Here is a 71,798-nt window from a genome sequence, read left to right as displayed (position 1 = left end):
AGATTTGGACACTTTCAGCCATGAAGAAGTTGTTTGGATATTCATCTTTATGCCTAATGAAATAAGCTTATTTCATCTCTGCAGCTTCCCATATACCATTTTCCCACCTCTGTTTTATGTTTGGAAAGACTTTTAGAAATTGAAAGTCAAGTTAAAAAGTGAGTGACAACTTAAATGATATATGGAATATTTTGCTGACTTACAAGAGCATGCAGAATTAAATATGACCCAGTTCAAATGTTTATTTTAACGTGTATGTTGAGGTTGCGTTTTCAAGGTGCCAGAAAATGAGAATTCACCTTCCAGTGTGTGTCACCAGTTCTGTTCATTGCACAGAATCATCTTCATAAAACATAGTGTTTTCTAAGTACCTGGTATATATCTCAATTAGTTTGAAGAATTTCTCAGATACCTCTTAATATGTAGTGCTCCAATTCCAATCTTTCCATGTCCTGTACCAGTGACACAGCACACAGGAGTTTTATTTCTCTTTATTTCTCTGGGTTGTTCAGAATGCAATGAAAGAACAATGGAATGGGATCAAAGAGATCAGGGTTCTTGTCCCAGATTTACCATAAAATAATTGTGTCCTCTTGGGAAAATTATAGTCATTCTAGGTCCCTTTTCTTTACTTTGACAGAGCTGCACTAGATGACCCCAAATAATATAGCCCTCTTTCAGTAGTAGCTTAGATGTTATTGGTATTCTGAAACAAATGAAGACAATGACACATGGAGCTGTGCAACATCTCTGTAACTCTGTGGTCTCAGAGTTGCCTCCATTTTACAGATGATAAGATGACTGTGCATAGAAGTAGATGTTTGGAACCAGCGGTTCCAAAGTAAGTGGAGGTAAACCGCAAATTTCCTTCCTTCCTGAAGCTCACTTAGCCAAAACATAGGCTTCTGAATATTAAGCTGTAAAGCATATTATCAGTACATTTTAAAAGAAGCTATTCTTCTAGGATTTCCAATTAATAGCAGGAGGTTTTGAAATTCTTAAAAGATCATCTAATTTTGTGAGATTTACAGTTCTATTTTCCTGTCAAGCAAGTTGTATTAGTGCCAGAGAGTCATCTGAGCTTCTGGATGCTTCTCTGAACCTCTTGAAGTTTTCTTCTTGCTATCTGAAATTCATGCCAGATAAACCTTTTTCTAGAGCGTATGTAAAGACTTGTGTATTTTTATATAGGAAAGCGATGCAGTGAGTCAAGTCGGGGGTTAAGCCCTCATTCTCAGAGTGGTATTGAGCTCCTGGTGAAATATAATCATCATTTCCTCAGAATCAAAAAGCAGTTATCTCAGGTGTATAATCCCATTAACTATTTATACATTTACGTATGATACATGGATTTATTGTACCTACGAGGTGTGTTCTCTTTGGGAAGTACAAAGCTCTTAGAGACATAGGTTGTTCATTTTTTGCTTTCCCACAAATACCGTGACCCTTTGAGCAGGAAGGTCTATATTTTACTAACATCTAGAACCAGCAGTTAACACGGTGTCTAAGATGTAGTCAATAAATATGAAATAGATAAATGAACACATTTTTATGTAAGGGCCAGGACATGGACAAATAGAAATTTTTCATTTTCAGTCACAAAGCAACAACAGACATAAAAATGATACAGACAACAAGTGCTACGGTCATTCAAAGAAGGCATAGAATAGATAGAAGGAGCTCCTCTATGGCACAGGGAACTATACTCAATATTTTGTAATAACATCTGTATGGGGCACCTGCTCCACACCAGGCCCTATGACAGGTGCTTACATACTTTCCCTCTCCCCCATCCTATGGGGAAAGTACCTCTGCTATAGATTTAACATTTGCCTCCCCCAAAATTCATATGTTGAAATCCTAACCCCCAAAGTGATGGTATCAGGAGGTGTGGCATTTGGGAGGTGATAAGGTCATGAGGGTAGAGCCCTCATGAACAAAATTAGTGCCCTCATAAAAGAGACCCCGCAGAGGTCCCTCGACCTTTCTGCCATGGGAGGTTACAGAGAAAACACGCCAACTGTGACCCAGGAAGAGGATACTCACCGGACTGTGAATCTGCTCGCACCCTGATCTTAGACTTCCAACCTCCAGAACTATGAGAAATAAATTTCTGTTGTTCATAAGCTACCCAGGCTCTGGTATTTTGTTATAGCAGCCCAAATGGATTACGATCACCTCTGTCCTTAGGTTTCAGACCCAGAAACTCAACTTTGTAGAGGTTACGAGAACCCTAAAGCCACTCAACCAGGCAGAGGCAGATTTGAAATTGAAGTCTCCAATTCCACATGTAAGTCTATCAGACCCTGTCTCCAGACATGATGTCATGAACAAGAGCTAATGCAACAAAGAGTTTACATGCAGCAAAACAATTAGCAAACAAAGTAAGAATATAGTAGACCGACTGTTTTTGTCACCCAATAGCCATTCACCACTCTTCCAGTTGAACAGAAGCCATGCCCCGTGGGCACATTCAGCCCTGCTGTTTTCACTTCCCAGATTTGAGGGGTAGGAAATTATTATCCCTCCTGGCCATCAGCACCCTGACCTCTACCACCCACCGGGCCAGCTTCAAGAACAGCTGGATCCACCTGTTCAAATGAAACAGGTCTGCTCTCTGTGGTGTTGGCTTCTAGTTCAAGCAGCTCTCCCCACATGATAGCAAAGCTGGCTCCCAGCAGTTGCAAGCATGAATCCTACCAGCCTAGCAGTCCCAAAAGATACCTTTTAAGTATTTTTTTCTTAAAGCTCCAGTTAAAAGTCCTAGGCTGATTCCAATTTGACCTGCTCTGGACAAACATTTTCTTTAGAACCAAGAAGGCTGCCAGACAAAATACAGGATGCCCGCCTCGTTAAAGCTGAACTTAAGATAAACAGTAATTTTTTTAGTAGAAGTATGTTGCATGCAATGTTGAAGACACCCTAAAAAGTCGTGGTTTTCATCTGCGGTTCAGCTTTAACTGGGCGCCCCGTGTGGGCTTTGCCGGCTGTGGTGGGCGCCGCGCTGTCGGCGGGGACGGTGGGGGACTGTGGCCCGAGCCGGGTTGCACACCCAGCCCACAGCGTGCAGGGAGAGAGGGACAGCCTCGTCTCCGCTGCAGGAGCTGAGACGGGGAGAAGGGGAGCGCCCCAAAAGGAAACCAGCTGCCCCTCCCAGGAGAGAGGAGATGGCTGTTCAGCAGCCAGAAACAGCAGAGGAGCCAGAGCACAGAAGCGGCGGCCTCTGAGGACGCGGCGCACATATTTCTGGTGGGGAGGGGCACGCGGGCCGGTCCGTGGGAAAGAGGGGAGCCCGCGCCGGCCCCTCCGCCTCCCGAGCCTGTGCGTTTCCCTAAAAGAGCAGCAGCTGTGCAGACTAACTGTTCACAGTTGTGATAAATCGCCTTAGGAAAGCACTTCGATTAAAGTCACATCTAACTAGAACGCAAGAAGTCATCCCTGAACAAATCAATTGCGAGAGGGGCAGCTCTGGGCGCGCCCCCACCCCGCTGCTGTTTTGCTTTCCTCGCAGGACGAGGGCCGCTCACTGGGTCGCGGGGACAGCGCGCTGTCTCAGCTGGGGAAGAGGCGCTTCCTCAGGACACATGCAAAACCCAAAGTGTGAAAGGAGGCCTTTATTCCATTCCTTTGGAGGATTTCTTAATGACGTAAAGCCCAACTTGGTTTCAGATCTGCCTGTCGTTTCCGTGACAGAACCTTCCCGGGGGGGGGGGGTCCACCAGCAGCGGGGTGGCCAGGCGCCACAGGGCTGTGCTCTCCTTCCCAAGCCAGTTCATCTCCATCTGTAGCATTTTCAGAGAAACTCTCGGATAGGTTTTCTCCAACAGGTTCTTTTTCCTTCACTTTATAAAGTCATTCTCCTGCACAAAATGAACGGCCTGAAGACATCACTGAGCCTCTTTTTCTCCCAGGGTCAGGGCCAGCACGGCCCCCAGACCACAGGGGCGCAGGACCTCACAATGGGCTTTAGGCCTTCCCCTCCCCTCCCGCCCCTCCCACCCCGCCCTACCCCTCCCCTCTTCCCCTGCAGAAATCACATCCCTTTCTCCAGACTCCCCACTTCAGCTTGACTTCCAGCAGATCTTTACCCTGCCAGTTAGTAATTCAGGACTAATTAGGTGATTGCTTTCATTTATGGTAGCAGTTGTGTGGGGGGGTGGTGGATGAAATGGCTTTGCCCCTATTCTTGTTGGAAAAATAAATTACACCCACTGTCACTTGAGATCTTATTTTCCCCCCAATCAAGCAAATTAGCAGCGTGGTTCATTTTCCCAGCCTTCACTCCTGAACAGACGGCAGTGCCCTGGAACGTGGCTTAGAGCTGTGTGGTCAGTGCAATTGTTTGGGGCTGTTTGTGCCCACAATGAGAAGAGACGCCTGTCTCCGGAAAGAAAAGTGGCCCTTGTCTTGCTTAGGCCAACGAGCTGCCCAGAGCGCTGCCCGCCTGGCTTCTGAGGAAGATGTACACCGCCATCTAGTGGATATGGGGGCTCACTGCAGTGTGCTCGCTCTCCCGCCTTTCCTTCTGGCCGGTAAGAACAAGCAATAACGCTTCTTGTAAGTTCCTAAAAATAGGGGAGGTCTTATATCACCAGGAGTGAAATGTTTGCCTCAATGTCTGTAATGAAAGTGCAACCCCATGCTTGCACAACGTCTGTCTTGTCAGTAGCCCTCTTTCATCCCGATGTTTAGGTCCAAGACAGGATCGTCATTGTCTGAGCAATGGGTATCTCTCCGAAGCTGGGTAGTTCTCCCCTGTCCCAAGTAGTGTGGGAGGAGACAGTCAGCACCTTCACAGACGCCTTCATCTCTGCAGCCTCGCCATCACTCCTCATCTCGCCCACAGCAAGCCCGATTCCAAAGTGCACAGGGTAGAGGCGTTCGAAAGTTGGCTTGTTCAACCAGGGGCATTGCCACTTCCCAGAGGGAGCCAGAAACACACCCACATCCTAAGACTCTTTTCAGTCTTGGCGTTGAGGGGGTTCCCACTCTGTCCCCTGACTACACACAAGTCAGTGTCTTTTTCCTATCCGCTCATTCTACCTACATGAAGAGCACGTTGATCTCCCCAGTTTTAACACAGGAACCATGATTTTCTTGGGTTTTGTGTATGGGGGTGGGAGAGAATGGGAGAGAGAGCAAGTACATCCCAATATGGAAGGGCTTGGGGCCGTGGTTCTCCACCAGGGGCAATTTTGCACCCAGGAGACATTTGAAAGTGTCTTGGGACACTTTGGATGGTCACAGCTTACGCGAGGCTAAAAGTCCTTCCATCACAGGACAGGCCCACAGCAAAGAAGCACCCAACCCCACCCAGCAGTCGTGCTGAGGCTGAGAAAGCCTGGTTTAGGCTCGCAGATATCGCCCTCCAGCAAGCCGGTTGGAACACTGATTGTCCTCAAATGGCCCACACTGCAGAGGCTGTGGATAGATAATGCATCCTCTCCCAAGTCAGTACTGACCGCCGTTTTTCTTCTTTTAGACTCTTCCATTTTAAACATAATTTAGCTGTCTCTTTTTCTTCCCTCTGCTCTGCTGAGAAGAGAAAGGATTGGAAAGGGGGAGGGGAAGGTGACAGAAAAGGAGGATTAGAGGCCTGACCTGTTTCTCCTGGAGAAGCTGGGCACATTCCTCTCTCACACGTGCTTTGTGACCCAGCAAGGTACAATTAAAAGCACAATAATTTGCTTGTTATTCAAGTCAGGCATTAGTCCGGGTAATGGCATGCTTGGTAGAGAGATGGATTTCCTTGTTCGGAGCTAAGCACAGGACTAGCTGAATTCTCCATGGAGAAATCTTGATTTGTTCAGGTCTTTCATGTTTTCTACAGAGAAGGGATTATGCCTTCCTAAAGAGGGGCGTTGCTTAAAAAGCTACAAAGTGTAAGAAAAGGATTTAGGGCAGAGGGGCCTGTGGTTATGTAGCTGAGGGGTACAGGGAATTTCAGAGCCAAGGATTATTTAAAGCCATAGAGTTAAAAAAATAATTGCTTTAGGGACTTCCCTGGTGGTGCAGTGGTTAAGAATCTTCCTGCCAGTGCAGGGAACACGGGTTCGAGCCCTGGTCCGGGAAGATCCCACATGCCGTGGAGCAACTAAGCCCGTGAGGATAGGTGCCAACTGGCACTCACCAGCCCGAGAGGTTTGTCTGCTCAGCCGCGGGGGCGGGCGGGGCTGCAAGCTGAGGATCGGGCTTTAGTCGGAGCGCAGGGAGAGAGGACTGGGGTTGGTGGCGTGAACATAGCCTGAAGGGGTTAGTACACCACGGCTGGGGGGGGGGGAGTCCGGGAAAAGATCTGGAGCTCCCGAAGAGGCAAGAGACTTTTACTTCCCTCTTTGTTTCCTGCTGTGCGAGGAGAGGGGATTAAGAGCGCTGCTTAAAGGAGCTCCAGAGACGGGCGCGAGTCGTGGCTAAAAGCGCGGACCCCAGAGACGGGCATGAGACGCTAAGGCTGCTGCTGCCGCCACCAAGAAGCCTGTGTGCGAGCACAGGTCACTATCCACACCCCGCCTCCGGGGAGCCTGTGCAGCCCGCCACAGCCAGGTTCCCGGGATCCAGGGACAACTTCCCCGGGAGAACGCATGGTGAGCCACAGGCTGGTGCAAAGTCACGCCAGCCTCTGGCGCCGCAGGCTCGCCCCGCACTCCGTGCCCCTCCCTCCCCCCGGCCTGAGTGAGCCAGAGCCCCCGAATCAGCAGCTTCTTTAACCCCGTCTTGTCTGAGTGAAAAACAGACGCCCTCCAGCGACCTACATGCAGAGGCGGGGCCAAATCCAAAGCTGAGCCCCTGGGAGCTGTGAAACAAAGAAGAGAAAGGGAAATCTCTCCCAGCAGCCTCAGAAGCAGCGGATTAAAGCTCCACAATCAACTTGATGTACCCTGCATCTGTGGAATACATGAATAGACAACGAATCATCCCAAATTGAGGAGGTGGACTTTGAGAGCAAGATTTATCATTTTTTCCCCTTTACCTCTTTTTCTGAGCGTGGAATGGAATAATCATTTTATCATTTTAAAATGTCTTTGTTGCTAGTAAAAATTTTCGTCTTAAAATGTAATTTTTTTCTGATATTTTCTTAGCCACTCCAGTTTTGTTGTTGTTGTTTTGTTTTGTTTTTACTGTTATGGTATATCTATTCCAACCCTTTTACACTTCACCTATATATTTTTTTTTTTCGGTAACATCTTTATTGGGGTATAATTGCTTTACAAAGGTGTGTTAGTTTCCCCTTTATAACAAAGTAAATCAGTTACATACATACATATGTTCCCATATCTCTTCCCGCTTGCGTCTCCCTCCCTCCCACTCTCCCTATCCCACCCCTCTAGGTGGTCACAAAGCACCGAGCTGATCTCCCTGTGCTATGCGGCTGCTTCCCCCTAGTTATCTACCTTACGTTTGTTAGTGTATATATGTCTATGCCTCTCTCCCGCTTTGTCACAAATCACCCTTCCCCCTCCCCATATCCTCAAGTCCGTTCACCCGTAGGTCTGTGTCTTTATTCCTGTCTTACCCCTAGGTTCTTCATGACATTTCTTTTTCTTAAATTCCATATATATGTATTAGCATACGGTATTTGTCTTTCTCTTTCTGACTTACTTCACTCTATGACAGGCTCTAGGTCTATCCACCTCATTACAAATAGCTCAATTTCGTTTCTTTTTATGTCTGAGTAATATTCCATTGTATATATGTGCCACATCTTCTTTATCCATTCATCCGACGATGGGCACTTAGGTTGTTTCCATCTCCGGGCTATTGTAAATAGAGCTGCAATGAACATTTTGGTACATGACTCTTTTTGAATTTTGGTTTTCTCAGGGTATATGCCCAGTAGTGGGATTGCTGGGTCATATGGTAGTTCTATTTGTAGTTTTTTTTTTGTTGTTGTTGTTGTTTTTTGGTTTGTTTGTTTTGTTTTTTTTTAGATATAATAATATCATTTATTAATTCCTACTTTGCAATTTTCTTTCTATTTTAAAGCCTGTCCTTTTTTGTTGCCTTTTTTTTTTTGGTAGGTTTTTTTTTTTTAACAGCTTTATTGGGGTATAATTGCTTTACAATGGTGTGTTAGTTTCTGCTTTATAACAAAGTGAATCAGTCATACATAAACATATGTTCCCATATGTCTTCCCTCTTGCGTCTCCCTCCCTCCACCCTCCCTATCCCACCCCTCCAGGCTGTCACAAAGCACCGAGTCAATATCCCTGTGCCATGCGGCTGCTTCCCACTAGCTACCTTACTACATTTGTTAGTGTGTATATGTCCATGACTCTCTCTTGCCCTGTCACAGCTCACCCTTCCCCCTCCCCATAACCTCAAGTCCGTTCTCTAGGAGGTCTGCATCTTTATTCCTGCCTTACCCCTAGGTTCTTCATGACATTTTTTTCCCTTAAATTCCATATATATGTGTTAGCATACGGTATTTGTCTTTTTCTTTCTGACTTACTTCACTCTGTATGACAGACTCTAAGTCTATCCACCTCATTACAAATAGCTCAGTTTCGTTCCTTTTTATGGCTGAGTAATATTCCATTGTATATATGTGCCACATCTTCTGTATCCATTCATCCGACGATGGGCACTTAGGTTGTTTCCATCTCCGGGCTATTGTAAATAGAGCTGCAATGAACATTTTGGTACATGACTCTTTTTAAATTATGGTTTTCTCAGGGTATCTGCCCAGTAGTGGGATTGCTGGGTCGTACAGTAGTTCTATTTGTAGTTTTTTAAGGAACCTCCATACTGTTCTCCATAGTGGCTGAACCAATTCACATTCCCACCAGCAGTGCAAGAGTGTTCCCGTTTCTCCACACCCTCTCCAGCATTTATTGTTTCTACATTTTTGATGATGGCCATTCTGACTGGTGTGAGATGATATCTCATTGTAGTTTTGATTTGCATTTCTCTAATGATTAATGATGTTGAGCATCCTTTCATGTGTTTGTTGGCAGTCTATATTTTCTTTGGAGAAATGTCTATTTAGGTCTTCTGCCCATTTTTGGATTGGGTTGTTTTCTTTTTTTGTTATTGAGCTGCATGAGCTGCTTGTAAATTTTGGAAATTAATCCTTTGTCAGTTGCTTCATTTGCAAATATTTTCTCCCATTCTGAGGGTTGTCTTTTGGTCTTGTTTATGGTTTCCTTTGTTGTGCAAAAGCTTTGAAGTTTCATTAGGTCCCATTTGTTTATTTTTGTTTTTATTTCCATTTCTCTAGGAGGTGGGTCAAAAAGGATCTTGTTGTGATTTATGTCATAGAGTGTTCTGCCTATGTTTTCCTCTAAGAGTTTCATAGTTTCTGGGCTTACACGTAGGTCTTTAATCCATTCTGAGCTTATTTTTGTGTATGGTGTTAGGGAGTGATCTAATCTCATACTTTTACATGTACCTGTCCAGTTTTCCCAGCACCACTTACTGAAGAGGCTGTCCTTTCTCCACTGTACATTCCTGCCTCCTTTATCAAAGATGAGGTGACCATATGTGCGTGGATTTATCTCTGGGCTTTCTATCCTGTTCCATTCATCTATCTTTATGTTTTTGTGCCAGTACCATACTGTCTTGATTACTGTAGCTTTGTAGTATAGTCTGAAGTCAGGGAGCCTGATTCCTCCAGCTCCGTGTTTCATTCTCAAGATTGCTTTGGGTATTCGGGGTCTTTTGTGTTTCCATACAAATTGTGAAATGTTTTGTTCTAGTTCTGTGAAAAATGCCAGTGGTAGTTTGATAGGGATTGCATTGAATCTGTAGATTGCTTTGGGTAGTAGAATCATTTTCACAATGTTGATTCTTCCAATCCAAGAACATGGTATATCTCTCCGTCTATTTGTATCATCTCTAATTTCTTTCATCAGTGTCTTATAATTTTCTGCATACAGGTCTTTTGTCTCCTTAGGTAGGTTTATTCCTAGATATTTTATTCTTTTTGTTGCAATGGTAAATGGGAGTGTTTTCTTGATTTCACTTTCAGATTTTTCATCATTAGTGTATAGGAATGCAAGAGATTTCTGTGCATTAATTTTGTATCCTGCAACTTTACCAAATTCATTGATTAGTTCTAGTAGTTTTCTGGTAGCATCTTTAGGATTCTCTATGTATAGTATCATGTCCTCTGCAAACAGTGACAGCTTTACTTCTTTTTTTCCGATTTGGATTCCTTTTATTTCCTTTTCTTCTCTGATTGCTGTGGCTAAAACTTCCAAAACTATATTGAGTAAGAGTGGTGACAGTGCGCAACCTTGTCTTGTTCCTGATCTTAGTGGAAACGGTTTCAATTTTTCACCATTGAGGATGATGTTGGCTGTGGGTTTGTCATATATGGCCTTTATTATGTTGAGGAAAGTTCCCTCTATGCCTACTTTCTGCAGGGTTTTTATCATAAATGTGTGTTGAATTTTGTCAAAAGCTTTCTCTGCATGTATTGAAATGATCATATGGTTTATCTCCTTCAATTTGTTATTATGGTTAATCACATTGATAGATTTGTGTGTATTGAAGAATCCTTGCATTCCTGGAATAAACCCCACTTGATCATGGTGTATGATCCTTTGAATGTGCTGTCGGATTGTGTTTGCTAGTATTTTGTTGAGGATTTGTGCATCTATGATCATCAGTGATATTGGCCTGTAGTTTTCTTTCTTTGTGACATCCTTGTCTGGTATTGGAATCAAGGTGATGGTGGCCTCGTAGAATGAATTTGGGAGTGCTCCTCCCTCTGCTATATTTTGGAAGAGTTTGCGAAGGATAGGTGTTAGCTCTTCTCTAAATGTTTGATAGAATTCGCCTGTGAAGCCATCTGGTCCTGGGCTTTGGTTTGTTGGAAGATTGTTAATCACAGTTTCAATTTCAGTGCTTGTGATTGGTCTATTCATATTTTCTATTTCTTCCTGATTCACTCTTGGCAGGTTGTGCATTTCTAAGAATTTGTCCATGTCTTCCAGGTTGTCCATTTTATTGGCATAGAGTTGCTTGTAGTAATCTCTCATGATCTTTTGTATTGCTGCAGTGTCAGTTGTTACTTCTCCTTTTTCATTTCTAATTCTATTGATTTGAGTCTTCTCCCTTTTTTTCTTGATGAGTCTGGCTAATGGTTTATCAATTTTGTTTATCGTCTCAAAGGACCAGCTTTTAGTTTTATTGATCTTTGCTATCATTTCCTTCATTTCTTTATCATTTATTTCTGATCTGATCTTTATGATTTCTGTCCTTCTGCTAACTTTGGGGTATTTTTTGTCCTTCTTTCTCTAATTGCATTAGGTGCAAGGTTAGGTTGTTTATTCGAGATGTTTCCCGTTTCTTAAGGTAGGATTGTATTGCTATAAACTTCCCTCTCCCTCTTAAAACTGCTTTTGCTGCATCCCATAGGTTTTAGATCACAGTGTCTCCATTGTCATTTGTTTCTGGTATTTTTTGATTTCCTCTTTGATTTCTTCATTGATCACTTCGTTATTAATTAGTGTATTGTTTAGCCTCCATGTGCTTGTATTTTTTACAGATCTTTTCCTGTAATTGATATCTATTCTCATAGCGTTGTGGTCGGAAAAGATACTTGACACAATTTCAATTTCCTTAAATTTACCTAGGCTTGATTTGTGACCCAAGATATGATCTATCCTGGAGAATGTTCCATGAGCACTTGAGAAAAATGTGTATTCTGTTGTTTTGGATGGAATGTCCTATAAATATCAATTAAGTCCATCTTGTTTAATGTATCATTTAAAGCTTGTGTTTCCTTATTTATGTTCATTTTGGATGATCTGTCCATTAGTGAAACTGGGGTGTTGAAGTCCCCTACTATCAATGTGTTACTGTCGATTTCCCCTTTTATGGCTGTTAGTATTTGCCTTATGTATTGAGGTGCTCCTATGTTGGGTGCATAAATATTTACAATTGTTATATCTTCTTCTTGGATCGATCCCTTGATCATTATGTAGTGTCCTTCTTTGTCTCTTCTAATAGTCTTTATTTTAAAGTCTATTTTGTCTGATATGACAATTGCTACTCCAGCTTTTTTTGGATTTCCATTTGCATGGAATATCTTTTTTCATCCGTTCACTTTCAGTCTGTGTGAGTCTCTAGGTCTGAAGCGGGTCTCTTGTAGACAGCATATATATGGGTCTTATTTTTGTATCCATTCATCCAGTCTGTGTCTTTTGGTTGGAGGATTTAATCCATTTACATTTAAGGTAGTTATCGATATGCATGTTCCTATTCCCATTTACTTAATTGTTTTGCGTTGGGTATTATAGGTCTTTTCCTTCTCTTGCCTAGAGAAGTTCCTTTAGCATTTGTTGTAAAGCTGGTTTGGTAGTGCTGAACTCTCTCAGCTTTTGCTTGTCTGTAAATGTTTTCATTTCTCCATCAAACCTGAATGAGATCCTTGCAGGGTAGAGTAATCTTGGTTGCAGGTTTTTCTCCTTCATCACTTTAAATATGTCCTGCCAGTCCCTTCTGGCTTGCAGAGTTTCTGCTGAAAGATCAGCTGTTAACCTTATTGGGATTCCCTTGTATGTTATTTTTGCTTTTCCCTTGCTGCTTTCAATAATTTTTCTTTATATTTAATTTTTGGCAGTTTGATTAATACGTGTCTTGGCGTATTTCTCCTTGGATTTATCCTGTATGAGACTCTCTGTGCTTCCTAGAGTTGATTAATTATTTCCTTTCCCACATTAGGGAAGTTTTCAACTATAATCTCTTCAAATACTTTCTCAGTCCCTTTCTTTTTCTCTTCTACTTCTTGAACCCCTATAATTCGAATGTTAGTGAATTTAATGTTGTCCCAGAGGTGTCTGAGACTGTCCTAAGTTATTTTCATTGTTTTTTCTTTATTCTGCTCTGTAGTAGTTATTTCCACTACTTTATCTTCCAGGTCACTTATCCATTCTTCTGCCTCAGTTATTCTGCTATTCATCCATTCTAGAGTTTTTTGTTTTTTGTTTTTTTTTTGCAGTACGTGGGCCTCTCACTGCTGTGACCTCTCCCATTGTGGAGCACAGGCACCGAATGCGCAGGCTCAGTGGCCATGCCTCACAGGACCAGCCACTCCACGGCATGTGGGATCTACCGAGACCGGGGCACGAACCCATGTCCCCTGCATCAGCAGGCGGACTCTCAACCACTGCGCCAACAGGGAAGTCCCATTTTTTCCTTTTGTGTTCAACCGCAGTTGTCTTTTTCACTTTTAAAAGTTGCCAAATGGCTTCCGGGAATATGGTGGAATGGTAAGATGGGGAGATCACCTTCCTCCCCACAGATACACCAGAAATACATCTACACGTGGAACAACTCCTACAGAACACCTACTGAACGCTGGCAGAAGACCTCAGACCTCCCAAAAGGCAAGAAACCCCCCACGTACCTGGGTAGGGCACAAGAAAAAAGAATAAACAGAGACAAAAGGATAGGAATGGGACCTGCACCAGTGGGAGGGAGCTGTGAAGGAGGAAAGGTTTCCACACACTAGGAAGCCCCTTCGAGGGCAGAGACTGTGGGTGGCGGAGGGGGAAACCTTCGGAGCCACAGAAGAGAGCACAGCAACAGGGGTGCGGGGGACAAAGTGGAGAGATTCCCGCACAGAAGATTGGTGCCGACTGGCACTAACCAGCCCGAGAGGTTTCTCTTCTCCCCGGCCGGGGTGGGTGGGGCTGGGAGCTGAGGCTCGGGCTTTGGTTGGAGCGCAGGGAGAGGACTGGGTTTGGCTGCGTGAACACAGCCTGCAGGGATTTAGCATGCCACGGCTGGCCTGGAGGGAGTCTGGGGCAAAGTCTGGAGCTGCCGAAGAGGCAAGAGACTTTTTCTTCCCTCTTTGTTTCCTGGTGCGGGGATTAAGAGCGCTGCTTAAAGGAGCTCCAGAGACGGGCGCGAGCCGCAGATGAAAGCGCGGAACCCAGAGACGGGCATGAGACGCTAAGGCTGTTGCCGCCACCAAGAAGCCTGTGTGTGAGCACAGGTCACTATCCACACCCCTCTTCCGGGGAGCCTGTGCAGCCCGCCACTGCCAGGTTCCCGGGATCCAGGGACAACTTCCCAGGAGAACGCATGGCGCGCCTCAGGCTGGTGCAACGTCACGTCGGCCTGTGGCGCCACAGGCTCGCCCTGCCCTCGGTGCCCCTCCCTCCCCCCGGCCTGAGAGAGCCAGAGCCCCCGAATCAGCTCCTCCTTTAACCCCGTCCTGTCTGAGCGAAGAACAGATGTCCTCCGGCGACCTACATGTAGATGCGGGGCCAAATCCAAACATGAGCACCTGGGAGCTGTGAAACAAAGAAGAGAAAGGGAAATCTCTCCCAGCAGCCTCAGAAGCAGCGGATTAAAGCTCCACAATCAACTTGATGTACCCTGCATCTGTGGAATACATGAATAGAAAACGAATCATTCCAAATTGAGGAGGTGGACTTTGAGAGCAAGATTTATCATTTTTTCCCCTTTACCTCTTTTTGTGAGTGTGTATGTGTATGCTTCTCTGTGAGATTTTGCCTGTATAGCTTTGCTTCCACCATTTGTCCTAGGGTTCTATCCGTCTGTTTTTTTTTTTTATTCTTAATAATTACTTTTTATTTTAATAACTTTATTTTATTTTACTTTATCTTCATTCTTTGTTTCCTTCCTTCCCTCCTTTAGACAACCAATCATCCCAAATTCAGGAGGTGGACTTTGAGAGCATGATTTATGATTTTTTCCACTTTTCCTCTTTTTGTGAGTATGTGTATGCTTCTGTGTGAGATTTTGTCTGTATAGCTTTGCTTCCACCATTTGTCCTAGGGTTGTATCCGTCCGTTTTTTTTCTCTTAATTTTTTTTATTTTAATAACTTTATTATATTTTATCTTATTTTATTTCATTTTACTTTATCTTCTTTCTTTTTTCTTCCTTTCTTCCTTCCTTCCTCCCTCCCTCCCTCCCTCCCTCCTTTCTTTGTACTGCTACTAATTCTTTCTTTCTAATTTTTCTCCCTTTTCTTGTGAGCTGTGTGGATGAAAGGCTCTTGGTGCTGCAGCCAGGAGTCAGTGCTGTGCCTCTGAGGTGGGAGAGCCAACTTCAGGACACTGGTCCACAAGAGACCTCCCAGCTCCACATAATATCAAATGGCAAAAATCTCCCAGAGATCTCCATCTGAACACCAGCACCCAGCTTCACTCAATGACTACCAAGCTACAGTGCTGGACATTCTATGCCAAACAACTAGCAAGACAGGAACACAACCCCACCCATTAGCACAGAGGCTGCCTCAAATAATAATGAGTCCACAGACACGCCAAAACACACCACCAGACGTGGACCTGCCCACCAGAAAGACAAGATCCAGCCTCATCCACCTGAACACAGGCACTAGTCCCCATACAACCAAGCAATTCCACTCAGGTAGTTACCTGAGAGAAATGAAAACATATATGTTCACACACAGACTTGCACATGAACAGTCATAGCAGCATGATTCATAATAGCCAATGAGTAGAAACAATCATAATTACCACTATTACTACAATAATATATGGACCTGTTGCTTAAGGGAGAGGCCAGGGCTCTAGATATAAAACTGAGCATCACTAACATATAGATGGTATAAAAGCCATGATCTGGTCTGGATCATCTAGGGGGAAAGTACAGATGGCAAACAGTAAAGGACCCATATTAGAGCTCTGAGGCATTCCAACAGTTAGAAATTGAGCAGAGGAAGAAAAAAAGAGGTAGAGGAAGAGAGGATAATAGGGAGTATGGTCTCTTGTGTCTTGGAAGGTATCAGAGGGAACGTTTCAAGGAGGGAAGAGTCAGCCATATCTAATCTGCTGAGAGGCCAAGTAAGATAAGCAGTATTTTCCAAAATTGCCATCCTTGGTAACTTGAACAAATGCAGCTTTAGTGGAGATATGAAAACAGAAGACTGATGTAAGTTTGTTAAAAATTGAATTAGAGGTGAAGAAGTAGAGACAATAAGTATGGACAATTCCTACAAGGTGTTTAGATCTAAATGGGAGTAGAAAAATGAGGTGGTAGCTGAAGGATGATATGGGGTCAAGAATTTTTTTCCTATATAAAGACAGGATATAATAATAGCATAGATCTGTATGACAGATGAACGATCCAGTAGACAGGCAGAGATTGGCAATGCAAGAGCAGAGAGAGAATATAAAGAACAGAATGCTGAAGAGAGTAAGGGAATGGTATCCAGAGCACAAGTAATACTGTTTACAATTGTGTAAGAACACTTTTTTCCCACTGTAAAAGAGATAAAGCAGGAAAGACAGGTCAAGTACAACTAAGTTTATAGATCTGGTAGTGGAACTACAAGGGAGTTCTCTCTCATGGTTTCTACTTTCTCAATGCTCAAAAGAAATACAGAACATAGGGTGTAGGAGGTTTAAGAAGGGAAGATAAGGTACAATATGCATTACCCCTGTCTTGTCTTCCTAAGTTCAGAATCTATTAAGAAAAGCCACACAATAATGAGAGATGATGATCAAAACATCACCTTTATTACTGATAAAGCTAATTGGAATCTGTCCCTTTTTAGATCTGTAGCATATGGGCTTAGTAACACTTTGTCCCTTCAGTTGACAGTTTTACTCACTCAGCTACAGGCCTCACCTGCTTCCATATGGGGAAGCACAAAATGTGTGCATCCTTTAGACAAGCTTACTTCTAAAAGGAGGAGAAAACTGAGAAGGGACTAGATGAGTATGCTTGCTTTTTCTCTAAAACTAACAAATGAGGAGGAGGAGTGCTGAGGGGCAGATAGGACTAGAAATGTTCCTCCCATGCTTTCCTTCTTAGGGATTGAAATGGAATTTCATCTTCACTTTGGAAACATGAAGTATGGGACTTATGCATCTCCTACAGTAGTACAAGATGATCATCTAAGTCTGTAATTCGCAAACTTTTGGGTCTCAGAACTCTTCAAAATTATTAAGAGCTGTTGTATACGTTGGTCATATCTATTGATATTTACTACATTAGATTAAAACAGAAAATTTTAACACATCAGAGTAAATGAAAACACATTCCATTATCCGTTGGAGCAATGATATCATACTTAATTTAGTCTCTGGAAAGATTCTTCCAGAGGATGAGAGTAAAAAGGGAAAATAATACCTTAATATTTATTATTTTGAAAAGTTTTGATTTTGTGAACCACTTAGAAAAGTCTCAGGAACCAACCCCACCTCCAGAGGTCCCTGCACCACAACTTAACAACAGGTGATATATGAGAATGGAATAGTAGATGTATTTGAGAAACATAACAGAATTGCTAAGTAGAGTTTAGTGCCTAGTTTTAGCCATTAATTTAAAGAGAAACCAATGAATTCCATTTCTGGCCAAGATGAAGAAACAAGGACCAATTCACCCTCCTGCCTTAAGCAACCATTAGCCAGACAAAATGCATGAAACAGTGGTTTTCAAGACACTAGATATCAGGCAACAAAGGACAGTGATCTCTAAGTGATAGGAAACAACTGAGGTCAGCCTTATGACAGCCTGACTACCCAAGCTTACTGCCTTGGGAGAGTTTCCAGCTATACTACAGGGTAGAGAAGTAAGGTGGGGCCCAGAGGAAGCTCAGAGTTGAAGAGACAGGGCTGGGAGTTAGGGTAGACGGAGGCAGATAGAGTTTATAGGACAGAGCACCAAAGAGGAGAAGTACACAGACAGAGAACTCCAGAGATCCGCAGAGCGCTCCTCTCAAATATTCAGCAGCACTGATCAATGCAGGATGTAGAAGTAAGCCAAAAGCCATTGTTCTGCAATGAACAATAGGGAAAAACCAGGAAGTTTGTAGAGAAGTACTGCCTAATGGCATGATCTTCAGAAGAGCTAGAGTCTTTAGGGAATGGAGAAGAAATTATAGTTTGGAAGTGGCACTGGGGACAAAGGAGATATGTATTGGGATGGCCAAAAAGTTCGTACAGGTTTTTGTAAGATCTTATAGAAGAAGCCAAACAAACTTTTTGGCCAAGCCAATACATACACACATATATGTACATATATATACACATACACACACACACACACACACACACACACACACACACACACACACACACACACACACCCTATTACATGGTTCTGGGAGATAAGAGATAAGATGTTAATCCATTATTATAGCAACTTTTGATTTTTTTTAAATACAATGCTGATGAGCACTAGACATAAGTTTTGAAAGGAAAATATATTTGGTTTTCTTTTTTTAGTTGGAAAGAAGATTCCCAGTCTACAGCTTGTCTTTTCATTTTCTATAGCATCTTCTGAAGTGTAAAATTTTTCAATTTTTTTGAAGTTCAATTATCAAAGAATTTTTTTAATAGGTCTTGTTTCTGATGTCATATATAAGAGCTCTTTGCTTAACCCAAGATCATGAAGATTTTCTTCTATGTTTACATTTAGGTGATGATTCATTCTACTTCTGAAATAAATCTTAATTCTATCTGATTTTTCGATCTCCAGGATTGGTCTGGAAATTCTACTCTTGCCCTTCTCCAATCAATTTTATACATAGCAGTGAGTGATATCTCCTAAACTTAAATTTAATCATGTTATTTCCCTGAAAAACTCACTTTAATGGCTTTCCATTGTACTTGGAATAAATTTCTAACCTTTTTATGATGATAGTCAACAGCCTCTCCTTACCACTTCAATCTCATCTCATAAAATAAAAACAACTTTGAATTAGAAAAAAAAAACTTTGAGCTTGTCAGCTAACTTTCGTAGTTGTTCAAGGAATATTTTATTTACAGTGTATTTGTTATTTTTGTAATTCAAAAGGCCCAGATTAAAACTGTACACTAACTTAAGAAAGACGGTCTTTTATCTGGATTTTGTGCCCATCCACTTTCTATTAGAGAGATCATAAGTGCTCGATGAGGTATATCAAATGGCAAACTTTCTTCATTAGTGTCAGGTCGATGTCCTTGTGACACACTATACATAATCTGCAAAGGATTGGTGACTTCTGTCAAAACAAATATATTTCATTCATTAGAAATATATTATGATTTAATATATTAAATACATTCTAAAGCCAACCAAATGAACATGAGGGAATCTTAAAATCTTAGGAATAATTCATTACTTCCCTTTCTGTCAAAGGAATATTTAGATCCCAGCTATTGCCAGACTTGCTGCCTCTCGTGGGAGGAGTTTATATCTTCACCTCTTTAATTCTGGGCTTGGCCACGTGATTTGATTTGGCCAATGGAGTATGAAGAGAGCAGAGTAAAACAGAGCTCAGCAGAGCTGAGCAGAACCTAGCAGAGCCAAGAAGGGCCATAGCAACTAATAACCCAACGTGAATGAAAAGTAAATATTTAGTTTTTAAACTACTGAGATTCTGAGGTTGTTACACAGCAAACTGACCTAAATGAACCTCAAAATAAAGAAAGAGACAATATTATCAGAAAATTTTAAAAGTATTCTTCAGTATTTGCTGGTCTTTAGAAGAAGCACTAGTTAAATTTTCATACAAACGATTTTATAGCTGGAATGAATCTTAGAAATAAGAATTCAAAATTCTTATTTTGCAGATAAAAAAAATGAGGACTTAAGAGATTTAGTGGCTTATAATAGAGTTAATTACTATCAGAACAAGAAGAATCTACACATTTTTCTGATCCTTAATCCAGTACTTTCCATCATACAGTGGATTCACAATGACAAATTGTTGTTTTTCTAGTGTGTTTTCCACAAAATGACTGTTAGGCAGATTTAAAATAAGTGATCTTTATTCAGATAGTTCTGAGTATGACTTACCAATATGATGTCACCTAGAATAAGGAAGTCAAAGTACACTTACCTTCAAAAGGCTGTTTTCTAGATAAAACTTCCCATGTGATAACTGCATAGCTGTTTAAGATAAAAATATACATATAGTACTTTATAAACTATTCATAATAAACTAAAATGGTACTGATTTTAAAAGCTGACTGTGAGATACCATTTTTTAAAGTAATAATGTAGTGAAATGCTGCTTAAAGAATCACTATATAGAACCAAGATGATGAATATTCATATACAGTTTTGTTTTGAAAGGGAATTAATTCAATTTGAAAAATTAGGAAATTACTGTAATAAGAACTTGAAGTTATAGGCAAGGATAACTTGTGGATGATTCTTTAACACCTAGATAAGCTATGCCCTTTAATTACATGATTTTATTATTCACACAAAATAAAGAGCAATAAAAAAGGCTGTCTCATGTAGCCCTATTCTATTGACTCTTTTTCTGGTGTAAGTACTGTCTCTTTTGGTACTGTTAAATGTTAACTGCACTGTTTCCCTCCCCTATCAAGGTCACATATGATAAAAACCCTTGAATATTATAAATTGATACGACAACAAGATATGCTTTAATAATTTTTAAGGATGTAAAAGTAGCTTAAGGCGAGGCATCAGGACTTCCCTGGTGGCGCAGTGGTTAAGACTCCATGCTCCCAATGCAGGGGGTACGAGTTTGATCCCTGGTCAGAGAACCAGATCCCACATGCATTCTGCAACTGAGGAGCCTGCATGCTGCAACCCAGGAGCCCATGTGCCGCAACTAAGGAGCCCACCGCCGCAACCAAATAAGTAAATAAATATTAAAAAAAAAAAGTAAGGCATCTTTATTTTCACATTTTTAATTTTAAATTTTTTTTTTTGGCTGCACCACACAGCTTGTGGGATCTCAGTTCCCTGACCAGGGACTGAACCTGGGCCACGGCAGTGAAAACCGGGATCCTAACCACTAGGCCACCAGGGAACTCCCAAAGCAAGGCATCTTTAATATGAAAAACATTAACCACTGTCTCTAATTTATTTTCACCACACTTATGAGAGAAGCATAAAAATCATACTTTTAAAATGTAGCTTCAAAATTCGGATTGATTAATCTTGTTTTTTAGACAAGGTTAACTCTGAGCAAAAGTAACATGCTGTACCTGTATATATCATGCTTGATAGTAGCCCTTGATTTTTGTCCAGGTTCATAGTTTTCAGGTGGCATATAGATAATTGTCCCTCCTTCTGGTGCAGATTTACTACTTCGTGATTGTGAGAGGGACATCATGCGCCATTTTGATAAGCCAAGATCTGCAATCTGGAAGGGAAAAGAGTAATTGAATTTTTAAATTTTCTCTTTAAAAAAATTCAAGAATTGTTTTTGTTTATATTTATTATATTTAGACATGAGACCAGAGTAAATGCTATATATATTAATATTTTATTTCTATAATAGTCTATTAGTTTCTTAACAAATTGGATTCCATAGTGCTGAACCCAACAACTCTAAAAGCAATATAAACTGACTTGAAGTTCAGCATAATATTACAAATTTTAAAAGAGACTAAGTTTTGAAAACTTAAACAGGAGTATTTTTGCCTTTTATTCTGAATGAGTATATACACTTCACTTTTTGTGACAAGTAGCTTTATATCATGTGCTTTCAAAATTTACCTATACCTCACAAAACTGCTAAACTAGTCATATCTAATACGATTGTCACTGGGTATTGTTTACAACTCAGGTTTATATGTTCTTATTTATAATGTGCTAAAAATAGTATCCTTAAATTTTGAAATAAGTAAAATTCCAATATAGTGTAACTCATTATTATATGATTTATGCCTACCACTAAAAGAATATCTGTTAACAATAGTATAGTTAGCATATAAAACATATTTATGTCCATGACAAGGAGTGCCTAAAGCATTATCACTGACAAACATTCTGTACTTTTGATATGTCCTTTACAGTTTTACTTCACTTGTAAATTTTGTGTAGATACTATCAATACACAATATCTTATAACTAAGTATCTAAAACGTTCCAATGTTTTTTTTTAAAAGGGAGACAAAAATGTAAGAACAGAAACAATATTTAGTGAACAAAAGAGTATAGGAAAACTCTGAAGACATTTAATTTAAATCACTTAGGTCTTCACAAGGCACAATTTAGGAGTCAACAGAGTGGAATGAGCTCTATCCAGCACACCATTTGTGGTTCAATCATTTAACTCTTAAAATGTTCACTAGCTTTAAGAGAAGAAATAAGTTATTTAGTGTTTAGATGAATTTGAGATTAAAAAAAATTATGGCCCCACTCCAAAAAGGGAGGGGGTAGCCTATATGAATCTTTCATACAGTATCATAATAAAAGGGTAAGTCTAAGAAAAATAATTAGAAAAGACCAAGAGGAAACATGGTGCCACTACATGAAGATAAGCTGGATTGATTTCTAAAGGCAATATAATATGTGTTCTGGAACATGGGTTCTAGAGCCTTGATTTACTTAGATTTACATTCCACTTCTACCCCTTAATTAGCTGTGCAACCTTGGACAAGTTTTCTAATTTCTCTGTGCCTCAGATTACCCATCTTTAAACTGGGGATAATAACATAACACAGGGTTGTACTGAGGATATTAAACTAGTTATTCTAAGTGAAGCACTCAGAACAGTATCTGACACATAGTAAATGACCCCTGTGTGTTAGTATTATTAATGTTTTGTACATGGGAATAAGCCTCTAAAGATTGCTCTTATTCATACAATACTAATAAGCACAGTACATAGTTTCAGGGCCTTTAATACACTTTGAGGTGGTATTAAGACTCTGGGGAACCGTATATCCTACTTACTTCTACTTGCCACTACAAACTCTTATTCCTCCCACTCATTCTCTAAAAGCAAAAACAGTACTCCAGCTGCACATCTGCTAGGATAATAAGCATCACTATGAGAAGCAAAGTTTATTTCTGTGCCACAGTGAGAAATGTTAAAAAAAAAACACAAAAACTGGGATGTGGTCCATCTTATACCTGACCCACAAATTGCAAACTACTGGGCTAAATACTGGTTTGAATACAGTGCTGCAGAAAATGTATTCTGAGCTTGCTTCCTTATGTGCTCCTTTCACTTCACCTAAGGTCTTCATCTATGTTCTTAAATCTCACCTAGAAAACTTAATCAGAATTCCCTTCATCAGCTAATTTAGTTTGGCTTTCACATGGAACCATATTTGTCCCCCTTCTCTATTACAAACACCATATACCAAAGACACGATTCATTAAATCTGGATCTTCCAGAGAAGAAAAAAAAGTGAAGAATATGATGAGAGGAATACAAGTTCCACGATTTCTTGAGGGTCCTGGTATCATTCAGCAATGAAGACAGAGGATAGGAACTTTTCTATTCTATACAAGATATTAACATGCATTTCAAAGGTAAAGGTTCTTTTTAGCTAAAAAAGATGATAAAAGCAACAAGAATTTACTGTATTAGCACAGGAAACTATATTTAGTATCTCAAAATAACCTATAAAGGAAAATAATCTGAAAAAAATATAAAACTGAATCACTTTGCTGTACACCTGAAACTAACATAATATTGTAAATCAACTATACTTCAATTTAAAAAAAGATTAAAAAACTAGAGGAAATTAAAACACACTATTCATAAAACTCATCCATAATCTTATTACCCTACCAGAATAGCTATTTTCATTTATATAATACTATCCATGTCTGTAAATTTATAAAGTTATCAGTAAGAAGCTATGAGGAATAACTTTAAGTATTCTTAGAAGTTCCACACATGATGGACAGAATAGCTGAGAAATCAAACATGGTACATATAAACATTTATTTCAAATAAGCCTACCACAGGTTCATTTGTATTTAAGGTGCACTAATTGATACTGACCAGCAGATAAACAAATTGAATGTATTCTTTTTAAAGTAGAAAAGTCCTGGTTGATCTTAATTGGTAGTATATGTTTTTCTTTTAGATACTATGTTTCTGGTTAGCATTCCAGTATAAAAATTTACTTCAAAAAACTGTAGCAAGGTGTGTTTCCATTTAATTTCATTAAGTATTTCAAAAGATTTTTTGCACTTCATTTAAAGGCCCTTCCAAGAAGATAGGTAGATCAGGTAACTTACTTTTTCATGAATCACTGATAAACTTTGACTTTTAAGGGACATTTATAAAATAAAAAGTAGAGACACACAAGATGCATATAAAAGAGTATCATAATTTGTAAGAATAGTATTAGAAAGGTCACAGATTTGTATGTGTTAAAGCTAATAAAAGTTAAAAAAAACACACAAAGCCAAACTATATTAAATTCTATTTATTTCAAAGAAAGACCATGGGTACCCTACTGATCAATGAAAAAGAGAAAGTAGGGATCATCATCACCTATTACTTTGCTTCTGTTTTCTGTATCAAGAATAGTTTCTGGACTGAGATGAAGAAAATAAAGTCCAAGGAGGTTGAAAAGTTTATAAAGTACAAATCTCAGGTCATTTTACATATATTTCAGGTTTAGTTAGAATACTCGCAAATACCTCCATGGTGATGGAAAGGTATTACAGGATACGAGAAAAGCAAATGTCATTCTGATTTTTAAAAAGGGAAAATAATATTGATTTTGCAAATCTATATATTGGCAGAGACTACCCTTAATCCCAGGTTTAAAAATTTAATGAAAGGGTTACTTTATGAGTAATTGATAAAAGAGCCAGAAAGAACTAATGAAAAATTATATTAGCCCAGTGATCAATTTCAGACCTCATGCGACATATCCCAAGTACTTGGGATGTCTAGCACAACACTGTTGCTCCACAAATACTTAATAAAGGAATGACAGACTTCATTTCCTTTTTTGTCAGTAGTGCTACTGTCAAAGAGTAAACGTTAAAACAGTTTGTATATTATAAAACATTCTGAGGTACTTTAATAATATCCTTGACTATTAAATTATCAGACCTATCGGGTATATATAGAAGATCTGGAATTCATTCATTTGTTCATTCAACAACTACTTATTGAATGCTTCTATACGGCATATGCTAAGCAGGTGGCAGTGAATAAAACAGACTACATTTTAGTCTTTGTGAAGCTTATTATATTATAATTGGGGAAGACGGTCAATAAACATATTAATAAAAAATGTTCTGTAAGATGGTGAAAAATACTATGGAGAAGCATTAATCAAGGTATGAGGATACAGAGGAACTAGGCAGGTTGTCAGGGAAAGCCACTCTGATAATGAGGAAGAAAAGGAAAGAGAGTAAGTCATGAGTATGTAACAAGGAAGAATAAATCTGACTCCATATTGGATCTGTTTCTTTTACTTTAACCTTCGTATTCTATTGCTTTTGCTACAAGTTAAGAATGTTGCCTATAGCCTGAAATATACAAGACAGCCCATTCTCAAGGCTCTGACCTTTAAGGGTATAACACTTTTCTATTCATACAGAGATAAAAAGTTACAGAACAGACAATTACATTTGTCTTGTTGGACGTTTACAGGAACATCAAGATCTGACCTACATGGACTGCTGCAAAAACAAAGGAGTCCAAGAAATTTGCAACAACCAACCACACCCTCTCCCCTTTTAGTCTGAATTCTAGCTGGGGTAAGGTGGTTCTTTGGGACACTAGTCCACCATCTTCTTGGTCTACTGGCTTTCTGAATAAAGTTGCTATTCCTTGCCCCAACACCTCGTCTGTTGATTTACTGGCCCTGTCCTGCAGTGAGCAGTATGAACTTGGACTTGGTAACAAGGACACCTGGGAAAGCAGTCAAGCAAGGACTTTTGTAATATTCTAATGGGAAAAAATGGAGAAATATGGGCTGTATAACAGCTCTTTTAGGAATATTCCAAACAAAATGAATGCTTATTCTCCAAAAGCCCTAATTAATAAAAGGATTGATATTGATCTGAAAGGAGGTTTTCAGACCATGTTGTGTAGCTCTGATTTGAGCTCTGTACTGCTTAATAGTTAATCATGACTTGAAGATACAAAAAAGCAGCTAATTAAATTTGAAGATGACACAAAGCTGGAGGACAAAGTTAAAAATCCTTGGGCTACAGAAAAAACGTTCAAAGAGGTCTTAAGAGCTGAAGTTATCACCCAAATCTAACAAGATAAACTTTGATGATGTCCAGAAAATATCCTGTGAAGTACATGACAAGGAGACATGACTTAATTAACAATACATTAAAAAAAAAAAAGAAAGAAAACCTCTCAGTGTTTCTTGTTGACACTGAGCCCAACTTGAATGTTGTTATAGGACTGCCCCCCAAAAGATGAATTAGTAAGGAACTATGAATACGAAGTAAAGTATTTAAGGACGATTCTACATTTATCACACCACATCAAGGGTGTAACTGACCAGGACCCTATGAGGCCTTCCTGGGACAGACCTCCCCCCACATATCTACTGCTTTAGCTCCTCTCTAAAGTACCTAGATAATAGTATCTGATGCATATTTCCTGAGTTTTTCAGATGCTAAAACCACCAACAAATGGAAGAAATTAACTACTTGATGATCATGGGCACGTAATCCCCAGACCTTCTAGCACCTAAGGATTGACCACCATCAACCAATCAGAGAATTTGTGCAAGAGCTGACCACATACCCAAGGTGTGTCCCTTCCTCACCTTGCCTTTAAAAATGCTTTGCTGAAACCCTTTGGGTAGTTAGGGTTTTTTCAGCATGAGCTACCTCTTCTCCTTGCTTGGCCCTGCAATAAACCTTTCTCTGCTCCAAACTCTGACATTTTGGTTTGTTTGACCTCACTAATGTGTTGGCCACACAAACTTGTGTTAGGTATATATGGGTACTTTGATTAGTTTTGAGGATCAAAATTTAAGAGAGATTTAAACACAGATGCATCTAGATAGCACCTGGGATTAAAACCTATGTAATAAGGAAATTGGCTGAAGAAACTAAAGATGTGTATAAGGGAAAAGTGTATGTGAGAAGTAAGGGGATTATAGCTAACTTCAAATCTCAGAAGGACTGTCAGGTGGAAATAAAATTGGACTTTGAACTCACTTTATCACTAGGACCGATGAGTGGAAGCAACAGAGAAGGAGTTTTGACTGATCGCATAAAAAAATGTCACAGTCATTCAGTTACAGAGCTTAAACACTCTCTTGTCACAGGGTAACTGCCTTGGGAGATGAGGGATTGTTGTAGTGAGGATTCAGAGGACCAGCTGATTAGGGGACTAGAATAGGTCACTTCTACCTGTATGGTTCTATAACTGATGTAATAGATTTGTCTCTTTTTTTTAAGTAGTATTGAGGCAGCAGCTTGCTTCTCTCTTCCTTTACCTTCCATTTTATTCTAGGCAGAGGGAGTGCCTTCAATAAAGGTTTATTTTTTCACTTAACTTTTCTCACACTTTTTATATTTATTTTTCTATTGTTCCAACTTCCTTATTACTTATTTGAACATTTTTGGATACTTATAATAATCTTCAATTATGTATATTATTTGAAGTGTAGCAAAATACTATGTAAAAATAAAGTGAGTTACATTTAGTATTAATTTCTCAGCAACTACTTTTTATTTGCTGTCATCAGTTACATATAGGGTAACTGAAATCACTATTGCTCTGGTGCCTTTAGGTATCTAAATCTTATGCTTTATGCAAAAAATTAATTCAAAACAGATCACAGATTTAAATGTAAAACATAAATCTATGGAACTTTTAGAAGATAACATAGAAGTAAATCTGCAATACCTGTGGCTTCGTGAAGAGTGCTTAGACACGACAGCAGAAGCATGATCATAAAAGAAATAAATTACAACTTTTGCTCTGTGAAAGACCCTGTTAAAAGGATGAAAAGAACAAACTTTGGATTGGCAGAAAATTTTTGCAAACTACATATCTGATTAAGGACTTATATCTAAAAAATATACAGAACTCTTAAAACCCAATAGTATAAAAGCAAAGAATCCAAGTAGAAAATGGTCTTAAGATATGAAGAGATGTTTCACTGAAAAGGATATAGAGATGGCAAATAAATAAATAACAATATTCAACATTATAGGAAAATGAAAATTAAGACCATGGTGCTATATCACTATACACCTATTAGAATGCTAGAATAAAAAACTATGATAATACCAAATGCTGGTGAGGGTGCAGAAAAGCTGGGTCTTTCATACATTGCTGGTGGAATATACAACGGTACAGCCACTGTGGAAAGTAGCTAGGTAGTTTCTTAAAAAGCTAAACATATGCTTACCATATGACCAAGCAGTTACACTCTTGGGCATTCATCTAGGAGGAATGAAAACTTACGTTTGTTCAAAAAGTTGCACAGGACTGTTCATAGGAGCTTTATTGTAATTGCCAAAGACTAAAAATAACCAAAATATCTCTCAACAGCTGAATGGTTAAACAACTTTTGTACACCCATACCATGGAATACTATTCACCAATGAAAAAGGAACCAACTGTTGACACAAGCAACAACTTAAATGGATCTCAAAGGCATTATGCTAAGTGAACAAAGCAGTCTCACAATATCACACACTGTATGATTCCATTCATGTAGTATTCTCGAAATGACAAAATTATAGAGATGGAAGACAGGTTAGTGGTTGACAGTAGTTAGGTATGATGGAGGGGAGAAGGTATGACTATAAAGGGGTAGCATAAGTGATATCTTTCTTGTGACAGAGTAGTGCTATATCTTGATTGCTGTGGTGGTTACACAAATTTACACATGATAAAGTGATACAGAACTATATACATGCATTGTACCAATGCCAAATTCCTGGTCCTGAAATAGTACTATAATTATATGTGATGTAACCACTGGCAGAAATTGGGTGAAGGGTACATGGGACTCCTTTGTATTATCTTTGCAACCATCTATGAATCTATAATAATTTCAAAATAAAAAGTTAACAAAGGTATAATCGACAATTTAAATTAAGAATAGAATGACTGTATTTTGAACCATAATTTTACCAATGTCTGTAGTCTAGGAATAACTAACTCACTGCAGCAGGAAGAAGTGGCACTGAATTAGGGGCTATGGAAAAGGCAGAGATATTAAATTGGTAAGATAGAAGAAATAACTAAAAAGTCTTTAAAACTATTAAACACAAGGATGCAGATAAGCTTTTTTTTTAAAAAAAGTAACTACCTTAACGTGAAATTCATTATCCAATAAGATATTCTGAGTCTTCAGGTCATGATGAAGTAGAGGAGGATTCATATTGTGCAGGTCATTTACACCTAGTGCAATTTCATGCAGAATACGAAATCTTAATGGCCAAGGAACATCAGGATATTCATTTTTCTTCATATATGTGGAAAGAAACAAAACTAAAATTAGTGGCCAAATTTATTTCCACTTAGAAAATGAAATATTCCATGAGGAAATATAGTATTAAACTAAATATCTGGTATAATTAAATTCAGGGCAAAAAATACTCATTTTCTTATATTATCAATTTGACGTTATTTAACATCCTTGTATCTTACTTTCCTCAATTATTAGAGAAAATAATGACTTTACAGTACTGATATTTCCTTTTAGTTTATACTGGTAATGCAACTACATGGTATGGGGTCTTTCTTCAGTTGAGACAGTTTTAAATTATTTTTTATCTGTATAATACCCAGACATATATTTATACTCATACCCATCTTCCCATTCTATGGCTTCTTATCAAATAACTTGTGCCCATGAATGTGTACACACACACACACACACACACACACACAATTTGTTTCTATTCAAAATTTATATTTTAAGTTTCCTATTAATATAAAACCATACTTGATTATGATGATAACCACTGCATCAATTAAAATTATGACCATAATATATTTACTTACTAAGCATTAATACTTCATATTTTTAAATCATATATTTACTTGCATTTCAGCTTGAAAAATTAGCATTTGGGAGTTTTGCTTTTGTGAAGGAGACAAAAATCATCTTCATTTCTAAGTATATATAACATAGAAACATTAAAAATGTAATGTTTTCTATTTCCTGGTACTTACAAGTGACAGTCATCTGAACTTTCTTAAATGTTTTCTGAACATAAAAGTTAATACAGCTTCCCAGGAGAATGAACATACTCAGAAAAATTAGATAATTTGGGAATATCCAACTATGAATCATCAGGGACCATGCCACTGGGTACATTTTACTAAATAATATGAAAAAGTATGCTTCCACTGAGCTCAAAACTGTTGTTAAGAATTTTTTTTCTGCAAATGGGTCAGCTTATAGTTCATTGATTAACTAACTTGGCAGGGGAGTGGCTCAAAATACTTGTCTTTACATAGTATTTTGATTTTTTTCAACAACCTTTTGTGAGGTTGGGGGAACGTGCTTCAAGATAAATCCTGACCTAATAATACAGGACACCGAAAGAAACACAAAACACAAATGTTCAACATTACTTCCTCTTGTATACACAGATTCCCATCCCCTTGAGTAACTGAGTCTTTTAATCTTTAAAAAGGTAACTTTTTCTGAAAATTATATAGTTTAAAGAAGTAACAAGGCCTCTCTGCAGTATAGTGCTATATGGAAACTTTTGATCATGGAGAGGAAGGTAGATGAGTGCTTACTATGTATTTTATGATTCCTTCCAGGAGTCAGCAATCCCCCTGTAGGAGGCTCTAGAATTTCTAATGGGCTCCAAATTTGGGTACCAGAGCATCTACTGTGGTGCTGGGGTATGGGAAGACAACATTAGAATTTATGCTTATACTCATTTAACAAAAGGAAACTGTGTTTAATTAGTATTTGTATCTTACTTGCTGTGTTGGTTACACAAATCTTATACACTGACACTAGTTACTTTACTCTGCCCTTGTTTCAGATGGTCCTGTCACAAACAGAATGTGTTGTATCCCGAAATACAGAGGAAGTCACTCCATGAGTAGTGACAGTGGCACCCATTCTCTCTTGTTTGCTTATAGATCACTGTGATGTATCAGAATTTAGGAGTGTTCAGTGACTAGATTTTACAGATTATGTTACTACTCAGTTTTAACTAAAGCACCCCTCACAAAAGAGACCTAGTTCTTTAAAAATATTTCTTGACAGAAACTGCAGGCTAGAGATAATCTTAGTAATATGAGAGCAAGCAAACAACAATAGATGGATACACATATTTTGAGAATGAGGACACCCCCCACAACCGGGCCATATCTGTTTACTGATGGGATTCACAATTAAAGCCAGATAACTGATACCTTGGGAAAAAGGTACATGGCTCATGCCATTGTCTATTATTGGAAAAGCTCATGTATTTGATACTCAGATTTATTTGGTCTATTAATTCAGAACTTTATGAACTGGTATTATTAACATTTAATTTGAACCCTACATTGTCTTTAACATAAAATGAAATCTGGCTTAAACTAACAATAAATTGTATGGTGTGCAGAGTTTATCTTTTCTCTCTCCTGTTCCTCTCTTACATATATATACATGTGGATATTCGAATTCAATGTAAACCTCAGGAACAGTAACCTAAGCAAAATAATCTAGGTCACTTAGAATGCAGGGTCTGACTCCACAGTATTTTTTTGTTTGTTTTTTTTTTGCGGTACCCGGGCCTTTCACCGTTGCGGCCTCTCCCGTTGCGGAGCACAGGCTCCGGACGCGCAGGCTCAGCGGCCATGGCTCACGGGCCCAGCCGCTCCGCGGCATGTGGGATCCTCCCGGACCGGGGCACGAACCCATGTCCCCTGCATCCGCAGGCGGACTCTCAACCACTGTGCCACCAGGGAAGCCCCACAGTATTTTTAACAACACAAAAGAAGCCATAAATGGTGAAGTTTTTCATTATTCTTATTTTGATTCATCTATATATCCCCAAATAATCTGATCATTTGTAAAACGAAAGTACTATATAGGTTGAATAACAGAATTATAACGACTGAAAATGTATAATACTTACCCTATGTAGGAGTTCATTTAATGACCCATTTGGCATGTATTCAGTAACTATTCCCCAAAATTCAGGCTCATTGCAAATTCCCAAAATTGGAAGAATGTAACTAAATCTAGCTTTGTGTAAAATTTCAGCTTCTCTTAAGACATCATTTCTTTCACTAAAGAAAGAAAATGTGTAATTATTTCAAAGTAAGGAAAAATACACAATTATCAAGCCCATAAATATTAATTAATCCTGGATTTTTTCATTCATTAGCTTTTGACCTCATGTAAATTATGCAGCTTCTTTTAGTTTCTTCGTGTTTAAAGTTGGGATAATATCTACCCTATATATTCCATAGGTCTGTTTAGAGACCAAAATACCTGTATAAGCCACTGACAGAAAAAAGTGCTACATACAGATTATTATTGTACTCTCTCAGGAAAGGGAAAGAATACCATGTTTAAGTTTATAAAGTCTATATTAGAATGATAGGTGCTTGAACTAATTACATTAAGTTTATGTTGTATTAAAATGATCACATTTGATTAGACTATTATATTAAATTTTATGGTTGCATACCATGTAAAAATTTTCTAAATATCCTGAATATTAAAACACTTAAATGTTGTAGATTTTAATGACTAGATGATAATAGTTGCATAAGGGTCAATAATGCTTAGAAATTACATACTGGAACACAGGAAAAGGACACTGAGAACAGGTAAATGCTTATAATGGATCCCTGGGCTAACTCTGGATCCCAGGTTCATTTGATTTTTCATTCATAAAACAAATAAATATTGAACATTTATTATGAATAAAGAACTGTGCTCAGCATTATGGAGACTAGTAAGTTTAAGAAAACCAAAAAACAAAACACATAGTCTGTGACCTCAAACTGTCCAGAAATCGTTTTAAGAAAAATAAGTACTCACTGTGGTCTTGATTTACACTTCTCCAATGATTAGTGATGTTGAGCACCTTTTCATATACCTATTGGTCACTTGTATGTCTTTGGATGTGTTAATTATATTGATATTGGTAATTATTCCATGATGATGTATATGTATAGCAAATAATCATGTTTTGCACTTTAAATATATACGATTATATTTGTCAATTATTCCTCAATAAAGTTAAAAAATAAGAAAAGCAAATAAAAAAAGAAAACCAAATACTTAAAATATAAGGCAGAATATGATAAGCGCCATCAAAAACAAGTAAATAAGCAAGCAAATAAATAAATAAATATAGGGAGCTCAGAGAACTAGTAAATCTGGGCTAAGGGAGTTGCTATAGCCTTTAGAGAGAGATGTCAACAGTACCTTAAGGATGGATAGAATTTCAACCACTGGAAAAAGGGCATCCAAGATATGTGGTCCCTCTCCAAGATGGGAGAGATTTTGCCTTTCTTTTTCATCTGTGTCTCCCCAGGATCTGGAACAGTACCTGGCACACAGAATTTGTCTAATAGATGTGTATCAAATGAACTCAAGGAAGTTAAAGTACAGGCTATATCTGGAAAATGACAAATTGTTTAATATGAATCAGGATGTGTAACAGCGTGTGTAAAGGGAGTGAAGGTGAACAGGGTAGGGTAGGGCCTCATCTCAGAGCCTTAAAGCCAGGTGAGAGCATTTACACTTGATTTGGTAGTCACTGAGTTATGACTACAGGTTATTGAGCACAGGAGTGACAGGAGTGGAACAAACTTTTAGGATGATTAACTTGGCAGCAAGGTGTAGGATCAGCAGAAGGAGGTAGAGTTTGAAAGCCAGGTATTAGAAGATTATAATACTAGTTAAGATGTGAAGCAATGAGAGTCTGAAACTATAAAGGTTGCAGTGTAAATAGAAAGAAAAACACTAGCTGAATAGAATACCCAGGCTCTGGTGGCTGACTGATTGACCTGATTGACTAAGGGAGGTATATACATATATATATGTGTATATGTGTGTGTATGTATGTGTGTGTGTACGTATGTGTGTGTGTACATATATATGAAGGGAACTGCATTTGTCACCAATTTTTTTCCATGGATGATTTGGTATTGGTAGCAGCAGTGATAGAAAGAGAACTGTCTCTAGGAGAAGCTTATTAGGTAAACAATGATGATTATTAGTTGGTGCTTAAACCACCCAAGCTCTTGATGAATGGCTGCTGAAATAAGAAAAGCAACAGACATTCCAGACCAGACTATGAAGCCTCCTTTAAAAACAAACAATAAGCAAAATAAAGCAAAAACATCTTAGTCATCTATGTTTTGAAGAGGTAATATACTTACATGTTTCAAAATTCAAGAATTTCAAGAATGCATAAAGAGTTTCTCTTCTTCTCCCTGCTCTTCAGCCACTTAATATCCCAACTGTGAGGCAACCAATTATACCAGTTTGTGAGACCTGCTTTAATTAAATTTATATTTCCTAAGCTGAAACAGGTCTGTATTTGCCTCATGAAATGTAGGTCAACAAGACAGTTATTGAGTAGCACCTTTGCTGGGAAGGTTCCTGGATACTCTGAGAAAGAATTATAGAGAGGGCATGCTAGGGGATATCTTATTGATACTTAATGTACTAATTCCCCCTCCCATGAAGAGTATGATGCATTCTTCCTTCTCTTGTGATCCTATTATTTGTTGGCCACTTTACTACAGTTGGTTTCATTATCCCTACTTTATATATGAGAGCACGAAGGCTCACATAAATTAATAATTTCTATTGGTCATGCCAACAATAAGTGGCAGATTTGGAGTCAGATTTGAATTGCAATTGTGGGCCGCTAAAGCCTTTGTTTTTTCCACTCACTGCTTAATCAGAGAAGGAAAATTCTTGAAGTCAGATTTCAGGAAGAATAAGTGGGAAAACAGAAAAAGCCAGAACACTTTAAAACTAGGTTTTTATATTAAAAAAATAAAAATGTAAAACAGCTTTTACAGACATATTACCAAAATTACCCATAACAAATTTCAGTTACAAAACAGTTACACTGTTTACACAAGGTATTTGAACAACCTATCAGACTCACCTATTCATGAGGCGTTGGGAGATTGCTGGGGAAGGTCCTCTCATGGGCAGAAGTCAGGTTACAGAGAATAATTCACCAATCACTAAAATAAGAACATGTTACAGCACATAAACTTAGTTTTCTTTTGTGATCTCAAAGAACAATGCAAACATTAGCCACACCAGAGCCCAAGAAGTACATGTATCTGTTATTCCCACTTCATTAAGTGAGGACATAAGACACCCTGTGAGTCAACTGCAGAGCCCAGTCCTATGCTCAGACTACATAAATACAGCTAATGTTAACATTCTAGGAAACAAGTGGAAGAAAAAATGTGATGCAGTAATGCCAGAGTGTTGCACTGGTCCTTATGGCGTCTTTGACGGCAGAATTAATTTCCTACCCGATTTAGTGAAGAATTTTAGATGATGAAATTGTTAATGAGCACGAGAGGGAACTCCCTTCATTTCTTGGCCCCAAATGGCACAAAACTTAGATAAATTAAAATCTTGAGAAGCAGCATCCAAAATGGGAGGATCAATCTCCTTTAAAATACCTAAGGAGTCCATCAGTGCTAGATTTCCACATATTTTAATAGTTGATTCTAAAATACATCTACCCTCTCTAATCAACCACCACCCTTCAAAGTTGACTACATACACATAATTTCCCAGTAATTGCTCCACAGAATTCAAGACCCAGGGTAAATATACCCTGTATATCACTAAATCAGGATTATGGTACACAAGAAGCGGGAACAATTTCTAGAGGTGTCTCAAACTTACTGTGAGATCTAGCCCATCCAAGCCTGATAGCAAGAGAGCAAGTAAAAGCCACAGGCAGATGAAAGTCAATACCATTAGCAGGGCTGAAGCTGAGGAATTTATCTGCTGTTGGATACTGACAGCCTCTGGCTAATCAGGCATCTAGCATGATGTATTTTCACTTTAGATATAGGGGGAGGAGAGGAGAATGTTGCAGTCATGGATGTTAACTCACTAAGAATTGAATGCAGGGCCTAGTTAAATTCCTATTGGAAGGAAAATACACAAGACTAGTGACTAGACTCACTGATTAATATATATGGTTGAAAGGTTTTTCTGGAAACAGGAACTAATCTAGCCTTCCCTTGAAATCTGGACATTGCACTAAACTTGTTCCAGGATGGGAGAGACATTCAAAAGTTTTGGTCATTTAACAGCTTTCTGATTTCAGTTTATTGTTAGCAAAAATAATACAAGTTTCCTCTAGAGACAGGCTTCCTTCCCTGTGACGGTAAGAGGAGAAACTAAATTGAGTTTGATATCTAAACTTTCATGCCTACATGTGTAAACCAAAAACAACAAAAAGCCCAAACCAAAACGTCCCAGACTCTACAGCAGTGCTGTTCAATAAAAATATAATGGGAACCACATATACAATTTGAAATTTTCTAATAGCCACTTTAAAAAAAAGTTAATAGCCACCTATGGCTAAGAGCTACCTATTGGGCAGTGCAGCCCTAGAATTCGACTTCAAAAAAGAAAAAAAAAAAGGGAAAAACAAAGCAAACAGAACCCAACTTCAATAAAGAGGACGTTTACAGTTGGGCTGTGATTGCTGATTTTTGGTGTCTGGAGAAAGGAGACCCAGGAGTAAGAAAAAAAGGAGAGGGCAGTGAAAAGAAGCGTGATTGCTGCATCTCCAGAGAAGCCTGCTCTCCCCACCATGTTAGCCCAACCGTTGAACGGCTGCCTAGAGGTGACGAGGTGTGCGGCCGATCCCAAGTGGTCACCGTCGCTTGGGCTTCAGAGCCCGCTTGCCGGGGGTTAGAGCCAGTGGGGTGGGGAACGCAGATTTCGGGGCTCCGCGGTGGAGCCGCCAGGGCGCCCTACCTGTCGAGCAGCGGGGTGTGAATGTGCAGGTGTTTCACGGCCACCCGAACGCGCCAGTCTGCGTGGCGGGCAGAAGACACGGTACCGGACGCGCCGCGGCTCAGGTAGCGCAAGTCGGCGAGCTTGTGGTACGAGATGGTGGGCAGGACGCTGCAGATGGCCTCCTCGTTCATGGTAGCGGGTGGCGCGGGCACTCAAGCAGCCGATCGATTCCGGAAGTGCCCGCCGCTCCCGCGGCGCCGCTCCCGTGGCTCCATCCCCTGCGCGAGCCGGCTCGGCAGGCCCTACAGCCTGCTGGACATGAGGTCATGAGGCCGTCCATTCTCCGCGCAGCCCACGCCAAGCCGCTGCTTATCCGGAGCCGGAGCGGACTCTTCTCTTCTAGAGACTGGTCAACTCTGCGGCGGCGGGGCGCACAGGGGAGGAGCTTCCTCTCTCCGACCTGGCCCTCCCAGGCGCTGCCGGCCACCCGAGCCCGCCTTTCGGAGCTCCTCCCTCCCCAGACTTCTCACGCGACGTCAGCGGCGGATGCCGAGGCGGGGATGAGGGCCACTGGCCCGCGATCCTCCCAGCAAGGTTCCGGCCTCGGCCTGAGGCCCGAGATCTCCGCCTTGTGGCGACCAGATGACGTGTGCCACACCGGCGGGGCTCGGGCGGGGGCTTGGGAGTGGGGAAGTGAGCCGGGGGCGCTCAATTTGTCTTCTCTCCCCCCAACCCACAAGGTTGGAAAGGTTTTCTTGTGGGGAAATTTCCTCTCCGCAGCTTCACACCCAGTCAGCGGACCCTCCCACCCAGGAGGAATCTCCCCTGGTCCCATCGGCGCGTCTTCCGGGAGTCGCCAAACACCAGACAGAGGTAGCGGGGTGGGTGTGGCAGCTGCCATTTCCTGCGCGGAAAGCCCTTTGAGGACGTGCGGTGGTGACTTACTAGGGCTCCGCGCTTCTCAGCCCGGTGAGTCAGGTAGGGGTGTAGATTCACTTGCTTATCTGGACTCCAGTCTAACCTCACTTCCAACTACTTCAGTCGTGTGGGGGTGGCTGATAAGCCCTGTCAGAGTTTAATCCTGTCTAAACGTTGAGATGTTTAGTTCCTGTTGAGTGCTTCTCTACTAGGGACCTATTTTTCTGACTTTTTTTTTTTCTCTCCTGACGTCCATAATTACAGACAGAGATTGAAAAGTAACCTTGAGAGAGTCCCTCCCTTGATTCCAGGTAAGACTGCAAACATTTCTTTCTTATAGATCTGGGAAGAATGCGGTGTTTAATGCCAACCAAAAAAGACTGCAAAGATCTTTTTACCTTAAACAAACACTTTTCTACACCTGAAATGGCTATTTTGCAAAGTGTGGTGCAAATATTATACACAATACCAAGTCCATGCTAGGCATTTAATGAATTCTAAAGCAAAAGTAATAGGGAATGCCTGACTTCAATCAGGGATTTCTGCCTACAGAAAATCAGTGCTTCCTGTATTTTTGTATTGCCTGAAATGAGAGTAGCAGTGTTACATTTTACAATAAATGGAAGCTGTAATGAAAGAGTGTGTTTTAAAATTTGATAATTTAAAATAAAATACTTAGCTTTAAAGATATGGTCTGATAATCTGTGGTTCATTCCTTAATAAGCTTTTTGCTACAAAGAGTGCTCAGAAAACTTTTCCCATTCATTCATTCATTCATCCAGTCAGTTTACAAACAGAATTCTAGAGAAAGAGAACAAAAATTAAGAAGGGAGGAAATGATCAAAATAATAATTCAAGAATTTCTTCCAGGACCAAAAGACAAAGATGTTCATATTTAAAGGACCCACCAGCTACCCACAGTGACTGAAAAAGGACCTATGTTAAAGCACACCATTAAAAAGATCAGAACACTAAGAATAAAGAGAAGATTCTAAAAGTTTTCAGAGGGAAGAAGCAGGAATAAATGGATGAGAATTAGAATGGCATTGGGTTTCTCAACAATAACACTTTTATGCTAAAACACTACAGTGAAATTTCAAGTTTTGTAAGACAATAACTTCCAACCTAGAATCCTATAGTCAAACTATCCATCAAGAGTAAGAGTAGAATAAAAACATTTTCACATATACAAGGATGAAAACATTTATTTTCCATCCATCCATCCACCTTTTTTTTTTTTTTAAGGGAAAGTTACTAGAGGATGTGCTCCAACGAAACATGAGAGCAAGACAAGAAAGAGAAAGACGTGGGACCCAGAAAAAAGGACCAGGAGAATGTGAAGGGAAATTCCAGGGTGAAAGATATGTGGCAGAATTAGAGAGCAGTCATTTTCACCGGAGAAGGAAGATGGCAGACTCCAAGAAGAAAGACTGGTTAGTGTAATTGAATTTATTTAGATTACTCATTTTGAGTATTTGGGTAGTTATATTGATAGATGTTTGATAGATCTAATGAAATACGTGATAAAATTCGAGAGAACTTAAAAATATAAGCAAGTAAAAAAAGGAAGCAATTATTAATTCCATGAAAACTAAAAATTAGACAAGAATGGAAACAGCGTTTCTCTGACTGTTGTGTGGTGAAAATTTTAAGACTTTTTAGAGCTTCTGAAATACTAGTATATTATAAATCTCGAAGGAGAGAACATGCAGCATAGAGCACTATAAAATTTATATATATTTTTAATTACATTACTTTAAAATTTTTGAAAATTAGTATTCACATGGTTCAAAATTTAAAAGTGTAACAGACAGATAATTCAATAGAAAATTAGGCAAAACACCTAGATACTTCACACAAGGGTATATCTAAATAGCAAATAGTAAATGAATGTGAAAAGGTGCTCGACCTCATCAGTCATTAGAGAACTGCAAGTTAAAACCACAGTGCAATATCAGTACACAAATACAAGAATAATTAAAATTAAAAAGACAGAATATAGCAAGTGTGGGTGAGGTTTTGTAACAATTGGAGCTCTTGCACATTGCTGGTGGGAGTGTCAATTGGTACAATCAATTTTGCAAACTGTATGGCAGTACTATTAAAATTGCAGATATGCAGATCCTCAGCAATTCCTTGCCTAGGTATATGGACATGCATATGCATATACTAGAAAGTTCATAGTAGTGCTATTTATAATAGCTTCAAACTGGAAATTACCCAAATATCCATAAATAGTAGAATGGGTAAATGATTTGTGGCCCATTTTTTTACACAGTGGGATACTAAACAGCAATGATATTGAGCAGTGTGCAATATTGATGAATTGCACAAATACAATACTGGATGAAAAAGCTAGACACAGAAGAGTATACATTTTATGAGTCAATTCCTATTAAGTACAAAAACAAGCAAAACTAGCCTATGCTTTTAGAAATCCGGATAATGTCTACTCTTGTAGAGTGGTCATAGTGACTAGAAGGGACAGGATGAGGCCTCTGGGGTGATAGAAATGTTCTGTTTCTTGATCTAGGACCTAGACTCTTGGTGCCAGTTGCATGGGTATGTTCAGTTATGAAAATTCTTTGAGGTTACACAATGTGCACTTTTCTGTATATATATATATGTTATACTTCAATAAAAGGTTAATAGGTTTAAATACAAAATAAATAATACATGTGGGTGTATATTATGTCTCTTACTTTTATTTAATTAGTATTACAGTATATACCTGTTCACCTTGCTTGTCTTTCACTTAGTAATCTATTTCAGATATCTTTCCATACAAATGCATAAAAAGCTTTCTCAACTTTTTTTTTTTTTAAATGATGGATATGCCATAATTTACCCCTCATTGGTGGACACTTAGCTGGTTTCCACATATTTACTGTTACAAATTATGCTGCAATAAGTAATCATTACATATGTCATTTCATACATGTGTAAGTGTATCCATATATATGCCCTAGAAGCTGAACTGCTGGACAAAAGAGTTATGTTCATTTGTAATTTTGGTTTGTATTGTTGAATTGACCTTCACTGAGGTTGTTCCAGTTTTCTTTTTCTGCAGACAAATGAGAGTGCTGTTTTTCCACACACCTTCTTTCATTTCTTTTCGAGATAGATAGTATAATATTGATCTGCTGATTCCTGTATTTCAGTGCTTCTAAACTCATTTAAATGCTAAGATTCTTTTTATTGCAGACCTTCTAAATATCTGGCTTCAATTTTTTTATCACAACCTCAAACTTTAGCTTTCATGATAGTTTCACCATTATACAGCTTAAAAAATATGTATTCTTAGTGATATGTACATTGTTTAATTAATGCCCATAATGAATGGCTAATGACAGGAAACCTAAAGATTACTGATGCTAAACTACATCAACTAAATGAGAAACAAAAAACATGAGAATAATTATGCAAATCAGGCTAAAAAACAAGCCTCACACCTATATGTTGAATTCATCTATTCAAAATTCTGTAGAATCATATTAAGTCATATTTTCCATTTACTGAGAATAAAGGTTATTTATATCTGCATGTGCTGTTTTAGGGACATGGTAGCTTGAAATGGCATGCTTGAAATCTCTCATAGTCTGTTTTTTTGTTTTGCTTGTTTTTTTTAACTTCAATGCCTTTTATTCCTGTAAGTTCTTTTTATTTATTTATTTTTCTAATTTTTTTAAAAATTAATTTTTATTGGAGTATAGTTGCTTTACAATGTTGTGTTAATTTCTACTGTACAGCAAAGTGAATCAGCTATATGTATACATATAATGTCCATGGACAGAGGAATGGATAAAACAGATGTGGTATATATATACAATGGAATATTATTCAGCCATAAAAAGGAATGAAATTGGGTCATTTGTAGAGACGTGGATGGAGCCAGAGACTGTCATAAAGAGTGAAGTAAGTCAGAAAGAGAAAAACAGATATCATATATTAACGTTTATATGTGGAATCTAGAAAAATGGTATAGATGATCTTATTTGCAAAGCAGAAATAGAGACACAGATGTAGAGGACAAATGTATTGACACCAAGGGAGGAAGTGGGGGGGGTGGGATGAATTGGGAGATTGGGATTGACATATATACACTATTACTACTATGTATAAAATAGATAACTAATGAGAACCTACTGTATATAGCTCAAGGAACTCTACTCAATGCTCTGTGGTGACCTAAATGGGAAGGAAATCCAAAAAAAGAGGGGATATATCTCATAGTCTTTTAAATTAGAAACAAGACAGAAAAGTTGAAAAATAAACCACTTAAAAAAGTACAAATGGAAGAATTTAAAACATCTCATATTCTAGTTTTTTCTATTCTTTGGTCTGAAAGCATCTGGTAACCATTGGGGGAAAATGGGTGAAGGATATGTGGGACCTCTCTGTATTATTTTTACAACTTCCTGTGAGTCTATTATTATCTCCAAATAAAAAGTTTTAAAAAGCTGTACCTGGGTGTATTAGTTTCCAGGGACTGCCATAACAAAGAACCACAAGAATTATAAAAAGGTATGTAAATGAGGAGTAAGGCTTCCTGATTCTTCAGATCTCCAGTTCACCTTCCCTAAGACAATAAATAAATTTAACAAATATTATGTGCCATAATGCTAGGTGCTGGAAATACAGGGATAACAAAAGACACATGGTCTCTGTCCTTAAAATGCTTTTAATGTTCTAAGGGAGAGAGAACCTAAGCATACAATTACAGTAGAGTGTGATAAATGTTCTGATAGAGAAGTCCAGGGCACACTCAGAAATTAGGGGAAAGAAGACTGCATGGTAATTTAATGAAGAGAGGTAAGGCAAACTGCCCAAAGTCATAGAGTTTTTGAACTACAGAGACATGATTCCTGCACAAATCTATTTGAATTAAAGCTCATATTCTTTCCGGGAAGTGCTTGCTGTATCACTAGGGTATTACATTTTCAGTTTCACTTTATATGATGTCTCAGGAGAGGAATTTAGTAGCAAGAGGGAATTTCCCAGCTACAAAAAGACAGTGATGGACAAAAATTTATTATTAATGGACATTTCGTGGGAAATTCCATTTTCTTTTGACATTTTACTTGGCAGGTTTCCAAGAGTGTGGAAAGATGTGTTACCAGTAGCTCAGTCTGCATTTAAAAATTTTAGCTCCTGAATTAAACAGGATATTGCTTTTTCAAATGTCTTCAGAACTCAAAATCATTTTCTCCATCTGTCACTCCTAGCTTGTAGGCAAAATATACTAAGATATAGTTTTTAGGCAATACACATACACACACACACACACACACACACACACACAGACAAAGACACACTTTTTTTTTTCTGCTTTAGGCAGTGGCTATATGAAAGAGCTTATAAGTTCAGTACCATTTTTAGTATTCTTTTTTGGGCAAGCATAGACAAAGTTGTGGAAGAAGGCAGAGCTTTTCTTATTGTAGTAGCCAATAGTCTAGTTCAGGAGTCCCCAACCCCCGGGCCGCAGACTGGTACAGGTGCACAGGCCTGTTAGGACCTGGGCCGCGCAGCAGGAGGTGAGCGGCTGGCAAGCGAGCGGAGCTTCATCTGCTGCTCCCCATTGCTCGCCATCCCCCCCACCCAGTCCGGGGAAAAATTGTGTTTCACAAAACCGGTCCCTGGTGCCAAAAAGGTTGGGGACCACTGGTCTAGGTCATAACAGCGCCAGCTGGTGCAATTTGGAATCAGAAACATGACTGAAGCAGGGATCCAATGTCAGCAGCTGAACAGGTTGCCAGAGAGAACTCTAAGGTTTATTGGGAACTAAGGAACACTCAGGAAGCTTCTTTGACTTAATTTTTATAATTGTAAAAAGGAATAGAAATGTCTGCCCTGCCAGGGAAACCTTGTTGCACAACTCCTGCCAAGGACACTGTTCACACTGGGGAGGTGCCATTCACGTGGAATACATTATGAATGGGCCCCCGAGAGTTGTGCGATGTGGAGGCCCTATAGCCTACCTGTCTCCCAGGATTGTTCTGAGAGACTCAAGTTATACAATGAATATAAAAGAACTTTATAAGTTGTAAACCTGTCAATCTATGTAAATAATAATAATAATAGTTATTATCCTGGCCATCTCTGCCCTTCAAGCAACATTCTTACCTAGTTTAAGAAAGAGAAAAGCAGCCCTTATTAGCTGGGAGCTGGCCTGGCACTCCCAGTGAATCTGTGGCATTCTCCTGTTCAATATAAACACTTTCATAGAACACCAACCTCAGATAGGACTATTTTGTCACTGTAGTGGAGCAAGAAAAAATAAGACCACTTCATTATCATGTTTGAACAGACAGATGTAAAAACATTGTTCAAACCACAAAAATGAGCAAACATTGCCCTTTCCTGGCTAATAATAAGTGCCTGCTTCTTCTTTACCAATTATAGCTTTATCTCAATTTCATTATTCTCACTGTCTAGATATAAATTATTGAGATACCTGATCAGAGGATCACTCCTGCTTCCAGACAGCATCCAATGCAGGGAAGATACCCGTTTCCTTGAATGCTCCTCAGAATCACCTACAAGAAGTCCAAATCCTATAATAAATTATTTCTAACATCCTCTTACTGAGATGTCCTGATTCCTCATGGTACACATAACTCCTGCTTGCAATGAGTCAGTAAACCCAGATTTATAGAACTGCAGATGTGTTCCTGGTGATCTTTGGATAGAAGACATTGGCAGATTCATAGAGCAGTTATTACCCAGCCTGGAGCCCTCACTGTCTGCATTTCAGTTAAAGAACTGGCTCCTCTAACTTCTCTAGGGACTTAGCTATGGTGTAGTTTCTTTTTCATAGCCCAGAACTCCTGAGGAAGAGATTTTGGTTGACCATAATATCACCCTTCAAGTCCTTTGTGGATTATGGGGATATGGACATGAGGTACTGAATTTCTAAAACAGCAACAACAACAACAATATCGACAACAGCAATAATAACTAAGACTTATAGGTTAAGAATCCGCCTGCGAATGCAGGGGGTACGGGTTCAAGCCCTGGTGCGGGAATATCCCATATGCTGTGGAGCAACTAAGCTCGTGCACTACAACTACTGAGCCAGCTCTCTAGAGCCTGCAAGTCACAACTACTGAGCCCACGTGCCACAACTACTGCAGCCCACGTGCCTAGTACCTGTGCTCCACAGCAAAGAGAAGCCACCGCAATGAGAAGCCCACACACCGCAACAAAGAGTAGCTGCCTCTCACCGCAACTAGAGAAAGACCGCGCACAGCAACGAAGACACAATGCAGCCAATAAATAAATTAATTAATTAATTAAAAAAAACAAACAACAACCTAACACTTACATAATGCTTGCTACGTGTCAGGGACTCTTCTAAGCAATTTCCATAGAGTAACTCACTTAATACACCAACACAAAGGTAAAATTATGACAAAAGTACCAGATTTTTAAAAATCTTTGCAGCCAATATTCTGATAACTCTCTAAATCTAAAACTGTATCTCTAAACTCTTAGACTGTAGTCTAAGTAGCAGTAGTATTTTCTTTCACCTATTTAGAAAATTAAAATATTATTAAAGAAACCATGTACAACTGAATATGTTGGATGGAAGATATTTTATTTCAAGCATAATTAGGTATTAAGTTTATTCCTTTTAGTGGATTTAGTGAAAACTTAGTCATCTGATTGAATGAATATATCAATCTTCTTTAAAAACTTATTATGAAATAGATGAAAGAAGTATTAAAATTGAAATACTAACTTCTCACACATAAAAATGTTTTACATTCTACCAAATACAATATCATTAAGACAAGCTTGTGTTGTAACTATTACCCCTATTGAGATATGATGGGGCTAATAAATGCTATTATAAAGGCAGGAAGATTCCAAAGATATGATGGGGCTAATAAATGCTATTATAAAGGCAGGAAGATTCCAAAGAAAAAAAGATGAGGTACTATGTTACCAAACCTACAAGTCAGGTAAGATACTTCTCTTCCCCTAGGAAGGAGTACTGGCCTGATGAGGGAAGGGGAATGGATGGTACAGCGAGAGCCTGGGTACGTTATTCCAGTGAAAGAACTCCTCCTGGAAGAAAATACCTGGAATGAAGGGATGGTGGTAAGTGTTCTCCCCAACAATTCCCATTTTAAAGATGGGAAAACTAAGTCTAAGAGTAGATTGACTAGCTTCAAGTATTACAAGTAAAAGGTGATAGAACTGGGAGTAAACCAGATGGTTTATTTCAGGTTTATCAGAGGGCCCTTATTAATGAGGTACACGATAAAGTATCCTAGAATCACAGTAAAACCAGGACCTATACATGTAAAAGTCAGAGCCGACTATCATAAATTTGCAGCTTTCTTTATATTTGCTTTGTGATGAGGTAATGAACTTATTAGAATAAAAGCATTGTATATATTTTTATTTAGTGAGTACTCAAATGGTGCATACATCTGAATTAAATGCCTGAAATATCTGTTATTAAGAAGCTATCATTGGAAACGTAGCAGAGTGTACATATGTTTATGCACACAAATATTTAACAGAAACACAGTAAAGAGGTTCAATTATATTCATGCTGCAGTATGGAGGTTACCAGAGAGTTAGTGAATGAGGAATTTAATCACTATTATTTTGTAGAGTGTAAATGATTGAGAAAAACTTACAGAAGGAGGTGACCTGAAGGTCAGTTCAAAGGAGAGAATCATTTTTAGCTGTTTCCAGAGAGTTTTTGTTACATTTTAGAGAGGGCTACAAAATCCAAGAATGAGAACCATGTCCCACCAGGACAACTGGTGGGTGTGTATGTTGCAAAGAAGCAATAGCATGGTGAATGAAGTCTGTACCTCACTACACTCTGGGCAATAAAATGTTTTAAGAGTCAGGTTCCATAATATGAGTTTGTAACATCTTATCTATAATTTGTGGGTAGATGGGCAAAGGCTTGGCCTTAATCACACATATAAAAACACGTTAACAAGATCATGTTTGGTTTTAACCCCAGTCTCTATTTTAGTACCTGCATTGCTTATCCTTACTGAAACTTGCTTTCCTCATCCGTAAGGGAAGTACTTTATGAACTGTGACATACTAATTAATTTTAGTTTTGAATCATGGCTCTTCTTTAAGGTTTTCTTTATTCTAGTTTAGTGTCATTTGAGGGTGAACACTGGACAAGGCACATATAGAAAAACACAGGGTATTTCCTGCCTCCCAGGAGTTTTAAGAAAAGAGAGAACAGTTTTTAGAGGCTTAGCACTTATTCCACCCTTGGATGTTTCCCTACTAACATGGTTTCTAAAATTACTCATCTGTGTGGAGCTCAATAAATATTTCTCCACTGACTAACATAAGACAGGCAGATCAAATAATTAGATGTAACACTTTCATTCGTACAATATAGCATGTTATCTTACACATGAAAATTGCAAAAAAATGTTCAAAGAGTAACCAAACTGGCTTTTAGGATCTAGCTGTGTCAGTCAGTTTTGGTTTATTATCTCTCTCCTCTGCCTGCTGTATCTTGTATTTATTTATGTAATCTTCATGTATAACTTCTAAACTATAAGAGCTAGCCACTATGGCTTTGAATGTAATGAAGTCACAGTATGACTAAGGAATTGTTTTCTAATGCAACTCTCCCTAAACCTCAAAACATTAGAATAATTCTATAGTCCTCCATTTGTCTCAGTTACTGCTCAGAGCACTAATGCAGCAGGTTGTGTGCCTGGGCATTATGGGGTACTTGCTTTCACTGCTGAGCTTTCTAACACTACAAATAAAACATAGATTATTCAGAAAGTACAAAGGTTCAACATCTTCCCACAAAATCGTTGATGAAGTTATTTCATTAATTAGCTCTTAAAAACAAAACAACTGATAACAACAGGATACCTATTGATTTATGAGATAAAAAATTTCCTTTGAAAAGATAAATATTGATGCCAATACACTGGTGATGAAGTGGAGCCTAGGGTGTGGGGATGAGGCCAGCTAGCAGGCATTGTCTGAGTCAGGACGTTGAGCTGGGTCAGGAGGAATAGACCTTATAATTCTCTTATTGATCATTGATCCTGGGGGTGAATGACAACATCCTGTGAGATTTCTGAGTCAGTTCTGAAGTAGGTTCTCGTTCAAGTTGGGCAAACATGTAAGAGCAATATATAATTGCTTGGGCAGCAGCCCAACCTGGAGTTGATGCTTAGGATGAGGTAGGTAGACAGAGACTAAAGGATCAATTTTTTAAACCAATGAGAAAATCGCTGAAGCTGCTCTACTCAGGGCAGGCGTTGCGGGGTGCAGAGTACAACTGAGGAGTGGTTTATCCTTAATTCTTAAGTGTGCTAAAAGTAGATGTGTAGTTTTATTATATGGTATTTTGGGTCAGTAATGATAGTCTTACATACATGTCTGCTTCTATATGTTACTTATACATTATATATATTACATGTGTGTATGTATTACATGTGTATCTATATATTACATTAGTTCATACATGTAGATTGTATAAAATTTAGGAGAATGAAAAGGGGTATAGTGAAAAGTTAGTCTCTACCCCTCTCTATGCCTCCCAGCCACCAATTTCCCTCCTGGAAGGTGAATTACAATTGCCAGTCTCTCACTTCCTCCTTTCATGCTCTTTGTTCTAGCCGATTAATCTCCCCAAGCCCAAGGGCTCCTGCTCAGAAATTTTCCAGCTTCTGCATTTTCCTGTCTGGTTAAATTTAACTTTATTTACCTATCTTTCAAAGCCTCAATGTTTTATTTATTCTTCTTTAATTTCTTTTTTCCAGTTCTCCTAACAAGCTCCCTATGTCTCATTCCTACATGTACTTGTTCTTACTTCTCATTCATGATCTTCTCTCTTCTCTAGTCTATCTGAAATTTCTGCTTCTTTGAGACTGAAGTCAGACCCTATTTCTTCTGACTGCTCCACCCACCCCCATTGATCTCCTTCTTCTCTGAACTCCTAGGCATCTACAAAGTGGGTTATGCTTCAGTATCCCAAAATGATGCCAAAATATGTTAAATAAAATATTAAGTTGCATTATTTGGCTGGAACTATATAAATCCAAAGAGGCAAAGAGGTTAGCTCAAAGCTATCAGCTGTTACAATTATCTTTGGTTAATGAAAAAAATTAACATACAGAATTTTTCAAAATACGGTTCTTGTGGGGAAAGACAAAAAGGAGTACTTGCTGGGGAGAAGTTGCAAACCACTAACTGTACACACATCTAGTACCTAACTATGTAGTCAAGTGGTTGAGAGCATGACCTTTGAAGTCAGGCACACCTAGGTTTGACACTCTCTGATCTTTTGGAACCTTGGTTTCTCAACAAGGAAATGAGTTAGCAAGTAAAGCACTCAGCACAACGCCTACTGTATGGTAAATGTTCAATAAATGTTATGTGTTATTGTTGTTGTTGTTAAATCTTATTTGCTATTTTGTAAGGTTTGTCTCCTGTGCTGGGCAGAATAGTTGACCCTCTTGCCCCTCCAAATGTCCACATCCTAATCACCAGAGCCTCTGAATGTTACCTTACATGGCAAAAGGGACTTTGCCGATGTGATTAAACCAAAGATATTAAAATAGGGAACTTATTCTGGATTATCAGGTAGACCCAGTATAATCACAAGGATCCTTTATAGATGGAAGACGAAGGCAGAAGATTCAGGGAAGAAGAATCCGTGTCAGAGTTAGAGTGATTTGATGTGAGAAGGAGTCAACCTGCTGTTGCAGGCTTTAAAGATGGAAGAAGAGCCAAGGAATACTGGCATCTAAAAAGAAGCTGGAAAACATAAAGGGATTGTCTCCCAGAGCCAGCAGAAAGGCTTTTAGCCCAGTAAGATCTGGTTCAGATTTGTGAGCCCTAGAATTGTAAGATAATAAGTTTGTGTTGTTTTAAGCCACTAAGGTAGTGGTAATTAATAAAGCATCAATAGGAAATGAGTGTACCTCCCCAGCTGAAGACCAATTTCATAAAGCTCATAGTGTCCAGAGTAGTGTGGGATGGGAACATAAATGAAAAAATTGGGTTTACTGAGGGTTCCAGCAGAGAGGCATAGCAACTTGTAAATTGCCCTTTATAGTGAAGAAGAGGAAATCAGAGTTAGCTACAAGCCAGGTCTTTCTAAATGTGGATTTCCATTACAATATTAATTTAAAATACCGGGGAAATTCCCTATCTCACTGCCCGGGAAAGATGCCAACAGGCCATAAATTCACCTATACTCCAGTCAGGTTTTCCCCCTAAGTGTCCTTGCCTCCCTTACTTACTGCTAATTTACAAGATCAGTAATAATCACTATCATGCACTGGGTGCACAGTCTGTGTCAGGCATTGTGCTAAAGGTTTTGTACACATTATCATATTTAATCCTCACAAAATTCCCATGGTGGTAAAAAGAAATGTAGTACCTTGTTTTTCAAAGTTCAGGTCATGAGTCTCAGTGGAAATTGAAATCAGTTTGGTGAGGATTGACAAGCAATTGTAAACAATAAAATACAGTAGAAAAATACCAGTGTACTGCATGAAATGAATAAGTATATTTTCATAAAATTTGGTTTCAATTATACATATAACAAAGACTCTCAAGTTATAGGTGAGTCTTCATTGATAAAATATATATGTATTGGGTTGTGTTGTAGAACATATTTCTTTTTTTTTTTTTTTTTTGCGGTATGCGGGCCTCTCCCCCTTGTGGCCTCTCCCGTTGCCCGTTGCGGAGCACAGGCTCTGGACGCGCAGGCTCAGCGGCCATGGCTCACGGGCCCAGCTGCTGCGCAGCATGTGGGATCTTCCCAGACCCGTGTCCCCTGCATCGGCAGGCGGACTCTCAACCACTGTGCCACCAGGGAAGCCCTGTAGAACATATTTCTTATAGTGGGTTACATTAAAAAAATTTTAAACCCACCAGTAAAGTGGTTAAGAGTACAGGGTCTGGCAAAAAGGTTACTTGGTTTAATCCTAGTTCTTTGTCTTACCAGCTCTGTGATCTTGAGTGGGTTACTTGTTCTCTCACACAGTTACTTTGTCTCCTTGGGTCTCACCTCAAAGGTTTTTTTTGAGGATTAAATGGATGAATCTAAGTAAAGCAGTTTGAAGGGTGCTTTAGTAGCAAACACTCAGTTACTGTTACTTTCCCAATGTTACCTGGTTAGCAAGTGGCAGAACTGGGCAGATTCCTGTTCTGTCTGATAAAGTTTAGTCTTGAGTTTGAAATCAAAGGTAATTTCAAGCTAACTTAGGTGTCCCATCAAAACAAACAAAGAACAAAATAAGTCTGCCTTTACAATAAGTTACCAGCAAATTAAAAATATGGGAACCCTCATCTTCTCAGGAAGTTGGCCTATGTTGGCAGAGTCTTGTCTCTGAGAGAGTACAGGTTTCCTGTCTTGTTCTGCTCTGAGTTACAGGAGAAGAATATGTGGAAGGCACTAGGTTGTTTGACATATAGAACAAACTGGTGACTCACAAAAAACTTTACCATAGGATCACCATATAAATGTTTACATCTAAAAGGAATCAGGTAAAGGAGGAAATCCAATAAAGATGTAAAAAAAATAATAATAACACTTGAACAATTGTTTTCTTGTTTTTTGTTTTGATGTTTTAGTTTAAATTTTATTCCCTGCCCACAAACATCCATTAAGCACCCAGGAGAAGGAAAAGGGGATGTAACTAGCAATAGAGAGAAACTTTCTTCACAACAATGGGCATGGCAAGCTTAGGCACTTTTGGTGAAATCTCTCTGTGAAGTACTGGGAGAGGAATAAAAGGCAAACTGACACAGAAGTATTGTTATTTTTTTTTCTTTTACATCTTTATTGGGGTATAATTGCTTTATAATGGTGTGTTAGTTTCTGCTTTATAACAAAGTGAATCAGTTATATATATACACATATGTTCCCATATCTCTTCCCTCTTGCAACTCCCTCCCTCCCACTCTCCCTATCCCATCCCTCCAGGTGGTCACAAAGGCCCAAGCTGATATCCCTGTGCTATGCGGCTGCTTCCCACTAGCAATCTACCTTACATTTGGTAGTGTATATATGTCCATGCCTCTCTCTCATTTTGTCACAGCTCACCCTTCCCCCTCCCCATATCCTCAAGTCCATTCTCCAGTAGTTCTTTGTCTTTATTCCTGTCTTACTCCTAGGTTCTTCATGACTTTTTTTTCTTAAATTCCATATATATGTGTTAGCATACGGTATTTGTCTTTCTCTTTGTGACTTACTTCACTCTGTATGACAGACTCTAGGTCTATCCACCTCATTACAAATAGCTCAATTTCGTTTCTTTATATGGCTGAGTAATATTCCATTGTATATATGTGCCACATCTTCTTTATCCATTCATCTGGTGATGGGCACTTAGGTTGTTTCCACCTCCGGGCTATTGTAAATAGAGCTGCAATGAACATTTTGGTACATGACTGTTTTTGAGTTATGGTTTGACTCTCTTTGAATTATGGTTTTTTCAGGGTATATGCCCAGTAGTGGGATTGCTGGGTCATATGGTAGTTCTATTTGTAGTTTTTTAAGGAACCTCCATACTGTTCTCCATAGTGGCTGTACCAACTCACATTCCCACCAGCAATGCAGGAGTGTTCCCTTTTCTCCACACCCTGTCCAGCATTTATTGTTTCTAGATTTTTTGATGATGGCCATTCTGACTGGTGTGAGATGATATCTCATTGCAGTTTTGATTTGCATTTCTCTAATGATTAATGATGTTGAGCATTCTTTCATGTGTTTGTTGGCAGTCTGTATATTTTCTTTGGAGAAATGTCTATTTAGGTCTTCTGCCCATTTTTGGATTGGGTTGTTTGTTTTTTTGTTATTGAGCTGCATGAGCTGCTCGTAAATTTTGGAGATTAATTCTTTGTCAGTTGCTTCATTTGCAAATATTTTCTCCCATTCTGAGGGTTGTCTTTTGGTCTTGTTTATGGTTTCCTTTGTTGTGCAAAAGCTTTGAAGTTTCATTAGGTCCCATTTGTTTATTTTTGTTTTTATTTCCATTTCTCTAGGAGGTGGGTCAAAAAGGATCTTGCTGTGATTTATGTCATAGAGTATTCTGCCTATGTTTTACTCTAAGAGTTTGATAATTTCTGACCTTACATTTAGGTCTTTAATCCATTCTGAGCTTATTTTTGTAGATGATGTTAGGGAGTGATCTCATCTCATACTTTGACATGTACCTGTCCAGTTTTCCCAGCACCACTTATTGAAGAGGCTGTCCTTTCTCCACTGTACATTCCTGCCTCCTTTATCAAAGATAAGGTGACCATATGTGCGTGGGTTTATCTCTGGGCTTTCTATCCTGTTCCATTGACCTCTCTTTCTGTTTTTGTGCCAGTACCATACTGTCTTGATTACTGTGGCTTTGTAATATAGTCTGAAGTCAGGGAGCCTGATTCCTCCAGCTCCGTTTATCATTCTCAAGATTGCTTTGGGTATTCGGGGTCTTTTGTGTTTCCATACAAATTGTGAAATTTTTTGTTCTAGTTCTGTGAAAAATGCCAGTGGTAGTTTGATAGGGATTGCATTGAATCAGTAGATTGCTTTGGGTAGTAGAGTCATTTTCACAATGTTGATTTTTCCAATCCAAGAACATGGTATATCTCTCCATCTATTTGTATCATCTTTAATTCTTTCATCAGTATCCTATAATTTTCTGCATACAGGTCTTTTGTCTCCTTAGGTAGGTTTATTCCTAGATATTTTATTCTTTTTGTTGCATTGGTAAATGGGAGTGTTTTCTTGATTTCACTTTCAGATTTTTCATCATTAGTGTATAGGAATGCCAGAGATTTCTGTGCATTAATTTTGTACCCTGCAACTTTACCAAATTCATTGATTAGCTCTAGTAGTTTTCTGATAGCATCTTTAGGTTTCTCTATGTATAGTATCATGTCCTCTGCAGTGACAGCTTTACTTCTTCTTTTCCGATTTGGATTCCTTTTATTTCCTTTTCTTCTCTGATTTCTGTGGCTAAAACTTCCAAAACTATGTTGAGTAAGAGTGGTGAGAGTGGGCAACCTTGTCTTGTTCTTGATCTTAGTGGAAATGAGATAATCATATGGTTTTTCTCCTTCAATTTGTTAATATGGTTTATCACATTGATTGATTTGTGTATATTGAAGAATCCTTGCATTCCTGGAATAAACCCCACTTGATCATGGTGTATGATCCTTTAAATGTGCTGTTGGATTCTGTTTGCTAGTATTTTGTTGAGGTTTTTTGCATCTGTGTTCAACAGTGATATTGGCCTGTAGTTTGCTTTCTTTTTGACATCCTTGTCTGGTTTTGGTATCAAGTTGATGGTGGCCTCGTAGAATGAATTTGGGAGTGTTCCTCCCTCTGCTATATTTTGGAAGAGTTTGCGAAGGATAGGTGTTAGCTCTTCTCTAAATGTTTGATAGAATTCGCCTCTGAAGCCACCTGGTCCTGGGCTTTTGTTTGTTGGAAGATTTTAAATCACAGTTTCAATTTCAGTGCTTGTGATTGGTCTGTTCATATTTTCTATTTCTTCCTAATTCAGTCTTGGCAGGTTGTGCGTTTCCTAGAATTTGCCCATTTCTTCTAGGTTGTCCATTTTATTGGCATAGAGCTGCTTGTAGTAATCTCTCATGATCTTTTGTATTTCTGCAGTGTCTGTTGTTACTTCTCCTTTTTCATTTCTAATTCTATTGATTTGAGTCTTCTCCCTTTTTTTCTTCGTGAGTCTGGCTAATAGTTTATAAATTTTGTTTATCTTCTCAAAGAACCAGCTTTTAGTTTTATTGATCTTTGCTCTCGTTTCCTTCATTTCTTTTTCATTTACTTCTGATCTGATCTTTAGGATTTCTTTCCTTCTGCTAATTTTGGGTTTTTTTGTTGTTGTGCTTCTTCTTTCTCTAATTGCTTTAGTTGCAGGTTTAGGTTGTTTATTCGAGATGTTTCCTGTTTCTTAAGGTAGGATTGTATTGCTATAAACTTCCCTCTTAAAACTGCTTTTGCTGCATCCCATAGGTTTTTGGTCGTCGTGTCTCCATTGTCATTTTTTTCTAGGTATTTTTTTATTTCCTCTTTGATTTCTTCAGTGATCACTTCGTTATTAAATAGTGTATTGTTTAGCCTCCATGTGTTTGTATTTTTTACAGATCGTTTCCTGTAATTGATGTCTAGTCTCCTAGCATTGTGGTCAGAAAAGATACCTGATACAATTTCAATTTTCTTAAATTTACCAAGGCTTGATTTGTGACCCAAGATATGATCTATCCTGGAGAATGTTCCATGAGCACTTGAGAAAAAGGTGTATTCTGTTGTTTTTGGATGGAGTGTCCTATAAATATCAATTAAGTCCATCTTATTTAATGTATCATTTAAAGCTTGTGTTTCCTTATTTATGTTCATTTTGGATGATCTGTCCATTGGTGAAAGTGGGGTGTTAAAGTCCCCTACTATGAATGTGTTACTGTCGATTTCCCCTTTTATGGCTGTTAGTATTTGCCTTATGTATTGAGGTGCTCCTATGTTGGGTGCATAAATATTTACAATTGTTATATCTTCTTCTTGATTCGATCCCTTGATCATTATGTAGTGTCCTTCTTTGTCTCTTCTAATAGTCTTTATTTTAACGTCTATTTTGTCTGATATGAGAAGTGCTACTCCAGCTTTCTTTTGGTTTCCATTTGCATGGAATAACTTTTTCCATCCCCTTACTTTTAGTCTGTATGTGTCTCTAGGTCTGAAGTGGGTCTATTGTAGACAGCATATATAAGGGTCTTGTTTTCGTATCCATTCAGCCAATCTGTGTCTTTTGGGGGGAGCATTTAGTCCATTTACATTTAAGGTAATCATCGATATGTATGTTCCTATTCCCAGTTTCTTAATTTTTTTAGGTTTGTTATTGTAGGTCTTTTCCATCTCTTGTGTTTCTTGCCTAGAGAAGTTCCTTTAGCATTTGTTGTAAAGCTGGTTTGGTGGTGCTGAACTCTCTCAGCTTTTGCTTGTCTGTAAAGGTTTTAATTTCTCCACCAAATCTGAATGAGATCCTTGCTGGGTAGAGTAATCCTTGTTGCAGGTTTTTCTCCTTCATCACTTTAAATATGTCCTGCCAGTCCCTTCTGGCTTGCAGAGTTTCTGCTGAAAGATCAGCTGTTAACCTTATGGGGATTCCCTTGTGTGTTATTTGTTGTTTTTCCCTTACTGCTTTTAATATGTTTTCTTTGTATTTAATTTTTGACAGTTTGATTAATATGTGTCTTGGCATATTTCTCCTTGGATTTATCCTGTATGGGACTCTCTGTGCTTCCTGGAGTTGATTAACTATTTCCTTTCCCATATTAGGGAAGTTTTCAACTATAATCTCTTCAAATATTTTCTCATTCCCTTTCTTTTTCTCTTCTTCTTCTGGAACCCCTATCATTCGAATGTTGGTGCGTTTAATGTTGTCCCAGAGGTCTCTGAGAGTGTCCTCAGTTCTTTTCATTCTTTTTTCTTTATTCTTCTCTGCAGTAGTTATTTCCACTATTTTATCTTCCAGGTCACTTATTCGTTCTTCTGCCTGTTATTCTGCTATTGATCCCATCTAGAGTATTTTTCATTTCATTTATGGTGTTGTTCATCATTGTTTGTTTCATCTTTAGTTCTTCTAGGTCCTTGTTAAATGTTTCTTGCATTTAGTTTATTCTATTTACAAGATTTTGGATCATCTTTACTATCATTATTCTGAATTCTTTTTCAGTAACACTGCCTATTTCCTCTTCATTTGTTAGGTCTGGTGTGTTTTTATCTTGCTCCTTCATCTGATGTGTATTTTTCTGTCTTCTCATTTTGCTTATCTTACTGTGTTTGGGGTCTCCTTTTTGCAGGCTGCCGGTTCATAGTTCCCGTTGTTTTTGGTGTCTGTCCCCAGTGGCTAAAGTTGTTTCAGAGGGTTGTGTAGACTTCCTGGTGGAGGGGACTAGTGCCTGTGTTCTGGTGGATGAGGCTGGATCTTGTCTTTCTGGTAGGCAGGTCCACGTCTGGTGGTGTGTTTTGTGGTGTCTGTGGAGTTATTATGATTTTAGGGCAGTCTCTCTCCTAAAATGAGTGGGTTTGTGTTTCTGTCTTGCTTGTTGTTTGGCATAGCGTGTCCAGCACTCTAGCTTGCTGGTCGTTGAGTGAAACTGGGTACTGGTGTTGAGATGGAGATCTCTGGGAGATTTTCGCCATTTGATATTATGTGGACCTGGGAGGTCTCTTGTGGACCAGTGTCCTGAAGTTGGCCCTCCCACCTCAGAGGCACAGAACTGACTCTTGGCTGCAGCACCAAGAGCCTTTCATCCACACGTCCAGGTACGTGGGGACTTTCTTGTCTTTTGGAAGGTCTGAGGTCTTCTGCCAGCGTTCAGTAGGTGTTCTGTAGGAGTTGTTCCACGTGTAGATGTATTTCTGGTGTATCTCCGGGCTGCGGCCGCAGGTGCCCGGTTCCGGGCTGCTCCCGGCTCCCGGCAGCGAGGAATGGCGAAGGAACCAGGAGGGCTTTCGGCCAGTCTGGTAATGGGGCGGCCGCGCCAGAACGGCCCCGGCCCTCACTCGCCGCTCCAGTGCAGCCGCAACCCAGGGCCGCGCCCCACACCCTCGGGCTCCGCCAGTAGCTGCTGGACATGCCGCCGACCCCACCCGCTCAGCGGAGCTGCGCTCAGGCGGCAGCCCTCGCGCTCCAACTAGCTCCCCAGAAGTATTGCTTGGTGTGCATTTCCAGGCTCTGCCTGCTTTCTCATCTCTTGGTGGCAGGTGGAGGAAGAGGAGAAAAAGTTAAACTTTTCTTATAAACTGGCAGAATAAGCTTATAGTATCCTCTCACTATCTCTGCATAGGTTCTAGTCTCTGCAGCACCACATAAGCTTTGCCCAAAGTAATGAACAGTTGAAAGTCAAATGTAATACTTCACCAAACAACTTAAAAATACTTGCACACTGGAAAGGATTAAGTTGCAGAGAACACAAATGGACCCAGAGCAACTTTTGCCAAAAGAGAATATTGTGCTAAATGTACAGCCATAGCTCTTTTCCATATGAAGAAACAGTCAGAAGGATAAAAGAACTTGGTCAAAATCACACACGTAAGTAGGACAGAATCTGGTCTGACTGTCATAAGGGTTGTGCTCTTTAACACCCAGGCTAGCTTTTCTGAAATCTGATTCATGCATAGAATAACTAAACACCTCTGTTTGCCTTGAATGTTCCCTGTTTATACATAGGGCTGCTGCAGTTTCTCATATCGCCCACTTTGATTCCCAAAAGCAACTGAGAATACACAATAATTTGGTCACTCTATCCATGGACCACTATGGTGGGACTGCCCAGGAAGCTTATTAAAAGTGCAGCTTCCTGAGCCCTACTCCACATCTAGATAAGTTTTCTTAGGGTTGGCCCAAGAATCCAGGTACAAGTCTTTTTAAGTGCTTTTGTGGAACCCCACAGGTGAGTCTCTCACTCTTGTAAGTTAATAAACCATTTATTCTGCCTCCGCCAGATGCCCAGCCAGGTCCTATTAAGGTAGAAGTCCCCCCACCACATCAGAGGGATGCTCCCAGCCAAGTAATCTCTGGAGCCTTGGAGCATCTGAATGGTCTCATGCTGGCCCACCTGCCATGACAAAGCTCCTCCAGAGCATTCCCCTTCACAGTTTACATTCTACCACTCCCAAAGGCAGTCTGCTCCAATGGGGCCTGACTTCGCGTGTCCTAACGTGCACCCGCTGATTCAAGCAGTTTAGGAATAGAAGGTGCTGTGGTTTTCAACCAGGGTGGTCCAACCTCTAAAATGGTAGTTGAAGCAGTCTCTACCTCCTGGGCACATCGCCTTTGCAACACTGCCATTAAACGAATGTCCCATCTTTGCTTTTTCAAGGTCAGCAACAAGGAGTCCCCTCCTAAAGAAGGTTGTCTCTCATTGCCACACTATCAAAGGCTGCCCCAAATGTTCCTTCCTGTGGGCCTGATCAGGCTAAGGGCAGAGTTGTCTCTTTCCTTCTCTGAGTTGGACCAAATCATCTTAGTAACACCTCTTCACAGTGTTGACCATGTTTTTCACAGGGGCTGCTGCTGAGCCTTTATCTCATCCTTTCATGGTGGAGAGAGAGAGAAATCTAATGATTTTTACTTCTAGGGGTGAGGGGACTGTAATGATTATGTTGTCATTTTGTATTATGTCCTTTTATAATGAATTTGTTTTCAATTTCATGTTAAAATGGGCCCACCATTTCCACTTTGTGAGGTCATTCAGCACCCTCATTTTGCACCTTTAACATCTCTCTTAGTATCACTTGGAAATATTTGAAATGGCATGAGCGTGTCCTCACATTCCTATCAGCTGTAAATCTGGAGCCCCGACATGAACCTAACCATTGAACAGAACACCTCTCCACTACCTGTGTAACACTGGGTAGGCCCCTTAACTTCTTGGTATTTTTAAGTCCTCAGTTGTAAAAATGTGAGGGTGCTATGAATTTATATTTGGGAAAGGACATGGTCGAGAAGAGTGTGTCTTTTCTTTTATTCTTTTAAACTGGAATGTCTTCCCTCTCTTCCCCATGGGTCCAAATCTCACTTGTCCTTCAGGCCCACTGCCAAGGAGCCTTCCCTGATTCCCCAGGCCACACAAATCTCTGCCTCTTAGGGTCAGTGGCATACAACCTAGCTATCTCTTACGTTAATCTTGCCTCTCAAGCCAAACTCAGAATGTGGGTCTCTCTTGCCCTCCTGTGGCCCCTGGGGTTGTGCCAGCCCCACTGCCGCACGACACCTAGTGTGTCTACTAGACGAGAGCATGGGTGGGTAGGCCCAGATGTGAGGGGCCAGATAGAGTACATCTCCCTCCACCCTGCTCTCCTCCACAAAAGTGCACCTCCTCCTGAAGCCTGCCCCTCAAGTCACAGTTTCCTCATATGAACTCACTGGGTAGTGATGCCGTCATAGACCTTTTTACAGTTTCCATGGCAAGGTAACTATGCAAACGTGCTTCCCTCAGAGAAACTTCCCTACCTTGGTGGGTACTTCTTTCCTTGGAGAAAGTTCTCCACCAGATACCAATCTCTTTTTTTGTCTGAGAGAGAATATCTGACCACATCTTCTATATTTACTCTAACCTGTCCTCTATTCCCTGGGAGGGCAGGGAAGCAGGTACACTGAGACCGGGCATGTGTACAAGAGGCATGGTGTACACACAAACTCCCTTGGCTGCCACATGTTCCTGTGGCACATACACCTGAACACTTTCCCAGCTCTAAGTAATACCAGTGACCTGGGACACTTTCAGTGACCCACAGTGCTCACTGTTGAGGAGAAGTGAAAGGTCATCCCTGGACAAGTGTGCAGGATGGTTCTGAGCTTTATAAATGTAGCCTTCCCCTTTGGGATACAGGATGCTTCCATTCAGACCCTTTCCTGATTGGCCTCTTAGAAAAAGACAAGTGCATTTTTGTTGGCAAATGGTAAATGGAGCAGTTTGAGGAAGGGGGCCACTCTTGAACCTCACCTTCAAACGCAGGCACCTCTGTGCTGTCATGTAGGCGTCTCTATCGGTCCCCTCAGAAACATCCCATAAAGAGATGCAGAGTACTAGGGGAGAGGGTGATGCCATATTGATGGGAAGACCAAAAGAACGAAGGGGGGTTGATGAAGTGCTAATGAGATTGGAGGGCTGAAGAGATTGTGTCCCAGGAGGCTGGGTTGATGTGAGCCGAGACTTGGGACCCAGAACCCGGTTCTGAGTCTCCTGATCACTCTGCCTCAGGATTTTGCCTTGTTCTAATCGACGTAAAAGTATGAGAGGCCTAGAGTTCAGTGTGTTTGAAACAGGCAGTATAAATGGGGCCCAAAAAGGGTTGCCAAGGTGGCCGGGGTTCTTAAGCAATTTATATTTGATTATTCTTTTCCAAAACTTGAAAGACATTTCCATTAAAGCCTCAGAAGTGACAGGCTGCAAGAAATGTTTTCTCTGTGGTGGAAGGGAGAGATGGAGAGGATCATGATTGCAATTACTTTCGGGTTCTACTGTTTTCCCTGGAAACGGTGAAGAGACTTCCTCATGTGCTGCAGCCCTAGGCTCTCGGGATTGCTTTCTCTCCCAGTGTCCCTTTTCTAGGGAATCATAGAGGTGATGGGCCAAGGCTGTGTTTTGGATGTCAGGTAGCTTAAATGTTTTCAGCCAGAAACTGGGAGAGACATGAGAGAGGGAAATTCTGGCAGGAGACTGTGCACAGCAGAAGTGACTGATCAGTTCTGATTTTCTTTGCAGCAGCAGTGGCTCCCGTTTCTCGTCCTACACCTGGTCACTACCATGTCGTCTACCGAGGGTGTGCATAAACACTCTTGGGCCGGCATGGGTAGACATACTGCTTGGTTGATGGCTACCGGGCCTACGGAGATGTTCCTTTGGCCACGCCAGCAAAGGTTGAAACAGAGAAGCCAGTCCCCAGACGTGCTCCCAAGAGAAAGCGCTGTCCAGAAAGGTCGGACAAAGACCTGTGTTGCCCCAGACCCAAAATCCGGCGATTGCAGCATTCAAGCAGCTCAGAAATACAAGGTGCTTTGATTGTCAAGCAGGGTGGCCCAACCTCTGGGCACATGCCCTCTGCAACAGCCCCAGTAAACAAATGTCCCATCTCTACTTTTTCAAGGTCGGCAACAGGGAGTCCCCTCCTAAAGTAAGTTCTCTCTCATTGCCACATTATCAAAGGCTGCCCCAAATGTAGTTCCTGTGGGTCTGATCAGGCTAACGGCAGAGTTGTCTCTTACCTTGTCTGAGTCGCACCAAGTCGTCTTAGTAACACCTCTTCACCCTGTTGACCATGTTTTTCACGGGGGCTGCTGCTGAGCCTTTATCTCATCCTTTCATGGTGGAGAGATAGAGGATTCTAATGATTTTTACTTCTAGGGGAGAGGGGAGTGTAATGATGATGTTGTCGTTTTGTATTATGTCCTTTAGTCATGAATTTATTTTCGATTTCATGTTAAAATGGTCCCACAATTCCCACTTTGTGAGACCATTCAGCACCCTCATTTTGCACCTTCGACATCTCTCTCAGTATCTCGTGGAAATGTTTGAAATGGCATGAGGTTGTTCTCACATTCCTGTCAGCTGTAAATTCGGAGCCCCAACATGAACCTAACCATTGAGCAGAACACCTCTGCACTTCCTGTGTAACACTGGGTAGGCCACTTAACCTCCTGTTTTTTTTTCAGTCCTCAATTGTAAAAATGTGAGGGTGCTATGAATTTATATTTGGGGCAGGACAAGGTCGAGAAGAGTGTCTTTTTGCTTTTATTCTTCTAAACTGGAATGTCTTTCCTCTCTTCCCCATGGGTCAAAATCTTACTTGTCCTTCAGGCCCACTGGCAAGGAGCTTTCCCTGATTCCCCAGTCCACACAAATCTCTGCCTCTTAGCGTCAGTGCCATACAACCTAGCTGTCTCTTATCTTAATCTTGCCTCTGAAGCCAATTTCAGAATGTGGGTCTCTCTTGCCCACCCTGGGGCCCCAGTGGCTGTGCCAGACCACCGGCACCCCGCATCTGGGCTGTCTACTAGACTAGGGCATGGGGGAGAATGCCCAGGTGTGAGGGGCGAGGCAGAGTACCTCTGCCTCCACCCTGCTCTCCTCCACAAAATTGCCCCTCCTCCTGAAGCCTGCCCTGCAAGTCACAGGTTCCTTCTAAGACCTCACTGGGTAGTGATGCCCTCACAAGCCTTCTCACAGTTTCCATGGCAGGGTAACTGTGGAAAGGGGTGCCCTCAGAGAATCTTCCCTACCAGTTCTCCACCAGATACCAATCTCTTTGGTTGTGTGAGAGAGAATGTCTGAATGGATAGTCGTTATGTACTCTAGCCTCTGCTCTGTTCCCTGGGTAGACAGTGCAGCAGGTACACTCAGACCGGGCATCTCTACAGGAGGTAAGGTGTACACACAACCTCACCTGGCTGGCACATATTCCTGTGGTGCTAGCCAACTACGTACCCCTGAGCATTTTCCCAGCACTAAGTAATACCAGTGACCTGGGACACCTTCACTGACCCACAGTGTTCACTGCTGAGGAGAAGTGAAATGTCATCCCTGGACAAGTGTGCAGGACGGTTCTGAGTTTTATAAATGTAGCCTTCTCCTTTGGGCTAAAGGATGCTTCCATTCAGACCCTTTCCTGATTGGCCTCTTAGCAAAAGACAAGTGCATTTTTGTTGGCAAATGGTAAAAGGAGCAGTTTGAGGAAGAGGGCCACCTTGAACCGCACCTGCCAATGCAGGCACATCTGTGCTGTCATGTAGGCGTCTCTATCGGTCCCCTCAGACACATCCCATCCTGAGTTGCTGAGTACTAGGGGAGAGGGTGTTGCCATATTGATGGGAAGACAAAAAGAACGAAGGGGGGTTGATGCAGTACTAATGAGACTGGAGGGCTGAGGAGATGGTGTCCCAGGAGGCTGGGTTGATGTGAGCCGAGACTTGGGACCCAGAACCCGGTTCTAAGTCTCCTGATCACTCTGCCTCAGGATTTGGCCTTGTTCTAATCGACATAAAAGTATCAGAGGGCTAGAGTTCAGTGTGGTTGAAACAGGCAGTATAAATTGAGCCCAAGAGGGGTTGCCAAGGTGGGCGGGGTTCTTAACCAATTTATATTAGATTATTTTTTTCCAAATCTTGAAAGACATTTCCATGAAAGCCTCAGAAGTGACAGACTGCAAGAAATGTCTTCTCTGTTGTGGAAGGGAGAGATGGAGAAGATCATGATTGAAATTACTTTCGGGTTCTACTGTTTTCCCTGGAAACGGTGAAGAGACTTCCTCATCTGCTGCAGCCCTAGGCTCTAGGGATTGCTTTTGCAGCCAGTGTCCCTCTTCTAGGGACTCATAGAGGTGATGGGCCAAGGCTGTGTTTTGGATGTCAAGTAGACTAAAGGTCTTCAGCCAGAAACTGGGAGAGGCATTAGAGAGGGAAATACTGGCAGGAGACTGTGCACAGCAGAAGTGACTGATCAGTTCTGATTTTCTTAGCAGCAGCAGTGGCTCCCGTTTCTCGTCCTACACCTGGTCACTACCATGTCCTCTACCGATGGCGTGGAGAAACGCAGTTGGGCTGGCATGGAGAGACATACTACCTGGTTGGTGGCTTCCGGGCCTATGGGTATATTCCTTTGGTCATGCCAGTAGTGGAAGCAGAGAAGCCAGTCCCCAGACGTGCCCCCAAAAGAAAGCGCTCTCCGGAAAGGTCGGACAGAGACCTGCGTTGCCCCAGAGCCCAAATCCGGTGATTGGAGCATTCAAACAGCTCAGGAGAACAAGGTGCTTTAATTCTCAAGCAGGGTGGCCCAACCTCTGGGCACATCCCCTCTGCAACAGCCCCAGTAAACGAATGTCCCATCTTTATGTTTTCAAGGTTGGCAACAGGGAGTCCCCTCTTAAAGAAGGTTCTCTCTCATTGCCACATTATCAAAGGCTGCCCCAAATGTGGTTCCTTCCTGTTGGCCTCATCAGGCTAAGGGCAGAGTTGTCTCTTTCCTTCTCTGAGTCGTACCAAATCGTCTTAGTAACACATCTTCACACTATTGACCATGTTGTTCACGGGGGCTGCTGCTGAGCCTTCATCTCGTCCTTTCATTATGGAGAGAGAGAGGATTCTAATGATTTTTACTTCTAGGGGTGAGGGGAGTGTAATGATTATGTTGTCATTTTGTATTATGTCCTTTTGTCATGAATTTTTCAATTTCGTGTTAAAATGAGCCCACCATTCCCACTTTGTGAGGTCATTCAGTACCCTCATTCTGCACCTTTAACATCTCTCTCAGTATCACTTAGAAATGTTTGAAATGGCATGAGGTTGTTCTCACATTCCTATCAGCTGTAAATCCGGAGCCCCGACATGAACCTAACCATTGAGCAGAACACCTCTCCACTACCTGTGTAACACTGGGTAGGCCCCTTAACTTCTTGGATTTTGTAAGTCCACAGTTGTAAAAATGTTAGGGTGCTATGAATTTATATTTGGGGCAGGATAAGGTCGAGAAGAGTGTGTCTTTTCTTTTATTCTTTTAAACTGGAATCTCTTCCCTCTCTTCCCCATGGGTCCAAATCTCACTTGTCCTTCAGGCCCACTGCCAAGGAGCCTTCCCTGACTCCCCAATCCACACAAATCTCTGCCTCTTAGGGTCAGTGGCATACAACCTAGCTATCTCTTACGTTAATCTTGCCTCTCAAGCCAAACTCAGAATATGGGTCTCTCTTGCCCTCCTGTGGCCCCTTGCGGCTGTGCCAGCCCACAGGCACACCCCACGTGGGGTGTCTACTACACTAGGGCATGGGTGGGGAGGCCCAGGGTGAGGGGCGAGGCAGAGTACCTCTGCCTCTACCCTGTTCTCCTCCACATAACTGCCCCTCCTCCTCAAGCCTGCCCCTCAAGTCAAAGATTCCATATATGACCTCACTGGGTAGTGATGCCCTCACAGGAGTTCTCAGCGTTTCCATGGTAGCATAACTGTAGAAACGGGCTGCACTCAGAGAAACTTCCCTACCAGTTCTCCACCAGATACCAATCTCTTTGGATGTCTGTGTGACAATGTGTGACCGGATACTGTATATGTACTCTAACCTGTGCTCTGTTTCCTGGGTGGGCAGTGCAGCAGGTACACCCAGACCGGGCAACTCTACAGGAGGTATGATATACACACAACCTCACCTGGCTGCCACATGTTCCTGTGGGGGTTGCCAACTACGAACAGCTGAGCACTTTCCCAGATGTAAGTAATACCAGTGACCTGCGACGCCTTCAGGGACGCACAGTTCTCACTGCTGAGAACAAGTGAAAGGTCACTCTTGAAACACACCTTCAAACCCAGGCACCACTGTGCTGTCATGTAGACGTCTATATCGGTCCCCTCAGACACATCCCTTACAGAGTTGCTGAGTACTAAGGGAGAGGGTGTTGCCATATTGATGGGAAGACCGGAAGAACGAAGAGGGGGTGATGAAGCGCTAATGAGCCTGGAGGGCTGAGGAGATGGTGTCATTGGAGGCTGGGTTGATATGAGCCTAGACTTGGGACCCAGAACCCGCTTCTGAGTCTCCTGATCACTCTGCCTTAGTATTTGGCCTTGTTCTAATCTACATAAAAGAATTAGACAGCTAGAGTTCAGTGTGGTTGAAACAGGCAGTATAAATGGGGCCCAAGAGGGGTTGCCAAGGTGGGCGGGGTTCTTAACCAATTTATATTAGATTATTTTTTTCCAAAACTTGAAAGACATTTCCATGAAAGCCTCAGAAGTGACAGACTGCAAGAAATGTTTTCTCTGTTGTGGAAGGGAGAGATGGAGAGGATCATGATTGCAGTTACTTTCGGTTTCTACTGTTTTCCCTGGAAACGGTGAAGAGACTTCCTCATGTGCTGCAGCCCTAGGCTCTCGGGATTGCTTTCTCACCCAGTGTCCCTTCTCTAGGGAATCATAGAGATGATGGGCCAAGGCTGTGTTTTGGACGTCAAGTAGATTAAAGGTCTTCAGCCAGACTGGGAGAGGCATGAGAGAGGGAAATTCTGGCAGGAGACTGTGCACAGCAGAAGTGACTGATCAGTTCTGATTTTCTTTGCAGCAGCAGTGGCTCCCGTTTCTCGTCCTACACCTGGTCACTACCATGTCCTGTACCGTGGGTGTGGAGAAACGCAGTTGGGCTGGCATGGGGAGACGTACTGCCTGGTTGGTGGCTACCGGCTCTACGGGGATGTTCCTTTGGCCACGCCAGCTAAGGTGGAAGCAGAGAAGCCAGTGCCCAGACGAGCTCTGAAGAGAAAGCACTCACCGGAATGGTCGGACGAAGACCTGTGTTGCCCCAGACCCAAAATCCGGCGATTGGAGCTTTCAAGCAGCAGAGGAATACAAGGTGCTTTGATTCTCAAGCAGTGTGGCCCAACCTCTGGGCACATCGCCTCTGCAAGAGCCACAGTAAACGAATGTCCCATATTTTCTTTCTCAAGGTCGGCAGCAGGGAGTCCCCTCCTAAAGAAGTTTCTCTCACATTGCCACACTACCCAAGGCTGCCCCAGATGTGGTTCCTTCCCGTAGCCTGATCAGGCTAAGGGCAGAGTTCTCTCTTTGCTCCCCTGAGTAGCACCAAATCGTCTTAGTAACACCTCTTCACCCTGTTGACCATGTTTTTCACTGGGGCTGCTGCTGAGCCTTTATCTCATCCTTTCATGGCAGAGAGAGAGCGGATTCTAATGAATTTTACTTCCAGGGGAGAGGGAAGTGTAATAATTATGTTGTCATTTTGTATTATGTCCTTTTGTCATGAATTTGTTTTCAATTTCATGTTAAAATGGGCCCACCATTCCCACTTTGTGAGGTCATTCAGCACCCTCATTTTGCACCTTTAACATCTCTCTCGGTATCACTTGGAAATGTTTGAAATGGCATGAGCTTGTCCTCACATCCCTATCAGCTATAAATCTGGAGCCCGAACATGAACCTAACCATTGAGCGGAACACCTCTCCACTACCTGTGTAACACTGGGTAGGCCCCTTAACCTCTTGGTTTTTTAAGTTCTCAGCTGTAAAAATATGAAGGTGCTATGAATTTATATTTGGGGCAGGACAGGTTTGAGGAGAGTGTGTCTTTGCTTTTATTCTTCCAAACCAGAATGTCTTCCCTCTCTTCCCCATGGGTCCAAATCTCACTTGTCCTTCAGGCCCACTGGCAAGGAGCCTTCCCTGATTCCCCAGTCCACACAAATCTCTGCCTCTTACGGTCAGTGCTATACAACCTAGCTGTCTTTTACGTTAATCTTGCCTCTCAAGCCAATCTCAGAATGTTTGTCTCTCTTTCCCTCCTGGGGCCCCTGGGGCTGTGCCAGCCCACCGGCACGCCCCACGTGGAGTATCTACTAGACTAGGGCATGTGTGGGAAAGCCCATGTGGAGGGGCCAGGCAGAGTACCTCTGCCTCCACCCTGCTCTCCTCCACAAAACTGCCCCTCCTCTTGAAGACTGCCCCGCAAATCACAGGTTCCTTATATGACCTCACTGGGTAGTGATGACCTCACAGGTCTTCTCAGAGTTTCCATAGCAGGGTAACTATGCAAATGTGCTACCCTCAGAGAAACTTCCCTACCCTGGAGGAAACTTCTTTCCCTGGAGAAAGTTCTCCACGAGATACCAATCTCCTTAGTTGTTTGAGAGAAAATGTTTGACCAGATCTTCTCTATTTACTCTAACCTGTCCTCTGTTCCCTGGGAGGGCAGTGCAGCAGGTACACCGAGACCGGGCATCTGTACAAGAGGCATGGTGTACACACAACCTCCCCTGGCTGCCACATGTTCCTGTGGGGCTTGCCCACCACACACACCTGAGCACTTTCCCAGCTCTAAGTAATACCATTGACCTGGGACACCTTCAGTGACCCACAGTGCTCACTGCTGAAGACAAGTGAAAGGTCATTCCTGGATTAGTGTGCAGGACGGTTATGAGCTTTATAAATATAGCCTTCCCCTTTGGGCTACAGGATGATTCCATTCAGACCCTTTCCTGATTGGCCTCTTAACAAATGACAAGTCATTTTTGTTTGCAAATCGTAAATGGAGCAGTTTGAGGAAGAGGGCCACTCTTGAACCACACCTTCAAACCCAGGCACCACTGTGCTATCATGTAGGCGTCTCTATCGGTCCCCTCAGACACATCCCTTACTGACTTGCTGAGTACTAGGGGAGAGGGTGGTGCCGTATTGATGGGAAGACCGGAAGAATAAAGCGGGGGTGATGAAGTGCTAATGAGACTAGAGGGCTGAGAAGATGGTGTCCCAGGAGCCTGTGTTGATGTGAGCCTAGACTTGGTACCCAGAACCTGGTTCTGAGTCTCCTGATCAGTCTGCCTCAGTATTTGGCCTTGTTCTAATCAACATAAAAGTATCAGACGGGGCTTCCCTGGTGGCGCAGTGGTTGAGAGTCCGCCTGCCGATGCAGGGGACACGGGTTCGTGCCCTGGTCCGGGAAGATCCCACATGCCGTGGAGCGGCTAGGCCCGTGAGACATGGCCGCTAAGCCTGTGCGTCCGGAGCCTGTGCTCCGCAACGGGAGAGGCCAAAACAGTGAGAGGCCCGCGTACCACCAAAAAAAAAAAAAAAGCATCAGAAGGCTAGAGTTCAGTGTGTTTGAAACAGGCAGTATAAATTGGGCCCAAGAGGAGTTGCCAAGGTGGGCGGTGTTCTTAACCAATTTTATTAGATTATATTTTTCCAAAACTTGAAAGACATTTCCATTAAAGCCTCAGAAGTGACAGACTGCAAGAAATGTTTTCTCTGTTGTGGAAGGGAGAGATGGAGTGGATCATGATTGCAATTACTTTCGGTTTCTACTGTTTTCCCTGGAAACGGTGAAGAGACTTCCTCATGTGCTGCAGCCCTAGGCTCTAGGGATTGCTTTTGCAGCCAGTGTCCCTCTTCTAGGGACTCATAGAGGTGATGGGCCAAGGCTGTGTTTTGGACGTCAAGTAGATTAAAGGTCTTCAGCCAGAAACTGGGAGAGACCTGAGAGAGGGAAATTCTGGCAGGAGACTGTGCACAGCAGAAGTGACTGATCAGTTCTGATTTTCTTAGCAGCAGCAGTGGCTCCCGTTTCTCGTCCTACACCTGGTCACTACCATGTCGTCTACCGCGGGTGTGGAGAAACGCAGTTGGGCCGGCATGGGGAGACATACTGCCTGGTTGGTGGCTTCCGGGCCTACGGGGATGTTCCTTTGGCCACACCAGCTAAGGTGGAAGCAGAGAAGCCAGTCCCCAGACGTGCTCCGAAGAGAAAGCACTGTCCGGAAATGTCGGACGAAGAGCTGGGTTGCTGCGGACCCAAAATCCGGCGATTGTAGCATGGTGCCAGGAGGCGGACCCCACAGAATCTTTCAGGTGATCCATCCTGAAGAGAAGGCAATGGTTTAAATGCCTAAGGCAGCGAATGCCTCTTCCTGCACTGACCGCCACTCCCCACCACCACTGCCCACTGCCACAGATTAGAACCTGCATCTTTTTGTCTGAGCCTTCCCCAGCCAGGAGCCTCCTTCTATACTAAATGGCCATAAGCCAGGAGCCTCAGAAACTGAGGTTTGTAATGAGAGTCTGCCCTGAACATCCCAGGGCTGAAGCTGGCCTGGAAGAAACCCTGACGTTCCTCTGCTTAATCCTCAAGGGCCCCTTTGTGAGCTGAAGAAAGAAAAGTCTAGAAAAAACGGATACCTGGGAGGGGAAGATGGCGGAAGGGTAACACGCGGAGATCACATTCCTCCCCACAGATACACCAGAAATACATCTACACGTGGAACAACTCCTACAGAACACCTACTCAACAATGGCAGAAGACCTCAGACCTCCCAAAAGGCAAGAAACTCCCCACATACCTGGGTAGGGCAAAAGAAAAAAAGAAAAAAACAGACAAAAGAATAGGGAGGGGACCTGCACCAGTGGGAGGGAGCTGTGAAGGAGGAAAGGTTTCCACACTAGGAAGCCCCTTCGCGGGCGGAGACTGTGGGTGGCGGAGGGGGAAACTTCGGAGCCGCGGAGGAGAGTGGAGCCACAGGGGTGTGGAGGGCAAAGCGGGGAGATTCCCGCAAAGAGGATCGGTGCCGACCGGAACTCACCAGCACGAGAGGCTTGTCTGCTCACCCGCCGGGGCGGGCGGGGCTGCGAGCTGAGGCTCGGGGTTCGGTCAGAGCACAGGGAAAGGACTGGGGCTGGCGGCGTGAACACCTCCTGAAGGGGTTAGTGCACCACGGCGAGCCGGGAGGGAGACCGGGAAAAGGTCTGGAGCTGCCGAAGAGGCTAGAGACTTTTTCTTCCCTCTTTGTTTCCTGCTGCGCGAGGAGAGGGAATTAAGAGCGCTGCTTAAAGGAGCTCCAGAGACGGGCGCGAGGCACGGCTGAAAGCGCGGACCCCAGAGACGGGCATGAGACGCTAAGGCTGCTACTGCCTCAACCAAGAAGCCTGTGTGCGAGCACAGGTCACTATCCACACCCCACTTCCGGGGAGCCTGTGCAGCCCACCACTGCCAGGTTCCCGGGATCCAGGGACAACTTCCCCGGGAGAACGCACGGTGAGCTTCAGGCTGGTGCAAAGTCACGCCGGCCTTTGCCGCCGCAGGCTTGACCCGCACTCCGTGCCCCTCCCCCGCCGCGGCCTGAGTGAGCCAGAGCCCCCGAATCAGCGGCTCCTTTAACCCCATCTTGTTTGAGTGAAAAACAGACGCCCTCCAGCGACCTACACACAGAGGCGGGGCCAAATCCAAAGCTGAGCCCCTGGGAGCTGTGAGAACAAAGAAGAAAAAGGGAAATCTCTCCCAGCAGCCTCAGAAGCAGCGGATTAAAGCTCCACAATCAACTTGATGTACCCTGCATCTGTGGAATACATGAATAGACAGTGAATCATCCCAAATTGAGGAGGTGGACTTTGAGAGCAAGATTTATGATTTTTTTCCCCTTTACCTCTTTTTGTGAGTGTGTATGTGTATGATTCTGTGTGAGATTTTGCCTGTATAGCTTTGCTTCCACCATTTGTCCTAGGGTTCTATCTGTCTGTTTTTTTTTTCTTAATAATTATTTTTTATTTTAATAACTTTATTTTATTTTACCTTATCTTCTTTCTTTCTTTCTTTCCTTCCTTCCTTCCTTCCTTCCTTCCTTCCTTCCTTCCTTCCTTCCTTCCTTCCTTCCTTCCTTCCTCCCTCCCTCCCTCCCTCCCTCCCTCCCTCCCTGCCTTCCCTCATTTAGACAAAGAATCATCCCAAATTGAGGAGGTGGACTTTGAGAGCAAGATTTATGATTTTTTCCCCTTTTCCTCTTTTTGTGAGTGTGTATGTGTATGCTTCTGTATGAGATTCTGTCTGCATAGCTTTGCTTCCACCATTTGTCCTAACGTTCTATCCGTCCGTTTTTTTCTTAATTTTTTTCTTAATAATTATTTTTTAATTTAATAACTTTATTATATTTATTTTACTTTATCTTCTTTCTTTATTTCTTTTTTCCTTCCTTCCCTCCTTCCTTCCTTCCTCCCACCATCCCTCCCGTCCCTCCCTCCCTCCCTCCTTTCTTTCTTTCTTCCTTTCCTTCTTTCCTTCTTTTCTTCTTTCTTTCTTCCTTCCTTCCTTCCTTCCTTAAATTAAATTCAATATAGATATTTAAATTTAAGGTAAGATTAAATTATAATTTGAAATTATATGTGGAGTTTTATTTCCTAAAGAATATTTTGGAAATTTCAACTCCTATTTTAACTTATATTTTCAGAGAAGGTATTTGGTCCAAATGAAGAATATCTTCGATTATTGTTCTTCTATTGCAAGCAAAAAAGGATTTATACTTCTTTTCATGAA

The 71,798-nt window shown here is 41.0% G+C and overlaps 2 protein-coding genes across 5 annotated transcripts; one reads left to right on the top strand and one right to left on the bottom strand.

The window, feature by feature from the left end:
* Nucleotides 1–18,702: 18,702 nt before the first annotated feature.
* LOC132508201 (receptor-interacting serine/threonine-protein kinase 2-like) lies at nucleotides 18,703–37,142 on the bottom strand. Of its 4 annotated transcripts, XM_060128162.1 has the most exons (8): nucleotides 36,560–36,697; nucleotides 34,707–34,788; nucleotides 33,008–33,131; nucleotides 31,704–31,857; nucleotides 28,919–29,074; nucleotides 20,900–21,057; nucleotides 19,777–19,826; nucleotides 18,703–18,936 (listed from the first exon to the last, which is right to left on the bottom strand). In XM_060128162.1, exons 3-8 carry the CDS (start codon nucleotides 33,100–33,102, stop codon nucleotides 18,770–18,772), a joined length of 780 nt encoding a protein of 259 aa, XP_059984145.1. In that variant the 5' UTR covers nucleotides 33,103–33,131; nucleotides 34,707–34,788; nucleotides 36,560–36,697; the 3' UTR covers nucleotides 18,703–18,769. The 4 variants fall into 4 exon arrangements, with proteins under 4 accessions (XP_059984145.1, XP_059984147.1, XP_059984144.1 ...); XM_060128164.1 differs by lacking the exon at nucleotides 33,008–33,131; XM_060128161.1 differs by lacking the exons at nucleotides 33,008–33,131; nucleotides 34,707–34,788 and having other exon boundaries at nucleotides 36,560–37,142.
* Nucleotides 37,143–38,154: 1,012 nt separating this feature from the next.
* LOC132507956 (uncharacterized) lies at nucleotides 38,155–69,309 on the top strand. Its single transcript, XM_060127734.1, has 7 exons — nucleotides 38,155–38,892; nucleotides 41,209–41,374; nucleotides 60,716–61,003; nucleotides 63,471–63,752; nucleotides 65,082–65,203; nucleotides 66,051–66,338; nucleotides 69,044–69,309. Exons 4-7 carry the CDS (start codon nucleotides 63,523–63,525, stop codon nucleotides 69,307–69,309), a joined length of 906 nt encoding a protein of 301 aa, XP_059983717.1. The 5' UTR covers nucleotides 38,155–38,892; nucleotides 41,209–41,374; nucleotides 60,716–61,003; nucleotides 63,471–63,522.
* Nucleotides 69,310–71,798: the final 2,489 nt, after the last annotated feature.

The sequence above is a fragment of the Lagenorhynchus albirostris genome, chromosome 17, assembly GCF_949774975.1.
Source record: "Lagenorhynchus albirostris chromosome 17, mLagAlb1.1, whole genome shotgun sequence".
Lineage (NCBI taxonomy): Eukaryota > Metazoa > Chordata > Mammalia > Artiodactyla > Delphinidae > Lagenorhynchus > Lagenorhynchus albirostris.
The sequence above is the reverse complement of the archived record's forward strand: the minus strand, read 5'-3'. Positions and strand labels throughout refer to the sequence as shown.

What these genes read in the sequence shown, in the direction of transcription:
- LOC132508201 (XM_060128161.1), bottom strand. Translation starts at nt 36,732, where the DNA reads ATGAACGAGGAGGCCATCTGCAGCGTCCTGCCCACCATCTCGTACCAC. An exon ending in TAAATGAACTCCTACATAGG is followed by an intron (nt 29,075 to 31,703) that starts GTAAGTATTATA and finishes ACATATATGAAG; the next exon opens with AAAAATGAATATCCTGATGT. An exon ending in TAGAAAACAGCCTTTTGAAG is followed by an intron (nt 18,937 to 19,776) that starts GTAAGTGTACTT and finishes TTGTTTTGACAG; the next exon opens with AAGTCACCAATCCTTTGCAG.
- LOC132507956 (XM_060127734.1), top strand. Translation starts at nt 63,523, where the DNA reads ATGGCGTGGAGAAACGCAGTTGGGCTGGCATGGAGAGACATACTACCT. An exon ending in AAACAGCTCAGGAGAACAAG is followed by an intron (nt 63,753 to 65,081) that starts GTGCTTTAATTC and finishes CTGGGTGGGCAG; the next exon opens with TGCAGCAGGTACACCCAGAC. An exon ending in AAGCAGCAGAGGAATACAAG is followed by an intron (nt 66,339 to 69,043) that starts GTGCTTTGATTC and finishes TGATTTTCTTAG; the next exon opens with CAGCAGCAGTGGCTCCCGTT.